Below are 72,089 nucleotides of genomic sequence, written 5' to 3'. Positions count from 1 at the left end.
GAACAGGGGGCCCTTTACATGGCCCCTATAGGTGTGTGGGCCCTAGGGCGGTCAGACCCATGGCCCTCACGCTGGCTCTGCTTCTGAGGACGTCCTATACAGGCTGAGTGATTCAGGTCACCTCTATTACTGTTAGGAAGTAGGAGGAGAGGAAGTGGGGAAAGCTTCAACCATAGGATTTATGGATTTATTACAGAGGTAGACTATGGAGTACATGGTGTTATTGAGTGCTAACAAATACATATTTTACATGCTGTACAACTACATTTAAGATATATGGAGTTTGTGGTCTTAAGTTGAATGCAAAATGTTTTCATTTATTAGTAAATTGTTCCTCCTTGTAATTCATAGATCTAACGTCTAATGTGAACTAAATTCCTCTCTCTGTTCCTGTCTCTATAATATAATATGTTGTCTACCAGCCTGGTCTCAGAGCCTGGTCTCAGAGCAAAACATATTATATTTGACAAAAATCTGTGCTACTCCATTTAGTATGATATGTTACTTTACATTAGGTTACATTATTTGATCAGTTTAGTATGATATATTATGTTCGATAAGACAGTATGTTAGAAACAAAAGTGCAGTGTTTGGTTTGGGTGGCTGGGTGGGTATATAATGCAAACTTCTAGGAACCCAAAGGTAGGGTGTTCAAACCTCATCACAGACAATGCAAACTTCTAGCAACCCAAAGGTTGCGTGTTCGAACCTCATCACAGACAACATTAACATTTTGGCTAATGTAACATAACGTAACAGTAACATACTAAATGGAGGGGCACTGATTTTTGTCAAATATAATTCGTTTTGCTCTGAGACCAGGTTATGTATACTGCCAGGAGCACCATGTCACCAAGTACAATTCTGGGTATGTGTGAATGAGCTTAGCGAATAAAAGGGATTCTGATTACAAAGGTTATTTCTATTTTCTCAAAGGTTAAGAATTAATCATGTGTCTTATACCAGATTCCTTTACTGTTCCTTACAACTTGCCACTGAGAAGACAAAACCATTTCCTCTAGGTGATACACAAACTCAAACAAAACCAAGACGATTGAGGATTCATCGAAACCTTGCCTGTGTCATCTCCATAAACAGTAGCTGCGTGTTATCACCAGAAATACACACACAAGAGAAAATAATAGATATCATGTTTGATTCTAGTCTCAGTCAGTATAGATCTTTCCACCTCTCATTTAAGTGTATCCAGACTAGGTTTAATGCATATTTCAGCAAGCCCAAGCAGGGTACCGTAGAATTACCACTTTACTCTTGCAGGCCCTGGGGCTTTGGAGCCGACTTTGACATCAAGAGAGCACGTTTGGGAAAAGGAATGTGCGGCAAGCTTTCACCTCCAGGTATTTATCTTTTAAGGTGGGGTGGTGTGGTGTGTGTGTGTGGTGTGTGTGTGTGTGTGGGGGGGGGGGGGGGGGGGGGGGTGCAGTCAGGCTGAGCCATGACAGGTCGAGGAGTTAGAGAGACATGAACCTGTGTAGGTCGAGACCCACATCCTCAGCCAATCCTCCACCAATCCTCCACCAATCCTCAGCCAATCCTCCACCAATCCTCCACCATTGTACATTCTAACCATTCTAACTCCAAGCAGCGTTCAGGCACCAGCTTCTGCCAACAAACCTGCACAAAGCGACTTTTCATCATAATAATATCTGTCAGTTCTTGGATGATTGACAGTTATTTGCAAAAGTAAAGACACGTTTAGTGAGAGGAGTTAAAAGGCACTTATTGTTCAGCAAGGTGTTATGTAAAAAATTGGGTTTAACCCTTCTGTTGTGTTCGTTTCTTGTTAATTAATTCTGTGTTCCTGGTCTAAAATAACCGCCCCATTACAGCTGATTATAAATCCATATTAATACATATATTATCACCTAATGTTGTGTTAGATCTTTTTATCAACTTAAGTGTTTGTGAACTTCTATTTTCTATTTATGGCCTGTAGGCCTCATTGACCTGAGCTCATACAACTACATTTTGAGTTAAAAAAAGCATAACGTATGGATTATTTTGACTATAACAAATACTCAAGATGAAACATATTGTGCTATTTATCACAGACTACTTTGTGTCAAAGTTTAACAAGGACTCTCTCCTCCTCACCAGTGTCATGATCAAAGATATGATCAAGAGCCTCACATACAGTATATAATTTGGTCATTGTGCCACGGAATGAATTGTGAGCAAGGCCTCAAAAAGCTTTATATACCAGAGCTGCAAGAAAAGTTCAATATATTATTGAAACAATGTTGCGATTTATTGTGAGAATGCCAACAGGTGTGGTTCCTGTGGGGGAAAGATTCTATTGGGGAAAGATTCCAATGGGGGTTGCCATGGAAGCCAAGAAGGGGAGTGAGGTGTGTGTGTGTGTGTGTGTGTGTGTGTGTGTGTGTGTGTGTGTGTGTGTGTGTGTGTGTGTGTGTGTGTGTGTGTGTGTGTGTGTGTGTGTGTGTGTGTGTGTGTGTGTGTGTGTGTGTGTGTGTGTGCTCAAACACACATGGATGTGGAGGTCTGGGAGACGAAGTGTGTCCATCTGATGAATGGGCAGGTGCCTGAACTCAATTTTATACACAAATGGTAGTCTCACCCATTCATTTCTAATGACCGGTCAATTTTGTCATGGAACCTCATGGAACCGTATGACAATCAGATTAATTGAACTACATTTTTCAGAGAGAGAACTTGTAAATCGGTCCAATTCGACCGGAACACAGCAGGAGGGTTAGGTTACAGTACCATGAAACACAAGCCTATATTTTAGCTTCTTATCTCACTCTTTAGTGAGGTATCTAGTTTCCATTAAGCCAGAATTAATCAAAACTCAATATAACATAAAGTATGCAGAGTTCAATGGTGACTTCACTTCAGCTCCTTATAGCCTGGTGCTGCAGATTCAGCCGAGCGTTGTTTGTATTGGTAGGGGTGACACAATAAGCCCAGAGAACGCTCAGCTGCGTTTTTGGACACGCTCGCCTCTGTTTTGCTTTCGTCGTTGCACTCTTGCCCAGATTGAATCAGTGCTCTGACCCACCCACCAATAGCAAATCATAGACACACAAGTTGATGACTTTATTTTGGTGCCAGAGGCTGTTTGCTGTGACCAAATGGAAGCCTGCCATCTTCTGTCAGTCATCATGACTGGTTCTGGTGTTTTGATACAATCTTGGCCCCACAAAAAAAGAAATTCACAAAACAGCTCTTTTATGATCGAAAAAGCGAGGGTGAATGACTTTGTACTGTGGCTTGTACATAACTCTGTCACTTTGATTCTGGTGGAACTCAGGGAACAACCCTCCCTGTCAGCATTGTATTAGACCAGTGTTTCCCAGACCTCTCCTTGAGTAGCCACAGCTAGTTCTACTTACAGCGCCTTCAGAAAAGATTCACACCCGTGGACATTTTCCACACTTTGTTGTGTTACAGCCTCAATGCAAAATGGATTAAATTGAGATTTTGTGTCACTAGCCTACACACAATACCCCATAATGTCAAATAATACTCATAATATCGTTTAATATGATTTTTAAATGGCTACCTCATCTGTGTACCCCACACATACAATTAATTATCTGTAAGGTCCCTCAGTCGAACAGTGAATTTCAAACACAGATCCGACCAAAAAGACCAGGGTGATTTTCCAATACCTCGCAAAGACGGGCACCTATAGAAACAAGGAGACATCGAATATCCCTTTGAGCCTGGTGAAGTTATTAATTACACTTTGGATGGTGTATCAGTACACCCAGTCACTACAAAGATACAGGTGTCCTTCCTAACAGTTGCTGGAGAGGAAGGAAACCACTCAGGGATTTCACCATGAGCCCAAAGGGACTAAAACAGTTACAGAGTTTAATGGCTGTGATAAGAGAAAACTGAGGATGGATCAACAACATTGTATTTACTCTACAATACTAACCCCATTCACAGTGAAAAGAAGGAAGCCTGTACAGAATACAAATATTCCAAAACATGCATCCTGTTTGCAACAAGGCATTAAAGTGATACTGCAAAAAATTGGCAAAGCAATTAACTTTTTGTCTTGAATAAAAAATATTATGTTTGAGGCAAATCCAATACAACACATTACTGAGTACCACTCTTCATATCTTCAAGCATAATTGTGTCTGCATCATGTTATGGGTATGCTTGTAATCTTTTGAGGATAAAAAAATAAACAGAATGGAGATAAGCACATGCAAAATCCTATCGGAAAAGTCTGCTTTCCACCAAACACTGGGTGATGAATTAACCTAAAACACAAGGTCAGATCTACACTGGTGTTCTTTGCCAAGAAGACCATGAATGTTCCTGAGTGTCTGAGTTACAGTTTTGACTGAAATATACTTGAAAATATATGGCAAGACCTGAAAATGGTTGTCTAGCAACGATCATCAACCAGCTTGAAAAATGTTGATAAGAATAATGGGCAAATGTTGCACAATCCATGTGTGGAAAGCTCTTAGAGACTTACCCAGATAGACTTATAGCTGTAATCACTGCCAAAGGTGATTCTACAAAGTATTCACCCAGGGGTGTGAATACATATGCAAATGAGATATTTCTGAATTTCATTTTCAATAAATATGCAAACATTTCTAAAAATATGTTTTCACTATGCTATTATTGTCTGTAGATGGGTGAGAGAAAGCAAAAAAAATTCAGCCCTTTTTAATTCAGTCTGTAACACAACAAAATATGGAATAAGTCAAATGGTGTAATTACTTTCTGAAGGCACAGTAAAGGCCCAGTGCAGTAAAAAACTTGATTTCCTGTGTTTCATAATATATTTCCACAACATGAGGTTGGAATAATACTGTGAAATGGTGATAATTCCCTTTAGTATTTAACTAAGCATGTCAGTTAAGAACAAATTCTTATTTTCAATGATGGCCTAGGAACAGTGGGTTAACTGCCTGTTCAGGGGCAGAATGACAGATTTGTACCTTGTCAGCTCAGAGATTCGAACTTGCAACCTTTCAGTTATTAGTCCAATGCGCTAACCACTAGGCTACCCTGTCACCCTTAAACTATGCAGAAAATGAGTTAATAGATCAACAAGAAAGGTAGTTCCAAACCTCTCTGCCAATAACGGTTCATTTTCAGTTTTCCCCTCCCCACTCAGAGCACTCCGAGACATTCCTATCAAAATTATTGTTTGAGAAACTGCCCTTTGCTAAAAAACTATTTTTTGTTGATTTTTGACCATTTTAATTGAAAGCAATCACTGTACGGAACTTAATTGTTACCCAGAAATGATTTGATATTGAGATAAAAAACGGCTGATCAATGACTTGATGATTATCACCAGTTGAATCGGGTACTGGTATAGATCAAATAGGGGAACGTCTGGGGGATACTCAAAGAGAAGTTTGCGAAAAACAGAAGTAGACCATTCGATTTCTCCCCACAGAATGAACCCATCCTGATTTTGGCCAGTCTTTCCCAGCCCTGGGTCTAAGAGTAGGAGTGCTGATCTAGGACTAGAGAGCCCACCACTGTTTATGATGGATTTCTGTCCAGCTGAGCATGTAATTAGATTCTCATCAGTATTACCACCAGGAGACCTATTAGCTGAAATAATATTTCATAGGAAAATATTGATTTGTTGAAGGATGCGGTGTGTGATTGGTGAAATGCAAACCTGTAGTGAATTTCTTGGGACTTAGGATCTCTGATCTAGGACTGTGTCTATTCTGTAGAATTCCCTATCCTCTGGCTCTAATGCCCCTGAGCTGCAGAATCCAACAAATGTCTGCCCTCTCAAGGGAAGATGAGTTGTTCAACAAGAGGGTTCCACAAGCCTTTCTATGAAATCCATCCTCAAGATGAGTGAATGGAATTCACATGCATCCAATTTCCTATCCTCCAACTGCACCTTTCCAATATTTGTTCTTTCTCAGTTTGATCAGCTGACTTTAACAGTCCACCTAATGCCCAGTTGGCTCAAATCCCACTCTTTTCTTTCATCAATTTTTTTTTCTCAACAGAAATCAATCATTTATCAATTAAAGCTCCTGTCAGTCAATCTACTTCAATTCCAAATGTGACTTCAATCGTGATAATATTATAACATGCAATAGGCCTACTCAATAGTCAATAACTCAGAAAACAGTTCTTATTTTGTCAAGAGAATCTCAACGGACAGCTCTTACCTTTCAAATAAAACATTAGGTCAACGATGGATTTACTTAGAATCAAAAGAAAATTCCAGTTGAAAATCTCCCACGCTAATTTCCACAATCTGGGAATGGGCAATTGGGTTTCATTCATTTTTCAACTGGCCCCCAACTCAAGGCTTGAAGGCATCCCTCATTTTCCTAAGGCCTACTGCTTAACACAATAAGACGTCAAAGGGAATTTGACTGTTTGGGAAATGATCAACATCAGTGCCATAAGAAGACCAATAAATGGCATTTGATTATTTGGCTATGGAGACCAAATAAAACTGTAGTTAATGAAGCATCGTTGAAAGTGGCTGAATCAGTGGCTGAGGCTATATCCAAATGATTGTAGTATAGCCTCTATCTCATGGGTTTACACAACTGCATTGGATAACATAACTGATAGGCCAATTTCAATTGAATACTTGGGAAATAATCAATATTCTTAATAGTGGAATCCGTTTATTAAATTTGTGTATAAAGGATTCATTACATGATATCGGAAAAAATCATTGAGATTACTAGGAAATGTACATTTTGCGTATACATTTTCGGATTAAAGTAATAATGGGAAGGAAAGTAAACTGCACGTATTTTGTTGAATTATGATTCCACATAATTATTATTATTTAAAAATATATATATATATATTAGTCTCATTAAAATAATAACATTATTCATTTTGGTTCCCCAAAAAATGTACCTTTCCCTTTTCCCACTGCCTCTCTCATAAACGAATGTGTTCTGCACCTGCCATTAGGCCAATGTCTGTCATCGAATATTGAATCAAGCAGAACGGAGCATGACCCCTTTTTAAGTTAATCAAATCATGCTGAAACTAGTTCGCACAAAAAAAATGTTTTACTCTGCATAACCAGTCTGCGTCGGTATTATACCCTTGTTTCCGCAGTGTGCACTTTGAAATCAATAGTGTCATTGACTCAAGTGCATTTTTCTTTTCTTCATACAATTTACTAGCTTTGTAACCCATCTTCACGATTCCGTCTCAGCTTGTTAACGTCGATACCAACAGTCCGTTGACAGGGTCAATTAGACCGGTATGATGGGCTACAACTTAATTGCCAGGGTGCCCAGTGTTGGAAACCACATGCTGATATTAGCCTATCCTTTCAAAGAAACGAACTGAAAGCAACAATAAATTAACATAAAGTACTGTATATTGTTGAAATAACAGGTAGGCATAACAATCATATGATATTGCAGACTTTAAGTTAAAAGTAGAGTGAAATGTAAACTTACCACCAGATAGGATAACTTGGTATGGCATGCGTAAGCCCACATAGAAACAGGAACCATCCAAGGTATATCATCCTTAAAAAAGTTTCGCTAAACATCTTCACCAGATACACGCGCGCACATACGCGCACACTCGTTTTTCAATGAGAGAAAAAACCAAACAATCCGCGCTGCTTACCAAAATGTCTCACCTTGTCCTAAAACTAGTGCTAGGTTAGAGAAACAGTATTTTGCGACTAGTCATGGCAGAACACAGGAGCCAAATATTAAAAGTTAAAACCAGCTTGCTTTTAGGACCCAATCAGCAGGTACTGCCAAAGGGGAAATTCTGGTGAGCGCTGTTCGTTCCCTTGCGTGTGCGCTCTTTGCCTGAGTCAGTTAGGCTGAACGCAAACACAAGAATGAGCCCATTTTAAGAAGATAATGTTTTAGTGCTCATTAAGACGTGGTCGCATTGGCATGCTGTGTGTGATATATAATGTTGTTTAAAGGAGAAGAGGGAGGGTCCGAGGTCTTTTAAATAGACATCGAGCCCCCGTGGATTGGGTAGCTATAACAACCTGTCCGGATTTCACTCCCTGGTTTGAAGCTGCTAAAATGCAGAAATAAATATGTGTGAATTGCTTGAGCCCCGCTATTCAGTTTTCTAATCCTTCATTTGTCCCCTGTATGTCATTATGGATGCATCTACATACACCTGAGAAGTTGTTTTGTAAGTGATGAGCTGAGTACTAAAAACGTGGATTTTAACTTGCAGATGTGGTTATATCATTACTCCCAAATTAGTACCTCAAACCATATTTGCATGATCCTTAGAATGTTCCTTATACTATTATACCCATTCAGATAGCCTAGGTTATAGAAAAAATGATGTAACGAATTTGGGTTATTTTTGAAAGATGGAACATGTAATTATATCCGTCAATTATCCATTTTATGTGACTATATTTTGTCATTTTCTGCAGCTTTTGACAACAGAACTTACTTTGTACACATTGTGATATCCGTTGAAATTGCGATGTTAGGGTTGCTTGAAAGCTTTTGGTTCTTATCGATTCACTTTCACATAATTAATGCCGTTTATCTAATTTATCATGACAAAAGTTTTGGCCTACAAGAGAGAAATGCATGTCGGTTGTACAAATAGTATCATCAAATATCTACAAATAAGGAACCACCTAATCTGGAATCGAATATTGTTCACTTTACAGAATATAATATAATTTGTACTATATTGGCGAGATAAACCATACATTTTTTTAAATTAATTGTCCATACACATATGTCGGGCTATCTATGTACTTCATGTCTTTGCAGCATGAAGTACATATGGTTGCCTGTCCCTAGCTGTGCAGAGTTTAAATGACATGGTGTTGTACTTCCTCTCTCTCAATGTCAAGTGGCTGTTGATATGTGATCTAATAGGAAGTGGACTAGTCCTCATTCCCCATTGATATGCACTCACTGATGCATATCTTCGTTCTAACCATATTCTTGCGGTGATTGTTTAAATTAATAGCTTACCATAGACCTATAGTTGCACGGACTGTCATGTTAAAGTAAACTCACACTGAAATAAGCTTTGCATTGACGAGAAAGGGGAACCAAGTTGTAGTAGGCAACAACTGACTAAAATGCCAAGCAAATGTATTATACTCAAATTATATATTTCCTGCAGCAGTTTTATCCCGTTTTACACATTTTCTATACCCAAACAAACGGACATTTTTGAAACCCTAATAAGATACAATTTTTTTTTTGTGAATCCAACATTAATGAATTAAATGACGGACTTCATTTTTGTTCATCAATACGTTTTTTTATGGATGTGTTGCCTTAAAAACATTTATGTTGGTTAATATAATGTGATACACAATCACATTCATCAATCAGTTGATTCACGAATTCATCAACTCCACCCCTCACTCACTCATAAATGTATTTCATTCTCATTTCAAAAGCCTCCAAACCGCGAGCCATCAGAAGTAGGATGAGAGCCGTCTGAAGAGGCACTACCCCCAGCTACGTTACATTCTCAGCGTGAAACATTTGGTTCTAGCGCCATCTTGTGGACATTGAGCGTGCTATGAACTCAGTGCATTTTTTACAAGGAGCAGGGGTGGCACAACCACTCAGCAGACAAGACCAGGGGACCAAACGGATCAACAGCTGTTATCAGGAAGATAATGTCACTGTAGTAGGACCTCGAGACATACACTGTTTAGAACGGGCTGCAGAAAGGTTCGTCTTCTCAATGATTGCTCTTGTACGCATCCTAAACTGTCTGTATTCGGTACACTACAGTTGACCACTTGATTGACATAGAATGCTTTGTGGTTCAGTTCTGATGAGCCAAGGGGGTCTTGTTGATAGACAAGACAATAGGTCACAATTTCTCCACAGGAAAGTGATTCCTTCCTTTACTACCTATGTGTCAAGACAAAATGAGTTGTGTTGAAAATTGTCGTTCTTGTTCTTGGTGAGTCATATTTAACCATGAACACGCGATTAAACACCAGATTTCAGATACTTTGAAATACATCTATAAATAGTCTCTCTTGAAACGTCGTTTGAAGCCAAGGTGTTCAGCGGCTGCAGCTAGAGAGGGCTACAGGTGCAGAGAGAACCAGGTGCCAAACCTGCCTCGGATAGAAGGGAAAATCTGGAAGCAGGCAGAAGGAAGGGGGTACTGACCATATGTCAATGGGTACTGGCAGGGAGGAAGTGTGAACGGTGCCTTTTTTCCAACCGCTGTCAGCATTGGCATGCGGTCTAAGTCAGGGGTGGTGAGGAAAACACATGTCTTCTCAGTTTACAGTAATAGCATGGCATGTCATGTGAATGTCTGTACAGTGTAACTGCCCAGCCCGGAGGTGACGATCACACCATTTATACTGCATGAAGTCTGTGTGATATGATTTTGCCATTATTAGTCTTTATGAATCAGCTTGCATATACAAGCACAGCTGAATGTCACTTTGACGTCGTGGTTGAAGTGTTGGAGCCCTCCAAGTCCTAGCTGCCTCTCAGGTTTACTAGAGAATGATGACTGTTTACTGAGTTGAAATAACAGATCAAATCATGTTTCAGATTACCAGTGGCTCTTAGTATAGTTAGCTACTATGTTGTTACTTTTTTAATCACACCAATACATACAAATATGCGTAAACAGTATCCGTGCAAGTTGATTTAAAGTGTGACCCTGTCCTCTCTCCCGTGGGTGTTATACATTCGTCGTTGTTGCTACTTTTCCGGCAGCAGCAGTGCTAGCCCATTCAGTTTTTCCTCAGAGGGGAACAGAGCGACATTGTGTCAGTTGGCCACTATGGCACCTCTATGTGGCCAGGGTGACCTCACTGCCATGATGATGTCATCCAGCATGATGTCAAGGCCAAGCCATGTCCATAGCAGTGAGTGACCCTGGCCAGCCAGCCCTGTATGTGTCTCCGGTTGCGCATGGCTCATTCAGCCTCTCGTTGACAAAAGACAGCAGAGCACACTATAATGACATGACTTTAGAAAACATCGAATCAATCATACTTTTTTATTTTCATTACTAATGTGATTCTTTAGCTGAGGCGTGAAAATAAACGATTACACTGTGCCATTCAGACACGGGGATTGAGACGCGCGTTAGTTGATTCCATAGACACACTGTACATATGTTCATACACATCATTCATATATTCTAACAATATCATACTCTGCATTCATTCAGAGCGCCTACAAGTCAATCCGTTATGCATTTACAGAACAGTGACATGCCACTGTTATTTAACTATAACTCAAAAGTGTACAGAGTCAAACTTATTGCAGTGAGGACATTTTTTTCCTTCTTTTCCCGGTTTTCATTTCTCTCTGCAGTTTGACGGTCTATTAATGTTCATGTTTCAGTCTACATTGACTCATAGACTGGAATATCTGCTTTATTTGCTATCCAGGGAAAATAACCCAATAGCTGGGTGGGCGATCTGAGTATTTTTGTAGTGCACTTGAATAAGATTAATTGTGCAAGTATGTCAACCACTAGATGTCAGCATTGCGTAATGAAATGATAGTTTCACCTCTCATTGAGTATTGTTCTGTTGTGTTTCCTTGGCTCCTCTTGTCATATAGACTATATTTAGATTACTGGCAACAATTATCAGACATAAAACAAACAGATCTGACAATCAGTAGTGGATAATTAAGTATTTGCTAATTGCTAATGTGTTCTCTAACAAAGAGATATTAAAGTATGTTTTTTTTTTTTTACAGACAAGATAACAAAACAAAAGTCTAGCCAAACTGCATGTCAATCACCAACTCCCAAACATTGGTTTCAGGTTCAGTTACAAAACCATACTCATGCAAAATCAGCATTCAAACAAACATTGACAACTACAACGGCAATTGAGATGTGTACAGTGTCCCATCTGAGCTGTAACGGCACGATCAAATGTTTCTTGTCTGGAACACAATTACACTATGTCCTGACTGTGAGTGAGTTCAAATGCAGTCAACAGGAACACATAGCAGCGGCCCAGGCCAGGGAGACACAACCTATTGATTAAATACAGCCAGCCATTCCTCCAGTGCTGCTGCTCTGTTTACATTACAAAGTTCCCAAGGAAACGAGAGAAGGGAGTTAGCTGTGCCTGGATAAGTGTCAGTCTACGTCAGGACACACCCCAGGAGAAGCTCAGCTCACACCTGGAAACTACCCATCAATTTCCCCTTCACTTAAAGACATGCTAAAAGCTGCTATTCTTGGCAGGATAGGCGCTGTCATTTGGTGTTGATACCACTATGTCTCCCTCTGAGGTCCGGCCCTAGCCTTTTGAGGGTCCTAGGCGAGATTTGGTCAGGGGGCCCCTCTGCCTTGCGGGCAAAACATTTTAGTGGCTACCCTCTTTAATGGAGGAGAGAAACGTTTTTATTTCAAAGGGCTAATTGAGTGACTGTCAGACATAATATTAATAAGACAGCATTGAAGGTGACCTCCACTCTGGACACATTCTCTCTAGACAGTCTCTAGGACAGTAGAGTCACCAACATCTGTGGACTGGATGTGTATGACATCATACTATGTCAGGACGGATGGACAAGGTCGTGGCCGTTGTACTTCCAGTTTCTGAGGACTAAGGACACAAATTGACAGGCAGACGTGTGTGTGTGTGTGTATGTGTGTGTGTGTGTGCACGGATCTGTGTATGTGTCAGGATGAGCTATGATCCGGATGGGTGGGAAGGGAGGAAAGCTGTAGGTAGCCTGTGTACAGCCTCACTCCGCCCATTGCTGTGCCCTTCATCTGCAACTGGCCTTAACCCATTGCTATGCCCTTAATCTGCATGTGTCGCCTCAGCCCTGGCCTTTGATCACTGGGCTCTTCCTCTAAGGCACTTGGACAGTTGTGTCAGAGCTGAGGTCACAGATAAAGCAGTGGAGTGTCTGAACAGGAGAGTCAGTCAGTGGACGTTTTGACATCACAGGAACACCCTCCCTGTCAACTCAGGACAGAATGGCTTTCATCAACTGCAGCTTGTCAGGACGGACACAGGGAGCAGGGACACAGGCATCTCTCCTCCACGTATTCTACCTCCCTCTCGCTCTTTCCCTCCCTCTCTCCCTCCCTCCCTACAGACAATGACACTATCTCCGGGTCATCCCAGGTCATCATTGCTGACTAAGAGAGACACCAATGACCACAGCTGTTCCTTTAGTTATTCAAAAAGGAAAAATAAAACAGAATCTTGTCAACACCATAACACATTCCAATGGATACACATGAACTATATAAAATAAAATGACATCCTGCAATGTTCAATGCTTTTTCCTGTTTAAAAAAAATGTACTTGGGTGCTCAAGAGTGTAAAGGCAAATAGCAGATCCTGGAGATTTGTCACTCTGTATACATGGTTTACCCTGAGTGTTCACTTGTTTGCTTGGCAACCACTGGACTGATCATATCTTGTGGTTTTGGTGAATAACTGAATAATATCTATGTCCGATGGGGGGGGTCAATGCAAATTACAGACTATATGTTCTGGGTTTATAATGCACAACGAGTAACACTTGCTTGAAACGGAATGTAGTCAATTGAGTGAATTGTCCATTTAAACAGACCACACATTAAGATATAGTGTTCCGTTAATAAATAGACCTTTGAAATGCGACATCAACTTGTCAAATATACTTTGTTGTTGTGCTTCCTAGGCTAACCCGCATACAGTGTAATTCTCTACTGTCTACGATAACGTGCTGCAATATTGGACTTTGTTGAACTAAGATCAAACTTTACTATCACGAGGAAATGTTTAATCTCGCAATGTTGATGTTGTTATTCTTTGCGTTGGAAGAATAACAAGGCAAAGAAAGGCTAGCACTTTCAGTTGAACTCAACCCTCACTCAAAAACATTGGAGTCCTCCATTAGCGAAGTCTCCATAGCAAGGTGTCATTTAGACAGGGATTTTCGAGAATGGACATGCCACTACATGCACATACAATTTGGCTCAATTGTGTCATAACATTTCACTAGAAAATGTGCAGGGACCATAAGTTACATGTCACAAATGAAGTCTTGGGATTAAGTTCCATTAAGGTATTCATTGGGACTGGAGAGCTCCCACTTTATGCTGCCATATAACCTACTGTATTATCTTAAAAGCTATAGACAATCTATATATATATATATATATATATACAACAGTTTATATATATATATACAACCATTTTTATATATATAGTTTATATACAGTTTATATATATACAACAATTTAGAACCCTTGAATGAGTAGTTGTGTCCAAACTTTTGACTATATATATATATATATATATACAGCACCAGTCAAAAGTTTGGACACAACTACTCATTCAAGGGTTCTAAATTGTAGAATAATAGTGAAGACATCAACACTGTGAAATAACACATATGGAATCATGTAGTAACCCAAAAAGTTTTAAACAAATCAAAATATATTTTATATTTGAGATTCTTCAAAGTAGCCACCCTTTGCCTTGATGACAGCTTTGCACACTCTTGGCATTCTCTCAACCAGCATCATGAGGTAGTCACCTGGAATGCAATTTCAATTAACAGGTGTGCCGTGTTAAATTTCTTTCCTTCGTAATGCGTTTGAGCCAATCAATTGTGTTTGTATACAAAAGATAGCCATATTATGGCAAGAACAGCTCAAATAAGCAAAGAGAAATGACAGTCCATCATCACTTTAAGACATGAAGGTCAGTCAATCTGATACATTTCAAGAAATTTGAAAGTTTCTTCAAGTACAGTTGCAAAAACCATCAGCAGAGGTAACTCTGGGTCTTCATTTCTTGTGGCGGTCCTTATGAGAGCCAGTTTCATCATAGTGCTTGATGGTTTTTGCGACTGCACTTGAAGAAACGTTCAAACCCTGGAATGAGTACTGTAGGTGGGTCCAATCAATCTGGAAAATGTCAAGAACTTTGAAAGTTTATTCAAGTGCAGTCGCAAAAACCATCAAGCGCTATGATGAAACTGGTTCTCATGAGGACCGCTAAAGGAAAGGAAGACCCAGAGTTACCTCTGTTGCAGAGGATAAGTTCATTAGAGTTACCAGCCTCAGAAATTGATGCCCAAATAAATGCTTCACAGAGTTCAAGTAACAGACACACCTCAACATCAACTGTTCAGAGGAGACTGAGTGAATCAGGCCTTCATGGTCAAATTGCTGCAACAAAAAAAACACTACTAAAGGACACCAATAAGAAGAAGAGACTTGCTTGGGCAAAGAAACACGAGCAATGGACATTAGACCAGTGGAAATCTGTCCTTTGATCTGATGAGTCCAAACTGGAGATTTTTGGTTCCAACCGCCGTGTCTTTGTGAGAAGCAGAGTAGGTGAACGGATAATCTCCACATGTGTGGTTCCTACCGTGAAGCATGGAGGAGGAGGGGTGATGGTGTGGGGCTGATTTGCTGGTGACACTGTTGGTTATTTATTTAGAATTCAAGGTACACTTAACCAGCATGGCTACCACAGCATTCTGCAGTGATACGCCATCCCATCTGGTTTGCACTTAGTGGGACTATCATTTGTTTTTCAACAGGACAATGACCAAATGCACCTCCAGGCTGTGTAAGGGCTATTTGACCAAAAAGGAGAGTAATGGAGGGCTGCATCAGATGACCTGGCCTCCACAATCACCCAACCTCAAACCAATTGAGATGGTTTGGGATGAGTTGGACCGCAGAGTGAAGGAAAAGCAGTCAACAAGTGCTCAGCATATGTGGGAACTCCTTCAAGACTGTTGGAAAAAAATTCCAGGTGACGCTGGCTGAAAGAATGCCAAGAGTGTGCAAAGCTGTTATCAAGGCAAAGGGTGGCTACTTTGAAGAATCTCAAATATAAAATATATTTTGATTTGTTGAAGACTTTTTTGGTTACTATGTGATTCCATGTGTTATTTCATAGTCTTGATGTCTTCACTATTATTCTACAATGTAGAAAAACCCTTGAATGAGTAGGTGTGTCCAAACATTTGACTAGTACTGTATACAAGCACTTTGTGACAACTGCTGATGTAAAAAGGGCTTTATAAAATAAATGTGATAGAATTGAATTAGTGTACAGATCATATACTGACATAAATATAAATGACTGACAACACAGCTCTTAGCTCCCTCAGTAGATGCCTACTGGATAACCTATTTGTATTGCTTTTAATCTTTTTAAATGAATGTATCTTATTAACACTTTGTTCTAGCTAGCTATTTGTATAGGTAGCTATCAAGTAAACGCAATGTACACATACGCACATACAGTACTGTCCCATTGTGAAAAATATCAACAAAGACCTCAGCATAATCTGTATCCTACATGTGTAGTGAGCTACAGCTCTGACGTTAATTCCAGTATTTGTTATTGTAAGATTTCCTTTGGACCTTTATTTCATTATATCATACATGCCAGAAACCTGTACTGTGAATAAGTACATCCTTGGGGAGTTCAGATGATGAGGTGAAGTTGCATGTGGGAGATCCTGGTGATGTCACTAATTTACAACAGGACTAAATACCTGTTGCCTGGCTACACTACTCCAAATCCAGGCCCCCTAGATTGATTACAGTATTTGTTATGATATTCAATCACGTCTGCAGGTCTGTGGTTAAATAATGTGTAACCAACAGAGTTGATGAGGGTATCTCCCCTCCCCCCCACATAGTTACCTCACTCCTCCCCAGTTAGCAGTGTTGGGTAAGTGGATGAGTTATGTCATTTAGAGTGTATTCCAGGGACACAATCAAAACAATCCAGGGATTGACAGTGCATGTACTGCCGTTTCAAAAACAACAGTTACTTATCCGGTTCCGAAGGAAGAGTGGACTGGCTGGCTGGTCCTGAGAACTGCACAGTGCACATGGTGCGACCTGAACGACCGGGGCGCCTGAAACAGCAGTGAGCGCAGACGCACCGTCAGCCTACATCCCAAGCCACAAATTATGTCTGGGGCATGGAAAAGATCTTGTGGGCTGGCCGGGCAGAGTAGGGGTGGTGAGAGCAAGAGAGGAGGTTGGTGGTGGTGGTATAGCAGAGCCGGATTGGACGGATACGGTATCAAGACAAGGTCAGAGCAAGGCTAATACGCAAGAGACTGGAAGTACTGTAGTAGTACCAGAAACCCCACGTTAGAACTTCTCTGGTGTGTCCTGAGCTCACTGGTTCAGTCACAGGACTGACAAAAGACAAACTGTTGAGGGCATCTACTGTGGGCATCAATTGTGTCTGAAAAAGGTGCAGATAGTCTACACGTGTTAAGATATCTGGGGCCATGCAAACATCAGCCATCAGGTTTAGGTTTAGCCTGTGCTGAACGAAATACCTCGAACTTCATCAACATCCTACAGCACATTCCAGCTCATTTGAATGGTTTGCGCTCAGAAGTGCTCCTAACCTCAATGCCCAGAGGAAACTCATTGTAATTGCAAAGAAATGCAACACTGCAGGCTAACTCCTAATCCTGTCTGAGCATTGTAGTCACACTATGAGTTGAGACCAGGTTGGCTTTTTCACAAGAAAAGACAAAAGCTACACCCGCATTCAGTTACAGATACCTTTCACGTGATATTTGATATTTTTGACATACAAAATCATTTATATTATTCACGTTCCTCAATACAAAATGCATAACAAATTGATGAAAAAATTCAGTCAGGCATCATATCTGCCATATCAGAGGTGTGAGAGAGAGATTAAAGTCAAGAGGCGTAAAGAACAGAGGAGTAGGGTAGAGTAGTTGCAACAAGTTGAAGGGAAAAGTACTGACACACACAAACACACACCAAAGGACTGTTTTCCTGGTTTCTCAGCCTGGTGTAATGAGAAGGGCGAGCATTTAACTTAAGCAGGGTGTGGGAATCAATTACCCCACTCACCAGACATGCAGGACCAGTGGGTAATGCCTGCCAGGATTACTGTTCATTCTTGTCATGTACTGTAACCGACAAATCCTCCAGCTGATCTCCTTTAAACCAGGTGCTAATAAGAAGCAGACCAGGGACCTCTCTCTTACTGGGGCGCAGATTCAGAACTGAACTGACTGAAAAAAGTGGGATGCAAGTGGACACCTGTATGTAGTCATACCAAGCACAACACTTCCTTGGACTCATTTCTCATTCACTCGTATCCCCTATTTGTGATGCTGTCTATCTAGCAGAACTGGCCAATCGGTAAACAGAAACTTGGCAGAAGCTTGGCTGTTTCTGGTACAGGTGTGAACGTTACTGTGATCTTTGTGATGAATGGGGATGTGTTGTTTAATTCTGGGGGATGAATAAACTTCATCCCTGGTTCTGGCATGAGTTTTCCCCAAGTGCAGGAGAAGAAAGCTGGATCCTTCCCAAGTCCAGATCCATATCTATCTTTTACTCCTTGCTTCAGGCAGCAGGCTCCTGTTAAAAAACAAAACGACGATCTTAATGTGTCTGAAAATCATGCAATGTATTGATTATGTGTGTAAAATTATGCCCATGAACGTTTCTATTATGCAACCGAACACTATAGATCGGAATAGCAGTACCAGAACGAGCATAGACAATCTTTTCCTAAGCACGCTTTCCAAAATCCTATTGATTTATGGCTTTGAGTATGAATTTGTGCTTACTAATAAAAGGTTCCATCTTCTGCTCTTGCGAAATATTAGCCTAAAGAAATATGCTTTGCACATGCAGTTTGCGAACTACAAATGAACCGTACTTAGTTCAGTTTGTACCTAGTTCAGTTCAAACTTAGTTAAGTTTTCTTCTCTTGTGAGAAATAACACTGAAAAGGATATTCCACAAATGCTATAGGCACATACACTGATCTTTGATGTAGGTGGAGAATATTTGACCAAAAAGAATGAATAATGGTTACACCGTCTGTGATATATTATGTTTTCGCTAAACATATGTAGGCCAGCTGCAGGCGTCTGCAGGTGATCTAAACAGTGTTTCTCTCCATGTAGCCAATACATTTACTTTTGGGAGCAGAGCAACATGGGGGATTATATTTGTCCATAATGTCTTTTTGACAGATTTTCCCAGCACCAGAACACATTTTGAATGAGCATATAGTGCCAACTGAGAATACAAAACATTAAGAACACCTGCTCTTTCCATGACAGACTGACCAGGTGAATCCAGGTGATCACCTATGTTCCCTTATTGATGTCACTTGTGAAATCCACTTCAATCAGTGTAGATGAAGGGCAGGAGACGGGTGTAAAGAAGGATTTTTAAGCCTTGAGACAACTGAGACATGGATTGTGTATGTGTTCCATTCAGAGGGTGAATGAGCAAGACAAAATATTGAAGTGCCTTTGAATGGGGCATGGTAGTAGGTTCCCGGGGCACTTCGGGTTTGTTCTAAGATCTGCAATGCTGCTGGGTTTATCACGCTCAACAGTTTCCCGTGTCTATCAAGAATGGTCCACCACCCAAAGGATATCCAGCAAACTTGACACAACCGTGGAAATCATTGGAGGGGGGGGGGGGGGCATCTCAATATTAGTAAGGTGCTCCTAATGTTTGGTTTACTCAGTGTAGTCACTGCTAAACAGAATACTGTAGCAATAGAAGTGATGATTCAGTGAAAAATAGGTAACGCATAAACTTTTCCAAGCCAAGCCATTTCGTGGTGTAGACTAGGCTACATGCAACTATTGCACAACCCCTAGCCCCTAAAGGCTAGCTTGCCATTCCAGAAATGACATGTCATTGACCAATTGGCAGTAAAAAAAAACTAAGGATATAGCAGACTGACACCTCTGCTCAGCTGACCTCAGTTAGCATGCTGCACAACGACTACTGGACACCTTCCAACACAGAGGGACAGCTCATGAATGTCAAAATCAGGTGTTGTTGACTTCACTAGCCTCTACCTCAAAGGTCCTAAACATGCTCTTGACAAGTTCACCCAGTTTCACAGAGTTCCTACTGTCTGTATGCAAGGAAATTACTCCATAAAAATAATATTGTTGGGTTATAACAAATACTTTTCAATTAGAAGGTCTATTGTCAGTCTGTAAAGTAAGGCTGTGGTTGTGTGTGCACGCTCGTGCCTGCGCACATTTGGAAACATTTGACAATATCATTGATTTCACAATGTAAAATATTGAATATTGAACATCATGCATAATTATAATCTCTAACAATCAGCTCCACAAAGCAAGTCCTCTCTCTCTCTCTCTCTCTCTCTCTCTGTATCTCTCTGTTACCCACTCCTTCTCTCTCCCTCACTCAGACTTGCTCTCTTGCTAATGGGAGGAGCGCAAAATTCTTCTCTGTATAAGAAGTGCCGAACGTACAACAAGGGATTTTACACAGCTACTCAGGAGAAACGAAATGATCTGCCTTGGAGCCGCAGCAAAATGCTGGATGGACAGCTACTCCTGGGATGGTTATCGTTCACAGTTATAGTGTACCTCTTCAACTTGCCCGGACCGACCACAGCGTATTTCGGGTAGGCACTGGATCCATCCACATGTTCATGACACTGTCATTGATTTGAGTTTGTTACGAGACATGTCATGCGCTCTTAGATCAACTTTGATAGACCGTATAAATTACGTTACTCATATTAGCCTACCGTTCATTGAAATGTTTCTACTTTCGTATTGCGTAGTCCTAAATATGTCCGAAAATATGAAACGTACATTCATCACTGTTGATGTTTCCTCTAAAATCAAATGCGGTGCAAATGAATCAGATACTGGTGTCCTTGTCGCTACGTTGTGATTTGTTTCAGGTATCTGCAATGTTGTTGCATAGAACTAACTGACAGTTCAACAGCACCTGTGTAGCGCAGTAGGCTGTCACAACCGGTGGTGAGAGCAGGTTGACGTGAGATCATTCCGTCGCGTTGAAATGGTTGATTTGACTGACCAGTGTAATAGCTCAAGCTACCGAAAGTGTTAGCCGAAGCAGATTTTTAAGGGGTTAGGGAGGGGTTGGGGGTTCTCAAACACACTTAAGAATTAGTGGCGGCTGGAGGAACCCCGGAGATCCTCAAGGAACACCTGGAGTTCGTTAAGGAACACTTGCCAGTGGTTCATATTTGCATCTTCCATTAGTTGAGGGGTTCTTGGAGGAACCTTTAATGTTTCAATGTGGCGAAGGGTGTTCCTGGAGGAACCCTGGACTGGCGGTTTGCCTTAGTAGCGGTGTGGCTTTTAGATAGATCTATTTTGGCCACCCATTAGAGTAAATGTCATTCCTGTTCTGTTATATTGTCATTACATGTTAATGGTGAACACTGACACTTTTGTAGCTTCAACGTGATGCTTACAGAGGTGTATGAGTTCCTATGCAAATCCCCCAGTTGGAATGGTTAATGATTTATTACTACATGTAATCGGCATTGTTAATATTATATTAGAATATGTCATATGCATTCATATTCAAGGAACATTTCAATTTGCAGTGTACAAACTTAACATAGTAAACAGGAATGACATTCACCCTGACGGGTGGCCAAGAATAACTGTCTGAAAGCCACGCCTCAAATAAGCCATGGCTCCAATGTTCTGATAGGCTGCCACATCTACAATATTTTATTATTAAAGTTCCAAATAGAATCTCACCCATCACAAAAAGGTTCCGGTTTGAACCTTCACACTGGGGTTCCTCGAAGACCCTTTTTCAGAGGGGTTCCCCCGAGACTAGTTTTGACAAACCATTTAGGCTCTAAGTGTTGTTCAACAGAAAGGTGCTCCTGAAAGCGAGAGATACAGGTATGCTCATTACTCAGACATTGATGATACCAGGCATATTTAAATGACTGGTAGCAGACATCTGTGTGAATATTTTGTTGAAACACTTGTAATACTATTGTAAGTCGGCACTGAAAACAGACATGGAGCGAAAGGTGAGTGTAGGCTTCAGTCGCAACAGCTGGTAACAATAAAGAAATGCAGCTCAACCGGTGGATGAAACGTCTCTTCAGCTTGCAGAGAAAATTCCCCATCCAGCATAAACATCGGGATAGAGAGAATTCTGGTGTAGGGTTCACACACCCACTAAGTTTAAAAACAGTTTAAAACACATTAAATAATGTGTCCTGAATGTATAGTTTGTTTCCAAATCTTAGGAGATAATCTCATGTCAATGAAGGTATTTTAATTTTTTTAATTGAATGAGCAGTTAAAAAACGTTATTCCCACGCAACGCCCTGTCTTTGTCAGGTGTAGCCTGCACCTCAATATACCGAGGCTGCTGGCAGCCTTTGTCCTGTCTGACAAATTTTATTCGTCATCCTTCAGACTTCTTTTGAAGACTATTAACCTGTCAATGAACCCTAAGGAGAGCTCAAATTAATGCAATATCAGCAGGGTCTTCAAAGCTCTGGTGTGAAAGTATACAAGTAGCCTACAGCAAGCAGGCAGGTTATAGCTTGGATATGCTATAACAGACGGCTCCTTCCCAGGTTGTGTTCCGTTTCCAGGTGCACCTGCAATCTCACAGCAACTATGAGAGAGTTCAGTCCGAATCCTTGGTATCCTATTTATGGATCCTTTATTCTACCAACGAACACAGATATATCGTTCTCACATTCTGTCTGCAGCATGCGGTAATCGATACCCCCTCGTGTTTCAAACAGTACTTGTTATGAGGTTGAGGTGAGTCATGCACCCAAACACATTGGAACGACTGGCAGCACGGAAATATTGTGGCTGTTTTAATTGTAGAGTGATGAGAGTGAGTGATAACACCAGCAGTAGTTCCAGGGGTATTCGGCGATAAGGACATCATTTAGCTGTGAACCAGTGGGGGAACACAGGGATGGGCCCCCCAGGACCTGTTGTGGACATTATGCAGTTGTAAACTGGTTTGTTAGGCCTCCGGGACAGCTGAATTGGATCTTTCAGATCTCATGTAAGGGTGGAAGGAATAGTTCTGTTTGGAAATAATGACTTTTTGGACAACATTCATGGTTTGAGTTGCCGGAAGTTGTATGAAATAATAAGGGGTGTCCATTTAGTCCTAATGTGTCACTTCTCAAAAGGTTAAGTCCCCTGACAGGTACTAGAGGAAGTTATTATCGCCGTAAATCAGACATGTTACTTCAGATAATAAACATATGTCACCTCTTCATTTTAGGGTAACTGTCATTACTTAGTGTTTTTAGGATCTGGACTGCTATGCTGTCTTGATGCGTGAAAATTATGTATGGTTCAGCAGCCCGGTGTCATGGAAACCCCATCATCTCTAAGTCACACCTCTCTCTCTTTCTCTCTCTCTCTCTCTCTCTCTCTCTCTCTCTCTCTCTCTCTCTCTCTCTCTCTCTCTCTCTCTCTCTCTCTCTCTCTCTCTCTCTCTCTCAGAGGCCTAGAGACTTAGTGATAGTGGTAGATCATAACCATCCAGCAACACCACCAATGGCTCTCAGTAACTAACCAGTTGCATACAATTAAGAAGCGCAAAACTGGCACTCCGTTTAAAGCATGTCTACTTATTCAGGTAGAGCTTTCCAATTCCTTCTAATCAATCTGATCTGTGGCCTTGGAAGTGCAAAGGGTCAGTCTACTGGTCATCTGGTATGAGGATACAAGTCCAGACTTATGTCCTGAGGACAGAATATGATGGAGATGATTGTCAGTGGATGACTTAGAACTTTAAGCCAGAGATCATGAGACAAACAGAGAGACCCGGCCCAGGTGACATGGATACATGCAACATGTTACTACTACTTCCCCAAAGCTAAGCCAGAAACCTGACACCATTGACACTGTGCAACACGCACACACACACACACGCACACAGACAGACAGACAGACAGACAGACAGGCTCAGCCCTGGGCTGGCTGACATTGAGTGAAGTATACATACTAACACACACTTGTTCAAATAAATATCTGCCATGAGCACGAGGACAGCACATCCTCCGGCCCTCTTCCTGGGTACTGATTTACTCAAAATAGATGGTCGATGTTGCATACCCAATTTCCAAAGTGCGGTGGAGCGTAAGTGTAACATAAACACCGTCTCTGTTGCCCGTAGTTTGCAGCGGTAGAGGGCGGGGCGGGATTCCTAGCGTAGTCAAGCACCCGCTCAAATTGTCATCCTTTGCCACAAGAATGTGAGCACTCATTTACTTTCCCCTGTTCAGCCTGTTGTGGCAGGTGCTGCCTCTCACTCACATCCCAGTATCATTAGGCTTACTATTGGGGAAGTTTGCTGCACTTTCATTCTTTTGCTTTGACCAAATTGTACCTTGAGGGAATATTCTTTGTTGGGTGGTATTTCAAGAAGGAAGGGAAAAGAGTGAGATTGTTCACTTAGTTAACCCCGACTGAAGGGTTCATGTTAAGGAGTTTCAGCAAAGATGCTGTTAAACAAGCGAACTCCATTCATTTACACGCTACTTTTGGCCCATATAAAGGCATTTTGTGGTTTTGTTAACTGCGTTCAATGCAAGTCTTAAACTGACTAAAACCGACGTTGTTTTTTATTTAGTTCAAATGCTGCGGCATATACAGGAATCCTACCCACAGCTATGCTATGTATGGTGAATCACCAATCACTCTTTCTGCGACAGCTTCATTTACCCTGCCCTCAGTTCAAGCTACGAAAGGTCATGTCCACCTATAGTTTTCATCCCCATTATTAAGAGAGTGGTAATATGCCTAATACAATGCCATAAAGCAGATTCATTCATTGCCTGCAATAGATTCACTGTTCTGCTTCTCTACAGTCTCCAGGGAGCCTAGTGGTTAGAGTGTTGGACTAGTAACCGGAAGGTTGCAAGTTCAAACCCCTGAGCTGACAAGGTACAAATCTGTCGTTCTGCCCCTGAACAGGCAGTTAACCCACTGTTCCTAGGACGTCATTGAAAATAAGAATTTGTTCTTAACTGACATGCCTGGTTAAATAAAGGTTAAAAAAAATTATAAAAAAAATGCCTAGGCTTTAGCTCAGAGTGCTAAAACAGTTGTGGTGGGTGGAAGACCTGGGTTTGAACCCCAGTTGGTTGGTTTTCAGTGTTGCATGGAGATGAAACAAGAGGTTATAGTCTACTCAACAGTCAGTCTCCATTTAAACACTTCCCTCCTGCTCCCACCCCAGTCTACTGGTTAATGGGACTGCTGCTGCTAGTATCCCAGTGGTTTGTGGAGAGATGCCGGGTGATTACCAGTCATTAAGAGTGAGTGTGGGCTCAGGGATGACGTTGGCGTGGGGCTAGGCTGGCAGACAGTGGTGGCGGGCTTCTCATTACAGATGCCTTAAGCACTGATTAGCCCTGACGCTAGGCTAGCTCACAGGCAGGGTTGGTAGCGGCTCCCTGCCTGGGATAGAGGGATTTCCCAACATCAGAGGATATCCTGTGGCTGCAGCCACACCTCAAAGGGTATCACCTTACCGTGAGCCAAGAAGATAGGATTCTCTCTCACCGCTGGCTGCCTGGGGTTAGCTGTGATCATATGGAGTCTGGCTGGTGGTGAGATCACACCACGCAAACCTGCTGGAGGCTTAGCTAAAAACCCTTTGTGTTATGCCCTTTGTGAATACAGAGAGAGAGAGCTTTGTTATCTTTGTATTTCTGTCCATCCTGATATATTTGGCACAGTATTGTTGCAAGCTTGTCTTATGAGTTAGAGTTTGCACTGTGTAGTGTTAGGTCTATGTCTGCTCAGTCAACCTGGTGAAAGGAGTGCTAGTCGCCACAAGGGGGAGCAGCCTCTTTGTGGAGCCCAGGATGGGTCTCAATCAGCAGTTTATACCCGCTTTGTGTAACCTTAGGAGAGTGGGAAATGAGATGTGAAAACAGCCAAATCTAAAGGCACCGGACACTGTGTAAATTCAAATTCAGGATAAAATGGTTTCATGTATGCTTAGTTGTGGTCAAAATGCATTATTTGATCCACTTGGATGCCCAATGTCTTTCAACTTTACTCACTCATAGCAGGGCCTTGCTGTATTGTGCTGTGAAAGGAATAATTCATTTCACTCCACGATTGCTCCTTGAATAGCAGGTTAAGGCAGTCTGCCATGGAAACGGTTCCTCGACCAAATGTTGCCTGTTGGAGTGAGATTCTAATTATATATTTTTTAGAGATGAATTATTTTGGAGGTTTATATACTCACATACCTTTGTTGTGAAGGTTTTAATGGATGGTGTCTGCAGTGGCTTGGGCAGTGGATAGTCCGGATACACACTGTGCAGTATAATGATATGGTTCTACTGTATATGTTGAAGATTACATTGTTATTGCATTTGGGAAGGTCTTTAAAATGCGCGTTGGCCCACTCACATCCGAAGGGCTTAAGGTTCTGGTATCGTCGGCATGCCGAGACCGACCACAGTTAAGAAATATTGGCTTTTTAAAAGGAGGGAGCGGCTCCTGCTCCTATCCAGCCCTTGCCAGTCAGCCGTGTACTTCATGGCTGGGTAGTCCACAGATATGGAATGGAAACATATTCTCATTGGTAAGTGAAGGTATACAGAGTTAGACACATGATGTCCTTTACAGATGGGACTTGGGACATAGCCTCGACAGGGATCATTTGCAAAACAGGAAAGCCAATATAGAATCATAATACATTTATGGGCCTGAGATTGATGATCTGACGTTAATTGGCGGGTTTGCCATGTCATATGTTGTCCGTCCTTAACCACAGGCCAATTTCCTCCTTTACCCTAGTCTGTGGGAGCATACTGGTGTGTGTGTGTGTGTGTGTGTGTGATACATGCAGTCTTACCATGTATCACAGTCAGGCAGTCAGCGCAGAGGAAATTTGTATTTGATTGGGTGATAAAGTGTCAGTGTGTGATGATGGAACACCGTAAAGTGCCCAAATGGAACACCGTAAGAATCTCATTATGACTAGATTGAATGCAGGCGGATGAGACAGGTGAGACACAATTACACCTCTTCCAGTTGTAACCAATGGTTAGTACCTTGATGTTATAACCAGTGTGTAGCTACAGGATAGTAGTTTATCACCTTCATTAATTAATTAATTAATTAATTCATGTTTCTACTAAGACTGCAGTGCAAACAATATACTGTACCACTACCATCCTTGGTGGCTTTACAGCTCAAGTATTGAATTTCCCTTCTGCTGGCTTTTACGCCATTCTAATTTGAATTCCCAGAGAGAGAGAAGAAAGGAAACCTTGTAATCTTTTCTTAGCAACTGTAAATAACCGTTAATAATATGACTAAACTTTAGCCACTTGCAGTTACTAATGCATGGTTGAAACTAGCTACTGTTGGTTTATTTTTTTTACCCCCTTTTTCTCCCAAATTTCAATCTTATCTCATCACTGCAACTCCCCAGCGGGCTCGGGAGGAGAAGGTCGAGTCATGCGTCCTCCGAAACATGACCCGACAAACTGTCCTTCTTAATACCCGCCAGCTTAACCCGGAAGCCAGCCACACCAATGTGTCGGAGGAAACACCATTCAACTGACGACCGTATTCAGCCTGCAGGCGCCCGGCCCGCCACAAGGAGTCGCTAGAGTGCGATGAGCCAAGTTAAGCCCCCCGGCGTAACCCTCTCCTAACCCGGACGACGCTGGGCCAATTCTGCACCGCCCTATAGGACTGCCGATCACGGCTGGTTGGGATACAGCTGCGGATTGATCCCAGGTCTGTAGTGACGCTTCTAGCACTGTGATGCAGTGCCTTAGACCACAGTGCCACTCTGGAGGCCCGCAGCTACTGTTTTTTTAATAGTGGTTTGACTTTACATGCTTGGATTACCCCTGGGAAGTGCTCACTCTACAGTAAGAGTAAATTAATAAATGTGTGCATTACAAATCTATAACCTACATAACCAATTACTTGTTGTACAGAGTATGTACAGAGTCTTATTTAAAAGTACACTTTTAAAATACCCAGGTTCCCTTTCTATCTGATTCTCATGGCTCGTGTGTGTGTGTGCGTGCGTGCGTGTGTTTATGTGACTGGGGTGTGTGTGTCTGAATGGGGTGGGTGTGTATGAATGTGTGCCGTGACTGAACGTGTTTGGTGCGTCGGTCAGTTGGTGTGCTGGTACAGGGGTGCCCTGCGCTGCTCTGTACCATGAAATAGGCTAGAACAGGGGAGTCATGCGGACACTGTTGCGTTGCGCCCAATCTGTGCCAGTCACACAGTGACTACAATTGAGCCGCTGACCCTAGGAGACTTGAGTTCTCACATTGTAGTTAAACCTCTTACCAAGCTCCATGCTCCCATTCCCCAACCATCCCTTTATTATTACATTACCGACCGCTCAATGGCTAGGGTCTACAGTGCAGTCAGCACTCAGAATTGCACGTTGAACAGAGCCAACACTTAAGATCAGGGTAGCATTTTGAATAAAAGGTTGGGGAAGAATACTCTGCTGATGTCTAGAAAAAGGTGATGTTTAATTTGCTGGATTAAAAAGTATACAGTAGGTCAGGTTCATAATGATTCTCTGGTAGGGGGGAGTGTCCTGACTGCTGTACAGTACATCCTACAGATGTAGGATCTTAATTTGAGACAGTTTGCTACAGCAGGAAAATAATCCTGCAGCAACAGGAATTATTATGGGGATTATAATTGATGGGCATTTTTTTGTAGGAGTTGATTCATTTTCCGTTAGGGCAAATAAAGTCGGACATTTTAAAGTGAAAATTACAAACTTTAGAAGCCTTTTTAAAACTTGAATACATTACAAGTTTGCATTTGCTGCTGTGCAGAATAATTTTCAGCAACAAAACAGTGATCAATAGCCTTGGCTTCTCAAATGACTGCCTCGCCTGGTTCACCAACTACTTCTCAGATAGATTTCAGTGTGTCAAATCCGAGGGCCTGTTGTCCGGACCTCTGGCAGTCTCTATGGAGGTACCACAGGGTTCAATTCTCGGGCCGACTCTTTTCTCTGTATATATCAATGATGTCGCTCTTGCTGCTGGTGATTCTCTGATCCACCTCTACGCAGACGACACCATTCTGTATACATCTGTCCCTTCTTTTTACACTGTGCTAACAAACCTCCAAACGAGCTTCAACACCATACAACACTCCTTCCGTGTCCAACTGCTTTTAAATGCTAGTAAAACTAAGTGCATGCTCTTCAACCGATGCCGAACTAGCATCACTACTCTGGACGGTTCTGACCTAGAATATGTGGACAACTACAAATACTTAGGTGTCTGGTTAGACTGTAAACTCTCCTTCCAGACTCACAATAAGCATCTCCTATCCAAAATTAAATCTAGAATCGGCTTCCTATTTTGCAACAAAGCCTCCTTCACTCATGCTGTGAAACATACCCTCGTAAAACTGACTATCCTACCGATCCTTGACTTTGGCGATGTCATTTACAAAATAGCCCCCAACACTCTACTCAGCAAACTGGATGTAGTCTATCACAGTGCCATCCATTTTGTCACCAAAGACCCATATACTACCCACCACTGTGACATGCATGCTCTCGTTGGCTGGCCCTCACTACATATCCATCGCCAAACACACTGGCTCCAGGTCATCTATAAGTCTTTGCTAGGTAAAGCCCTATCTCAGCTCCTTATCTCAGCTCACTGGTCACCATAGCAACACCCACCTGTAGCACGCGCTCCAGCAGCTATATTGCACTGGTCATCCCCAAAGCCAACACTTTCTTTGGCCGCCTTTCCTTCCAGTTCTCTGCTGCCAATGACTGAAACAAATTGCAAAAATCTCTGAAGCTGGAGTCTTATATCTCCCTTTCTAACTAATCATCAGCTGTCAGAGCAGCTTACCGATCACTGTACCTGTACACAGCCAATCTGTAAATAGTACACCCAACTACCTCATCCCCATATTATTACTTACCCTCTTGCTCTTTTTCAACCCAGTATCTCTACTTGCACATCATCATCTGCACATCTATCATTCCAGTATTAATGCTAAATTGTAATTATTTCGCCTCTATGGCCTATTAATTGCCTACATCCCTACTCTTCTACATTTGCACACACTGTACATAGATTTTTCTATTTTTCTTTTCTATTGTGTTATTGACTGTACGTTTGTTTATGTGTAACTCTGTGTTGTTGTTTTTGTCGCACTGCTTTGCTTTATCTTGGCCAGGGCACAGTTGTAAATGAAGACATGTTCTCAACTGGCCTACCTAGTTAAATAAAGGTGAAAAAAAAAAAAAGTAAAACAAAATTCAAAAGAGTGCTCTACGCAGATCCTACATCTGTATAGAGGTTCCCGGAAGGCCTGTGCAGTGCTGCGCCCCGTTGAGAATGGAGATATGCGACCTTCTTTCGCCAACCTTAGTGACACGGTTTCCATTTCACATGTCATTTCAGACAGATATGGGGGAAAGAGTAAATGGTTATTGAGAAGGTAAAGCTAAGATTAGCCATTGGTTGAGAGAGGATTGAGTGATATGGTTATAGCCTGAGATTGATACTGTACACTTACAGGACACATGACAGATCCTCTCTGTGCCAAAACAGACCAATATAACTTCACATTTCAGTAAGTCATTATCGTTTGAGTAATGCACCTTCCCGAAATAAGGAAGACATGATGCATAGTCTGTTAACACTACACAATCTTGTTCACTAAGTCGTGGAGGGGGTGAGGGCGGAATCTTCAACGGCTGACCCATAAAGGACGTGACCAAGCATGATGTCATCTCTGACCCTCTAGTCACTTTCCTATATGGGACATGTCCGAACTGTGACTCAACTTGGACATAATGATTCAAAGTATGATGACAACAATTACAAAGCAATGTGAATTGGTAGAGTTCGTCAAGTTGTAATGAACCACGTGTTGTTAATCTCCACCAGTACAGATCAAATGATCAAAAGACCTAAACATTTTCAATGACCTGGATGCCCCAGTCAAAATTGAGTTTTTTCCCCCCATTACTCAAGCTTCAGTTCAGTCAGTAGTAGGACATAGCCTAGGCAGCAGCCTTGGTTTCAGGCTGGGCCAGAGGGATTATACCACACTGACATTCCTACTACCTCTGGCAGGGCCTGTGAGACACCAGATGGGACGAGGGCTTTGGGCAGGGTGGTCTGAAGTGAATCCAAAACCTTCTTTCTGAGGAGAGGAGGACACTTCTTTTCCTGCAGGGAGCATTTAGCTAGAGCATACTGTGGAGGAGGGAAGGGAAAACCAAGCAGGGGAATGGTAGGAGAGGAGGAGGGAGGAAGGGACGGAATAAACAGGCACACACATGGATCAGGGCAAGGTCACACCCAGCTCAGATTTTCTTTTCAAAACTCCCCCTTAGATCTTTACAATAGCCTGGCTACCACCATAGGGTTTGACAACATGTACATGTTTCTGAGGTGACCATGGTGGTTTGTCCCTAACTGTCAGAGGAGAAAGGTAAACTAACCAAGGGTTTGTATTTACAAACAGTCTTACAGGAGTGCTGATATGGGATCAGTTTGGCCTTTTTGATCATATTGAATAAGATTATACGGACAGGAGAGTGCTTACATATGGGCAATGGTTGTGTCTGCTAGCCTTGCACACTTTTCACACGTCTGTCTGGCTGGCTGCCATTGTTTTGGGTTACCTTTAGTAAGACAGCTGGGTGGTTCGCTTTGTCTGGGAGCAGGCTTTGTTTTGAGCCAACAGCTGGAGGGAATGATTGGCATTTGTTTAGAGTAAATTGGCTTGTGGGGGTAGGAAGGGAGGAGGAAGGGGAGAGGAGGGGGGAGGCAGCCTTGTGAGGGGGGAGGGAGGGATAGGGGATGGAGATGGGTGAGCAGAGGGAAAGAGAGAAAGGGGGGAGAGGAGGGGGGGGGGGGTAGGGAATGAAAGGGAGACAGGGAGGGAGAGAGGAGGGAGGGAGTTGACCTTAGGGACACCAGCAAGTTGAGACGAGGCTTGGACGGTATATCGTTTATACCGTGTACCGGGATATTTTGAAATACCGATGGGAGTGTGTGCTACGCCACTGCTTATAGCTAGATATAAGTTATAACTATAAGAAATCAAAGATATGTCAAATAAATTAAATCCAGCTCAGGGCTCTATCTCTGCATTTGGTTTGCTAACTTGCTAACTAAGTGACTAGATGTCAAGATCAACCTTCTTGGTTACAGCATAAATATTTAATTCCCTCCTGGATCAAGATCCCTGTTGCCTAAATTATTGTTCCCTCCCCCCAAAAAACAATTGAGAGATTGGGGCAGCAGGTAGCCTAGTGGTTAGAGTGTTGGACTAGTAACTGAAAGGTTGCAAGATCAAATCCCTGAGCTGACAAGGTGATAATCTGTCGTTCTGCCCCTGAACAAGGCAGTTAACCCACTGTTCCCAGGCTCTCATTGAAAATACAAACTTGTTCTACTGACTTGCCTTGTGAAATAAAGGTGAAACAATTTTAATTGCCAAGAGTGTTCAAGGCAAAGGTTGTGTAGTTCGAAGAATGTGAAATATATTTTGATTTGTTTAAAACTTTTCTGGTTACTACATGATTCCACATGTGTTATTTCATAGTGTTGATGTCTTCACTATTATTCTACAATGTAGAAAATATACAAATAAAGAACAATCCTTGAATGAGTAGGTGTGTACAAACCTTTGACTGGTACTGTGTATATATTTTTGGAAATAACACCCCTTGTGTGCACATTCTGTAATAGTGGATACCCCGGTGTGGTACAGAAACGGTATGGCGTATGAAAATCGGGATAACGATTGAGATGGTTTTTTCTTGATTTTGCTGATTGGGTGTGTTCAGCCAAGGTTGAATCTTGACTTTAGGTAGCAGCACATGCACCCACACCCACACAGACACACAAAATGCAGACAAACGTACAAATGCTGCACACACGCGTATGACGCCCACATGCACACACAAACGCAGACACGCAGTCACATGTACAGTACCTGCACAGAACCTGTTGGTCAAGTGGGGTGGAGATGGTGAAAGGAGACACACTAGCTGCACATTTGTCAAACCTTCAGTAGCCTATGTTTGATATATAGAAGTCGTAGTGAACCTGACCTCAACTATGAAAAGCAGTGGGAGAGTTGAAGTACTCAAGACCTTTAACCTTTAACATACAGTATATGCCCCAATTCATTTGTGCTATTGTGCTCCTCACCAAACGAACTCCCTCACACGTACATGTAGGAATGTGTTCATTGTATTGTCTGACATGTCAGCTTTGTGACAAAACCTTCAACCAATGTTGCTGACCAACCAGTGCAACCAGAATAACCATGCATGGGCAATGGAGACAATGATACTCAAGTGTAGTATGCAATGCCTTGTCCCGAATCTCTACTGGAACTCTCAAAACAACCAATGGTGTGCAGTCTAAAAAAAACACTGCTCTGATCGGAGTAGGGGGGGGGCAGTTATCATTTGTTGTCTCTCAGCATCATTGTATGCCAATCCAATTCAACACAGCCCGACACTGTTACTGAGCAATCTGTGGAGATCTAAATAGCAATAGGCATTGTTGCCGTCTTACGTTCATCAGTCATCGTGTAGTTCATAACAGAAAGGGCGTATTTGTCACAGAGCGATCAGTGTGTTGCACTGCAGCTCTCCCTGTCACAGCATGTTTTTTTTATGTGACACTGCAGAATTTGTTCTGAGCGGACCTTTTTTTACATACAGTTGTTGTGAAGTGTGACTGACGAGCCAAAATGTCTGCATGTGTTTGCATATTTCCGATTAATCGCATGCTTTTCTGTAGCTAATCGCAATTTTAGAATTTGCTCAAATTTGGCTCTCAAGAAAGATTTTTTCCATTTAAGGAGCATTGCACCGAGTTACAGGCATACTTTAATTGTGAGGGACGGAAACACAACATGATCTAAATTAGAAGGTTTTAATAGCATTTTCACCATAAACGACACAAAAGTCACTAACATAAAGCTATTAATGCTCCCAATGTTTAAGTAGGCCTACTCCCTATTATCAATGTCCTTGAAGTTTAACACTTGCGCACAGCTCTCTCTCTCTTTCTCTCTCTCTCACTCTCTCTCTCTCACACACACACACATGCACACACAGTTTTAAGTACTGTTAAAGCTCCAGGCATTCTAAATGAGTGTGACTATAGGAAAAAGTACTGGCTCTATGGATACAAAGTGCATTTGAATCCAACAATGTTATGAAAACACTGTAACCATTTTTACTGTTCAGATAACTTTACACACTTATATGCCTACAACACCCTACATCCCTCCCACGCCCTCTCTCTCTCTCACTTACTCCTGCACACACACACACACATACACACTCCACTCTATGAAGCATCTCTTTGAGTAGCCTATTCCTTTTGAATTCTCCCTGTGCCATCCAAATGTGTGCATAGCCTAGCCCTGGTTAGTGGTCAAGTTATCACGTTGCTAGCTAGCTGGCTGAGTAGGTAACATGACTGGCTAAACAATGTTGTTTGTTATCAAACCAAAGAATAGCATCCCGCGAGTCATTTAAAGCAGCTAGGAACATACGCAAGAATCTGCGTCTGAGAATGAAACAATAGCTCCCTGTAATATTGGGATGATGTGATATCAAGGATTATCAAGCTGCTAATATGTGATTGAATGTTCTTATACTACCCCTTCACATGTAACCCATAATAAACGTTCAAAAACCCTTTATAAACCCCAGATGAAGGGCGACATTAACAGCCATAATATTAACCAGTGCAGCGGCAGTGCAGGCCAGGGTCATGGTAGGGGCTCTGACATGAACACAGAAGGGTGATGAAGGCAACGTTTAGTTTGAATACATTATTTCCACCAGGGACCCAGGGCTGTGTGGCTACACACACACAAATACACACACACACAAACTCACCCTGCGTAATCGTCACGTCCTGACCACAGAAAGCCTTTATTCTCTATGGTGGAGTAGGTCAGGGCGTGATTGGGGGGTGTTCTAGTTTATTATTTCTATGTGTAGTCTAGTTTTTGTAGTTCTATGTTGGCCTGGTATGGTTCGCAGTCAGAGGCAGCTGTCTATCATTGTCTCTGATTGGGGATCATATTTAGGCAGCCTTTTCCCACCTGTTGTTTGTGGGATCTTGTTTTTGTATTGTTGCTTTTGAACCCTACAAGGCTGTACGTTTGTTTGTTTGTTTCTCTTTTTTGTTTTGTTGCTGGTTCACATTTTTTTAAATGATGAACTCAAATCACGCTGCGCCTTGGTCTACCCATTTCGACGAGCGTTACAGTAATGAGTCAATAAGATGTCACCGACAGACACGGTCGCCCTGTTTCTAGCTCCCAGTATTCTTTTGTTGGCGTGTTATTTCTTACATCATTTTTTTGTATGATTACTTGAATCCAAAAATAACTTTTCGACATTAGATTGGCGGTCACCAGAAATTCCACTTCCCTGACCTGGACCATTTAAAAAAAACTTGAGGCAGCTCTATTCATCCTGGGGGCTGCACAAAACCACAGATGTCAGGGAGAATAGCGCTTCCGAGTGTACTTGTCGCTAGCGTTCAGTCCCTGGACAATAAAGTATGCGAGCTCAGGGTGAGGATCTCCTTCCAGAGAGACATCAGGAACTGTAACATACTGTGTTTTACGGAATATTGTCTCTCTCCCCATCCATTTAGCTATGGGGTTCTACATCCATTGCGCAAAAGAAAGAACTCATGGTGTGATTGTGGTAACATACAGGAGCTCAAGTCCTTTTGTTCTCCCAATCTGGAATACCTCACCATCAAATACTGAACGCATTACCTCCCGATATACTTTTACCCCAGCAGACAATGCGATGGCTCTCAAGGAACTACAATGGACTATGTGCAAACTGGAAACAGCATATCCTGAGGCCGCATTTATTGTAGGTGGGGACTTTAATAAAGAAAATAGGAAACTTTACCGAAATTTGATCAACACATCTCCTGTGTTACCCGGACATGACAAATTCTTGATCATTGCTACTCACCCTTCCGGGACAGGTACAAGGCCCTCCCCTACTCTCCCTTCAGCAAATCAGATCACGACTCCATTTGGCTCCTCCGCACCTATAGGCAGAAACTTAAACAGTAAGCACCCTTGGTAAGGACTGTTCAATGTTGAGCTGTAATCTATGCCTCAAGGTTGTTTTTATCACGTGGACTGGGAAATGTTCCAGGTCGCCTCTGAGAATAGTATCAGCGTATACAATGACTTGGTGACTGGGTTCTTCAGGAAGAGCATAGAGGATGTTGTTCCCATGGTGAGGAACTTATCAGCTCAGCCTTCAACACCATAGTGCCTGCCCCCCAAGCTCATCTCTAAGTGACACAACAGTGGTAGGCCTGATTACCAACAATGATGAGACAGCCTACAGGGAGGAGGTGAGAGTCCTGGCTGAGTGGTGCCAGGAAAATAACCTCACCCTCAACGTCAACAAAATGCTTTGCACACTCTTGGCATTCTTTCAGCCAGCTTCACCTGGAAGGCTTTTCCAACAGTCTTGAAGGAGTTTGCATATATGCTGAGCACTTGTTGGTTGCTTTTCCTTCACTCTGCGGTCCAACTCATCCCAAACCATCTCAATTGGGTTGAGGTTGGGTGATTGTGAAGGCCAGGTCATCTGATGCAGCCCTCCATCACTCTCCTTCTTGGTAAAATAGCCCTTGCACAGCCTGGAGGTGTATTGGGTCATTATCCTGTTGAAAAACAAATGATAGTCCCACTAAGCGCAAACCAGATGGGATGGCGTATCACTGCAGAATGCTGTGGTAGCCATTGCTGTTTATGTGTGCCTTGAATTCAATATAAATCACTGACAGTGTCACTAGCAAAGCACCCACTACACATACAGAGATCATCTGTTCACCTACTCCGCGTCTCACAAAGACACGGCAGATGGAACCAAAAATCTCAAATTTGGACTCATCAGACCAATGGATTGATTTCCATTGGTCTAATGTCCATTGCTCGTGTTTCTTGGCCCCGACGAACAGTCCTTATGCTGATGTTGCTTCCAGAGGTAGTTTGGAACTCGGGAGACAGTGTTGCAACGAAGGACAGGCGATTTTTACGCTCCACGCACTTCAGCACTCAGCGGTCCCGTTCTGTGAGCTTGTGTGGTCTACCACTTTGCGCCTCAGCTGTTGTTGCTCCTAGAATTTTACACTTCACAATAACAGCACTTACAGCTGACCAGGGCAGCTCTAGCAGGGCAGAAATTGGAAAGGTGGCGGTCTAATGACGGTGGCAGTTGAAAGTCACTGAGCTCTTCAGTAAGGCCATTCCACATACCAATGTTCCCCTATGGAGATTGCATGGCTGTGTGCTTGATTTATACACCTATCAGCAACAGGTGTGGCTGAAAGAGCCAAATCCACACATTTGAATGTGTGTGAACATACTTTTGTATATAGTGTATGTGTATTTATATTCCTGACTCAGACATGGCTCATTCTGGAGCATTCCGCTGCACCTGCGATAACGTCTGCAAATCTGTGTATGCGACCAATGAACATTTACTTGATTTGATGATATGAGTCGTTTACACTCTGCCATTCTGTGCATTGAAACATTTATATGAAGTAAATGTCCCGGGCAATGGGAAGCGTTGACAGGTGGAGAGAAATGCCTAAACAAGCTCCGTCCGTTCGTTTACCCAGTGAAAGGTGCATGCAGGGAGGGGAAAGGCAAGGCAATGAGTGAGATTATTCTCCTTTGAAGTCTCGGGTCGATGATGTCTGTGTGTGAGTGTGTGAGTGAGTGAGTTTAAAAAGCCAAGCTGAGAAAACAGCAGTAAGAATCCTACCTCACGTAGGATAATAGTGAACTTTATTATGTCTCTGTTGGTGTTATGTTCCATGTGTGTTGCTGTGCCAACACCTCAAACAAAAACAGCCTCCTAAAACGCTTCATGATAGAAAAACACAGGTCTACATGCTCTTACATTCTAATGTGTAAGACATAGACCTAGCAGTAGCTCCGTACCCTGCAACCTATAATACCTTTAGTTCTAATGCCTTACACTGTCAACATGTACTGTACACACTGTAGTTTGCACATGTTTCAGGACCATAGAGATTAATGTATTGTGGTTAGGCTTTCCATTATTCCTAATCAGAAGCTATGAGGTCCTGTGTCCAAATTTTTGACCAAAGATGTGCACCGTACTCTCCTTTTGATTCCATCCTTTGCTCCAAGTGAGTTTAAATAGATGAGTTCGCTCTGCAGAAGCCAGCAGTGGTCCTGTTGAGTGTGTGACACTGGGTTCTGCTCAGCATTGTCTGAGTATGTGTGACGTTGGGTTTCTTTTTGGTCACGTTATGGCGGTAAAGTGACCCAGGGACCCAGTACCAGCTAGCTAGTTTACCTGTATGGTTTTGTGTTCTCCTTCTTCGTCTTACACTTCGTCAAATGTGCTTGTTAGGAAATATGCAGTGGCACAATTAATCAAAGCACTAGAACTATCATTGTGCATATTTAGGATAGCTTTAAGAAGTAAAATAATCATTTCCGTCAGTGTTCTAAAAGCCCAAAAAGTTAAACCTTTAAAATACAGCCTCACAGCTAGATATAAGAAATCCTTTAGAAGACGGGGGAAACTGAAATTAAAGCACATCTGTGATATCATTTGACTATACACTGGTCTGCCACAGAGCGGAAACATGCACAAGAATGGAGCCACAGTAGCTTATTCTCCCGAGACCTGAAGAAGTGTTTCTCCATTCTCTGAAATTTCTCCTCCTATCCACACTTTGCCCCCCAGCCTTCTTGGTAACTGGCAATAACAAAAAATGGAAGTCAGTAACAGCAGAGCAGTAGTCCAAAAGATTCATGTTGTCTCTGGCCTCCCTCCAGCTTCAGAGTATCTTTTTTTGCCTCAGACAATGACGTCGCAGCACAAAGACACTTTTGAGAAATTGCATTTTATTTGACTTTATTTGTTTTAGAGGGCCAGACAGGCAGCCATCTGTGATCTATGGAGAGATAACACTAAGGAGACGGTGATAGTGACAGTAGTGGTTGAGGAATGTAACACGCCATGGTGATAGGATTTAGGAAAATGAAGACAACCTTTTTTGTCCGTGGGAGTTTCACCACTGTTGTTATTGATAATAATGGCACGCCTATGTATATTTAGTGCAACAGGTAGTAAGCATTCTAGAGTTATGCCATTAGCAACAAATGTACCTAACATAATTGAATCGTTGCGTACTATACAACGCATAGACTATATTTCAGCCCCCGGTTGCTGTTTCTATTGCTCTTACATTCTTCAGAAGCATGATTCATACAACTGTAAAATCTCTAGGAATTTTAAATCATACAAAAAATATATATGCTTCATTTACTGTGGCTGCCAAGCTTCACAAATAATCTGTTCCACTTTGCTTCTCCTGGGTAACGTTGCTGATTTAATTTCCCCAGCGATATCTACATTCAGTTAAGTTTGTATGTTATTGCATTTCAGGCATCAATCATAGGACTTGAGTTTATCACGGCTGGAGTTTACATCCTGGCTCTCCTGATGACATGTCGAAATTAATTAGCCAGGTACTCTGAATGGTGTTGCAATCAATCAAATATTGAGCCTCAGCCCACAGCAGAAATGTTGCGGAAATCTTGTCAGTCACGATTACAACAGTTCGTCAATCACGATTATAACAGTTCGTCAACTGGTACAATTTGCTCTTGAGTTCCTTCTTTTTCTCCTCACGGTGTTGTATACGTAGTGGATACACATAGTATCAAAAGGAATAACAATTAAGATGGATAAATATAGCATTTGTATGTATGGTTTGTCTCTATACATACAGTGCAGAATGTGGCACAGTCAGACCAATGTATTTGAGCTCTTTTCCTCCCTAAAGCCAGCCAGGAGAACCATTTCTGTCAAGACACAGCTTGCCAGGTTTCCATTTAAGAAATCTATAGTAGTCAGACAAGTTAGGAAAGGCAAAAAAGAGAGACGAGCCATTTGACTAGCCTCTTCACTCCGGGAGACCTGTAATGTTACACATTGATCTTCCCTCCCTAAAGATGACATCCCGTACCCAAAAACATATTTACCATCACTCTGGATGACCTATTCCGCAGAAACGTTTCCCTTCACCGAAGACAAATCTATAATCTGAATGCCTTTACCAGTCATTACCAGTCATTTCCGGCGATACAATGTGTGAAAAAGAACTGTTTATATCCAACACAATATCTCCCTAAAGGTACGCTGCCATCTTGGATCAGGAGAAACACTTCACAATCAGTTATTATCAGATCTAAAAGATGTCTCTCTCTCTCTCTGTAATATGACCTCTGTGACCTCTTCAGTGAGGCCGTTTGGCTCTGAATGGTGACAGAAGACAAATTAGGTCGTAAGTGAACGTGTAGCACCATTGACTAGAGAAGTACACAGACGGGAGAAGTACACAGTAATTCTCTTGAGGTACAGACAGTGAATCAATCAGCGTTCACATTCACTGCAACACGGTCCATGCCCGGGACATCTGGAAGGAAGCTCTATGGCTGTGATTTGGTTAATAGTTGTACCCAAATGACTCATGGGCTGGAAATGGAATTGAATAGGTTTCTGGTTCATTGGCAGCAGTAACACGCTAGCTAAATGCTAATAGTGTCTTACTGGCTGGCTGTGTCTTGTTCACTCTCTCTCTCATTAGCTTGTGTCCTACTCTTGCAGACCTGGCCTGAATCTTTCCTCACTGAAAAGTTACTGTTCGGTTCATAGTTACTTATTAGACTAGCTATCACTTCCTGTTCTGGCCATGTGACTGGTGAGATCTGCATGGGCCTCTCATTGAAAATGGCATAATCAGATCTTTGTTTTGTGAATGAGACACAGCAGGATTCACTTAGACATGACAATTAAACTAGGATCCTCTCCTCCTCAGCTCTCCTGATAACATGCTAAAGCAGTCAGATAAAGTAAACCTCCCCTGTTTAATCAAGATTGATAGAAGGGATGTTCACTTAAGCTCAACAACATGCCAACATTTTGATGGCAGAGGCCAGAGACAGGTCACTGTGTGTCACTGAGCAGAGCAGTTCAGTTATATAGAGGAGAGAAGAAGAAACAACCTCCCATTGTCACCTCCAGAGTACATCTAATATGTTTATCCCTTGTTTACGGTTGTTGTCAGGACAACCTCAGATTGTTAGCTGGTGTCAATATTAGCAGGGAAATGTTGACACTTAAAAGGCATCAAACTCTTTCAGTAATGGCGTTATGTGCCCGGGCCCGTTGCAGGAATGTGTTTGTGAGTTCTTCTGTAAATCCATGTATTCTTCTCTTTTACTTTAACAGTGTAAAAAGAGGCCCTGAAATTGCACATAATGAGCAACTACCCTGCCAATCCTGTCAGATGGTGTGACCAAAATGGTCACAGGCTGACAGTCATGTCCCCTGCGTGTTTTTGTGAAAGTAATGCTTCTGCTTTCCCCATCCATCGCAACCTCAGAACACTAGTTGGTCAGGGAGGGTTTTGCCAGCTATGTGGCAGACCCGGTGCTAGCTTGTGTGTTTTATATACACTTCCTTTAAATAAACTGACGAAAGGAGTGCAACTCTACCACATGTTCTCCTCCTATACCGTGTTTAGAAACTAAGCTTATACTCATTATATTTTAAATGAATTGCAGCTTTAGGGTCCTGAACACTGGAAGTTTGTATGGGGATTCTATAATGAGTGTAAAGCCTGCTGTGTGATCATGTTTACATCTAAACACCGCTGGTCCCCGTGAGTGACGGTCAGTAGTCCCCGGGATATGATATAAATGTTAAGCAATGTATCTGTTGATTTGGCTACTGTTTAGCATGTCGTTGATGTGACAGACAAATTGAATGTGTGGGACAATTGTTTTAAATCTGTCATATCATCTGAACGCTCTGTACTGGCAACAACAAAAAACGTTATTAAAATACACAGTTACAGTCACTAACACTCTAACCAGCTCTGTATGGCAAGTCAAATGTTCAGAGTGAGGTGTTCTCATTTGTGTCTGGAATTAGCTAGGAAGCTAGCCAACTTTAGCCAGTTAGCTTGGGTATTTGACTTCCGTTTTGAGGTCAGTACGTTCGAATCAACCCTACTCTGCCAGAGCGTCTAGTGTGCACTCTGAAAACTCTGAGAGCGAAACACGCTGAATTTACCAACCGACAATCTGACGCCCAGAGCGCACTCTGAGCTCACTCTGACACCCTTGATTGCATTTACAAACGCATGTCCTTAAACCAACCTGTGTCAATTTAGCTAGCTGTCTAGCCAGCGATGCTATGACCAGCAACCTTATTGATAGCTACCCCAAAAGAGACAAATCAGCACAGAACGCTCTTCCCCTTCTGAGAACGTGTTATATACACAGCCACGCCTATCCTTTTATTTTTTAAATATATTTTTTTACTTTTACCCCTTTTTCTCCCCAATTGGTAGTTTGTCTTGTCCCATCGCTGCAACTCCCCTACGAACTCGGGAGAGGCAAATGTTGAGAGCCACACGTCCTCCAAAACACCACCCAGCCAAGCCGCACTGCTCGCTTAACCCAGAAGCCAGCCACACCAATGTGTCCATCTTTCTGGTGACTGGGGTCAGCTTGCAGGCACTCACCCCACCACAAGGAGTCGCTAGAGCACAATAGGAGGAAAATCCCATCCAGCCAAACCCACAAACAATGATGGGCCAATTGTGTGCCGCCTCATGGGTCTCCCGGTCACGGCCTGCTGTGACACAGCCTGGGACCGAACCCAGGTTGGTAGTGATGCCTCAACCACTGCAATGCAGTGCCTTAGACCATTCCGCCACTCAGGAGGCCCAGACTCACCTCACATATGGTGAATGTTGATCTCAATCTCTAGAAAGCGTTGCAGTCCCCTGCACATTAACCATTAAGTCGATTGCAACCTTCAAACAATTGCAGCCAAATTCCCTCGAACATTAACCAGCTCTGACTTAGACCATAAAGGTCAGCGTTCTATGTTTGGGACTTAGCATACCATTTCCTCATATTCTCAGTCCACTGTACTGACTGAGTGTTCCCATAAATTATTTTTCATTCTCCGAACCCTCCAAACAGTGTGTTACAGTACAACATCTCCCCCCCCTCAACTCCAGATTGACAGGTAATGCCTGTAATAAGCCTTAGGTAGACCTTTGGGTACTGCAGCAGCATTTGACAGTAGCTAAGGGGTGTCTATTTCTCTCCCCAGATTGACAGGTAATGAACCCCTGTCCATTCTACCGCTGAGCTCTCAACCCGAGGAGAACGTGGGAAGGGCCCACTACAAGCTGTGTGACCGGCTCAAACTGGAGAAGAAACAGCGGCGGATGTGTCGACGGGACCCGGGTGTGGCCGAGACCCTCATGGAGGCCATCAGCATGAGTGCCCTGGAGTGCCAGTACCAGTTCCGCTTTGAGAGGTGGAACTGCACCTTAGAGGGGCGCTACAGAGCCAACCTTTTGAAAAGAGGTAGGGACAGAAAAGCATTCCAACTTCATATAGAATTATAAATGTATTATGTTTTCAACTTACAGATAACTCCTTTCTGACGTTCATGGGTGGAGGTGGAGATACATTTTTGTAATTCCATAGTAGATAGTACAGTAGACAGAGACCATAGTAGATAGTACAGTAGATAGAGGCCATAGTAGATAGTACAGTGGAGAGAGGCCATAGTAGATAGTACAGTAGAGAGAGGCCATAGTAGATAGTACAGTAGAGAGTGGCCATAGTAGATAGTACAGTAGAAAGCTGAAGTGTATTTTCCCAATAATGGCAACTTTCAATTGCTCATTTTGAGTGTCCATTAGGAAGCTGGTAGCTGATATCCTTCCTCTTGCTCCACACCTCACTCCAGGTTTTAAGGAGACAGCCTTCCTGTATGCCGTCTCCTCAGCAGGCCTGACTCACGCCATGGCCAAGGCGTGTAGCGCTGGGCGGATGGAGCGTTGCACCTGCGATGAAGCCCCAGACCTGGAGAACCGCAAGGCCTGGCAGTGGGGCGGTTGTGGTGACAACCTCAAGTACAGCAACAAGTTTGTCAAGGACTTCCTGGGCAAACGCTCCAACAAGGACCTGCGTGCCCGCGTGGACATGCACAACACTAACGTGGGTATGAAGGTGAGTGTGGAGGGGAGCCGTGTTGGATGACGCGGTACATTTCATCTTGTTGAATTATGGGATACAGTAATTAGTGTATCCCGCTAACAGCCCTTTTGTCACAACTTTTCCTGTAAAACAAAAACAATGAATATTTTTGGGTTGGCTGGTTGATTGATTGATTGACTGACTGACAGTGTAGTTTGCTTTACCTTTGCCCTGTACAGCTACTTTAAGGACGTAGGCCTATGTTGTCCTGTCTTGAGATGGTTAAGATCCGTGGGTGTATTCTAGGGTGAATATTTTCTGAATCTCCTATAATGTAATGTAGGGTTGGTAAATTATTGTTCTCCAAATTTACCTCAGTCTCTAAAGACACAGCAAAATGACCAGAACCAGTGAAATTGACCAGAGAGGAATTTAATGTGACCACGAGAGGAATAACAATGACAATAGTTTTTACATCTATGTTTCCATGGTCGACAGAGAATCCTTTACCCACATGCTGTGGTTATTAAACAAACACTACAGATCCTCAAGCATCCCACTTAATGGTGAGATGAAAGGCCAGCCTAAATCACTTCAATTGACTGCTTAAAGTCAGAGGCCACACGTTAATCAAACTTTGGTTTTCCCTCTCAAATTAGAGATTTAATTGCCTTTGTTTGTGCCTTAGCGAGATTCAACAATTGTTTGAGGTGAGGGAGTGAGTTTTTTTTCTTCCCCCCGGCTTGGACGTGATTTTAATAGTAAAATCAAAAAGAAGAGAGAATGGTGTTAAAATGTCAAGCCAAAGCAAACTCAAGGTCCTGGCAGCCGCTACCTTGACTCAGATTTTCTCCTATTGTAGCCATTTTAATTTTAGCATGAATATAAATTATAGCAGAAGCACACTTCCCCAAATGTTAGCAGACACAAACCTCTCCCCGAAGACCCGTGGTGTGTGCTCTTCCTTTTCAGCCTGGCTCTCCAAATCCATTCTCAGGTTCTTTTATTTGTGATAAAAGATTTACAACACTGTTTTGGTCCAGGTTTTTTCTTATTTTCAGATTTAGTGAGGTGTACTACGTCCCACATGAAGCACAAATCTTGGAATGTGCCAGCCTCTGGAATCCCTAGAACATTTAAAGCTGACACACACATTTCCCTGAACTAAACTGCAAGTGTGGCGAATAATGCAGCACTTATTTCGTATTCCCCCATCTGTTTCCCAGTGTGTGAGAACAGAACCGGAGGGAGACCGTCTGTCCACTCCAGGCCTCCTCTGGAGAATACACGTTATGGATTTTAACACATAACCTTTAATTTAACGTTGTGGTCGGCCGATGCTGACTGAGCTGTACACAAATGAACCATTCCCAGCCACAGAGATTTCAAGCAACGTCGCAACGTGTACTATTCAGTGCAGTGCTGTATTTGGCCAAACAAGGAGCCTTAAACACACCCGTTCACACCCCCACAAGTTAAAGTTGGTCGAGCATTAATGGTCAGAGGTGTTCTCTGAAGTTCAACTCGAGTCCACATTCCGTGTCGTCTGTTGGGTAGATCCCGTTATATGTATTATGAGAAATCTTCAGGCCTCAACATAGTTGACGTAAAAAATGGTTTTGTTTAGCTTTACACTTGCTAGCCTAAAGTCCCCCCCCCCCTACTTGAATCGAAACAGTAGAGTTATGAAGTTGGCCTGGTGAAAGAGATGGACCTTGGGGGTTTTTGACTCCCACATACCTTAAAACAAACCAAGAACAGGGGCCAGGGTCTGAGTCTTCTGTCTCCTTCTTTCCCATGGCCGAGGAACTCAATGGATCTTTTCTTCGGAAAAAGTGCCTCTCAGCGTGTCCTCCACTTACTGTGTAATTGTAATAACCATGATGACTTTAATCAAACTCTATTACCGAATGTTATCGTAGCACTCCGTATCGACACCCTCCCACCCACAAACATTATCTTTGAAACTATTGCTTATAGTGTAGAATTTTTTAAATTAAGATTCTTTGGTTGGGGAGTGACAACAATGTGACATTGTTGTCATGTCAATGTTGTATTATGTTAATGGCAGTATATCAGCAATAATTAGAGGCTCTAGATCGTCTAACTCTGTGGTATGTATGAGTATACACAGAGAAGATAATCATGGCCTCTGTTCTCATCACATTTTAATACACTGATGTTCTGTGTGCGTAAAGGCTTCATATTGGACACATTTCTTATGAAATGAGGACTTACTACATAGGCCCATTGTGCTGCAGAAATGACAGGGGAGTCTAGGTCATTTTCTTCTTCTTTGAAACCTTGCTGTCCATACAAAGTGCAAAATGGGTCAAAGCTAATATTATGTCATTTCAGGTAGTCCCTTTGATGCCCTATGACGGCTGACTGTATGTCCCTCTCCTCTCCCACCACCAGGTGATCAAAGCAGGGGTGGAGACCACCTGCAAATGCCATGGCGTCTCGGGCTCCTGCACCGTCCAGACGTGCTGGAGGCAGCTCTCGCCCTTCCACGAGATCGGCAAGCAGCTGAAACAGCGCTACGAGACCTCACTGAAGGTGGGAAGCTCCACCAACGAGGCCACGGGGGAGGGGGAAATCTCCCAGGCCCGGCCCCAGCAGCAGCAGAACCCCTCAACGGGCCCCAGCAACGACCCGATCCCACGCACCACGGACCTGCTCCACATCGAGGACTCGCCCAGCTTCTGCCGGCCCAGCAAGTACTCGCCGGGCACCTCGGCCAGGAAGTGCTACAAGGACAAGAACTGCGACGCCATATGCTGCGGCAGGGGCCACAACACCCAGAGCCGCGTGGTGACCCGGCCATGCCAGTGTCAGGTGCGCTGGTGCTGCTACGTCGAATGCAAGCAGTGCACGCAGAGAGAAGAGGTCTACACCTGTAAAGGTTAGCCCAGTCTTAGCTTCCTGCTCGCCCCTTGCCTCTGACCGGACTCAGCAAGTGGAGGGTGGTTGTTGATGGTGAAGGGGGGGGGGGGGTGAATGGTGTTCTAGGACAGAGGTTTGACTCTCACTCAACCCCCTTGTGGCTGTCATAAAGAGAGAGAGCGAGAGTTCTACAGCAGAGGAGAGAGCAAGACGATGGAGATGGAGGACCTTTATAAGCACTTTGAGGGATTTTCTGTTCTATGGGTTTTGTTTTAATACCCTGTGGCCCCAGCCAATGGTGGTTGGGGTTGCAGGAGGAGATTGGCCTTGTCTGACAACAGGGTCAACATGGGTCTCATGTTTTCTCGTTGCAGAGTTGGAGCTTTGGAGTAAGGCTACCTCACCTATTCAACATGCAGTCAGATGTGTCAGTGAGAAAAAGCAGCACTTTGCCGCTGTCTCCGGCTAGCATGCTGTTAATGAGGATCCAATAGAATGACCGTAATGGTAAAAGAATGGCTTTTGGGCCTTGCCCAATGTAGAAATGTGTGTGTGTTAGCGAGTGAGGGTGAAGAGGTGGGTCAAATTACAACTCAACTCAAATTACAATACAATATGGCAATCATGGTAACCATATTCAGAAACTGTTAAGAAGACAGGGTGTAAGAGGAATTATACACACACATATTTACACACACACACACACCACTGTGTGTATGCATATGTATGTAAATAAATTAAATTGTATTATAATGATATTATATACACTTGCTACTTATCTGAATATGTTTCAACAAACCACTAACCACACAAATGCTTTGTTGTTTGTGTGTTCTCGCTCTCTTCTGCTTTTTATTTTCTTTTGACAAGGCCCTTTGGAAAGCAGCACATGTGTGTCCTTTGTCTCACTCTGTGGATCATTTATGGACCCTTTGGGACTACTCCTTCACGAGGAGAGAAAACACGCTCATTTGTCTTTGATTCTTTTACACTAGAGTGAAATTGTTGGTGAATACATTTGCCAGTCATTTTAGGCTACTCTTGGCCTTGAGCGAAGTCAACTAATGTTCAGGGAATAACTGAAACCACTATATCTTATTTAGACTGATGGTAAAAAGAAAAAAGAAAACCTGTATGTAATGAAAGTTCAGTGAGAGAATGGACTTGCTTTTCTGAGTTTAGTGTCTACTGCTGTCACCGTGACAACAGGAGACCGCCTGACCAGTGGAGAATGCATCTTCCAATCAGACGAATAGTGCTCTAACTAGAACAGCTTCTTGGTACTTAGCCCTCTATTTTAAAAAAGAAAAGCAAATATTGCCTGTAATAATACTATAATAACACTATTCTCTCATATCCTTCCTTCCTTCCTCTCTCTACACCCCCCCATTCAAGTATTAACGGTGGAGATTGAAAATGAACAGTATGATCCAATGGAAAAATGTCTTACACAGTTACACCCTCAAGCAAATTTGGTATTTCAGATATAGTCCCGCTGAAGCTCGCAACAACAAGGTGACAAAAATGTGTTTGCGACGACAAAGCAAATGTATGCTCTAGCTGTATGCCTATGCATTGTCTATCCATTGTTTTTGGGGCATGGCTACCACAACTCCACGACTGCAAAGGTACAATCTCCTTTCGTGTTGTTTTGACAGTAATTCTCTCTCTGGCAGGTTACTGTTATGTTGCACATGTCTAAAATGTAATGTTGGATGCTTGACGCTTCAAATGACTGGTAGGAAAAGGCAGAGCCAACCCTCTAAAACACCCACAATAACTCATGAGATGCCAAGTCATCCTTAGATTCCCTTTAGATATACAACCGTTGCCTGTTTCAGGTGGGTGAGAATGAACTACTGAGGGAGGAACCCGACATTGTAAGATAGCCCCATTCACGCACTGAAGCCCCAGAAGTCCTTTATCATTTCCCCTTTTAAAGTATTTATAGATCCTGTATTTATGAGTATAAACAGTGCATATGTTTGTGTTTTCCTTTTGCTTGTTGTAAATAACAATGGTTTTATTCTCCTGTGGTATAGAGACAAGAGTGAGGCACATGGTAAAATCTCACAGGCAAGTAAAAGAGGAAGTTGGTAGCAATAAGGAGGTTTAGGACCAAGACGTTTGATGCTGGAAAGGCAAGTGGTCAAATTTAAGTTGATGCATAAGCCTACAGCTAAATCATGAATATGGAGTACATTGCTGCTGAAAACCTTTGATTGTACGTGATCATCAGTAAGTGAAAAAACATTAGTAGATAGCTGTGGTCCGAGCTGTTTTCGAGGGCATTGGCATGCTACGTTAGAAGCGGTGACACTCACAGGATTGATGTATGATTCAACCCACCGTGACTGATCAAGGAATAGCAGCATGCTTTGAGAAGGGCGTCTAAGCCTAGCGAAGGTTGGTTGGTTCATCCTCTAGAGCTGGATTCCAAACATGCCAAATAACGAATGGTCAAAACCTACATAGAACTTTGCACGTTACATGGAATCCATAATGGCTCTGCTAAGGAGCCTGAGCATAAATGCCTGCTTCCCACAGCTTCTGGTGAGTGTATTCTACACACGCTCCTCTGCACAAGACTGGTTCTCTACAGTGGTAATTTATTGAACGTATATAAAAGGTCAACAGAGGTCATGACGAGAGGAATACATTGCATGTATTTTGTATGTTTTATACTGTACATATACACAAACACACGTTTTCTTTTTCAAGACAAAGGACGGCATGATGCAACGGTTGTTTCTCAATTGTCATTGTCTTAGTCCTTCATATTCTATTTTTGAACTCATAGCTCTGCACTGTGTAGTTGTCAGTGGATCATGTATAAAAATCTATTTTGTAGAAAAAGTGAAAATAAAAGAAAGATAAATTATTTTGAGATATTTTATGAGCATGTGTTTAATGTAAATAACATAAAGTCAAAACTGATTTTATATACCTGTTTTTTTTTTACTCTGTTTTTTTTCTCCTTTAGGCTTGTATGAGTGTTTTGCTTCTTTGGGGTGGAGGCTTCAAGAGGCAGTGTATTCTATAAAGTCAGTTTCTATAGATAACTCTAACATTTGCAGTTCCTAAGCACAAAACAAATCCTTACAAATTTAGTAACTTAACACTTCTCTTCCCTTTTTCAACTGATATATACGACACATCTGAAGGCAATTCTAAAGGCAATTAAATAGATCACAATCAGCTGGGTGCTTTTATGTAATTGACATCGCACAGTACTGCGCAAGTATTTTTCTAGCATTCCGATTTGTAGCGTGATCCGTTTGTTTGAGGGATTGGCGAGAGGTGTATGGGTTCTGTCTGTACCCCGTAACATAACCTTCTGTGCAGATAAACACACTGACCAAACGCAGAGTGGTATTGGTGTGAACTCATTCAACTTTTGGTATACTCTGATGAGAGGGTCACATTCACTGTGTACATTTGTTTTAGGATTTGTGCTGTGCTTGCCAATAAACAAAACAAACATCTATTCCTCTTTGTGATAATACTATACCAGCAAAGCTTTGTCCATGTTCACTTATTCATGTCTTATGGGAACCTAAATTATTGTCCTCTACCTCATGTGTATAGCTTGTAGGTATAAACAGATTACGAATGACTGGTAAGAATGTATTTAATTTATTTAACATCTTTGTATAACAAAGGCAAGAAAACCTGAAATAATAAATGAATTTTTAAATGATGTGAATGTTTTGTCTCATTCATACCCAGTGGTTATATAGCCATTGCTAAGAGGAGTTTGGTCCAAGTCGAAGCAAGCAAACAGTAAAAGTTCTACACCACTAATAATCCACCTTTCCTTCTACCCATAACTCAAAGCGACTTGTTGATATAGGTTCCAATATGCAAATAGTATTTCCAAGCTGTTCGGAGTTCTGGAGACTTAAGGGGTTAAGAGTAGTGGAGCTAAATAGAGGGAGAGGTACACACCCCCGCCATCAAATTCAAGACAAGTACGTCCGGCTATTAGAGCCACTCTCAGTTGGAAAACGCTCTGCATCCTCCGTCGGGGACTGATGTCATGGACAAGAAAGGCCATGTCTGCGACGTGTTACGCCATGTTGAGATAAGTGTTCATTAGAATCTGATACCGACTCCTGTTGGATTGCCATATACATCATGGAGACGCAGCCTCTGTTTGCTAGGACATTTCAAATGTCTTCCTTCGACGCCCAAGGGTAGCATGAGACTATCAAGCCCTACAACCCTAGTCTTTCATCGTACAGTACACATTATCAATCTGTCATGGTGTCTGCTTACGAGAAAGTCAAACACATTTATTTTGTAGCTCATTACTATAGGATATCAACATAAACATTTCACTCTCTTTTGGATTAGACAGTACTGGGCACATTTGCCAAAACTGATACAATCTCCCTGTTGAACTAGTATTATTTAAACAAACTCAATTCCCCCTACCAGATGTGTAAAGAATTAAGGGAGTTTTCTTTCTCAACAAGCTACGTGGACGAAGCTTCTCGTGGCTCAATGCGCACATGCCTGGAACTCCTGACTTAATCCAAAAGAAAGAGACCTAGAGTCCCTGAATCTGCATCAGTGAAAAAAATGAAAAACTCACATCAGATTGCAAAAACAAAACTCAATTACAGGGGAGTGTATCTGTTCTAATACCTAAAACATCACTGGAAAAGCCCAGAGATATCCTCAACACGTGTAGTTGTATTACCCAGCCACTAAAGTTACGAGCAGGAGGGCCCTGGTGTTAGATATGCCTCCCCAGGGTCCTACTCACCTTGCCCTGAGGAACAGTGTGGCCTGAATATTCCCCACTCGGCCCCACCCCTCTATACTTCCTGCCCAGTACCAGGCTCTAATACGAGCCGTAGCTGTGCGGTGTGCTGTCATCCAGCAACGTTTTGACAGCTGCTACCATATCGGAAGTGGGTGCCACTAGAGTACAGACTAACAAAAATCGAGTACATGCCTCAAAAATCCAAAATCGAATACAAGCCTCAAATACACCCCCCCCCCTTCTTTCTCTCTATCGTTCTCATCCTTCTGCTCTGCTGAGGCACACAATAGGATAGGCGGATAGGCCCAAGATGCTCAAAGCTTAGTGAAGAAGGCTATGACATAATGTTAACTGGAAACCCTTGAACTGCTGAAAATGGCATATAATTGTTAAATGCTTACATCCCATCATGCCCGCCCCCCATCCTACAAGAGGATAGTGTACTTCTTATAGTTTGTAGATGTTTTACTGAGGACTGTTGATTGTGGTTTAGTTGATTCCTCTTTAATTAAATGTAGTGTTGAGACCTAGGAGGTACATGGCCATAGCTATCACTTAGCTGCTACTAAGTGTGCTACTGCTGCTTGGAGAGCTAGAATGCAACCTAAAAGTGACTGTCGAGACTGGCCAGTGACAGACATTTAACAATTACCTGAAAAATGCAGAGTTTTACCAGTAGTACACAGCACTCCATATGACTTCAGACCGTTCATCAGAATGCCTCAACCGTACATTTTTGCCCAAGGACGATCTCAGGATGAAACAGGGAGTGAGTTCCCTGCCCTGTAAAAACACCTTAGCTCATACAGGTCTGTGCATTTAGATGTTTTTTTCTTCGTCTTTTTTAGCTCTTTGGGAAAAAGTTAGTTCCTGTCTGGAAAGTGTGATAGGAGGGGTCTGTGCTAGGCGGTGCTGCCTTAGCTCGCTCACTTCCTGCACCCTGCCCAATAACGTCCCCTGTTTACAACTGTTTTTGATTGTTGTCAAGTACCTGTCAAGGTTCCCACTTGTCCCCCCATGCCTGGAAAAACATGTGAGCTCAGCATCTCTCAAAACGGGAGCAAAATAATATGCACCGGGCGGAGGAAAATGACTTGCGCATCTGGTTGTGACCCCTGCTAAGGTATCTACTGTGAAGACAAGGACTTCCTTTGTTTAAGCTCAAATGCTGGCATGTTATGTGATAAAATTGGCATCTTTCTGTCAGTTAGCTGTCTGAGCAAGCTGGTAAATACTCCGCAATTTGAAGCTACTAGCAACCTATACCACTCATGGCACCTGACACCATGGTAATGAGGATCAATAGTTAGTAAACACGTATGACTCATGATGGGTGTTTGTTTTTGCCTTTACTCGTTGTATGTCGAGAGGCAAAGGTCCAAGGCAAGTCAACGGACAATTTACTTTAAAGATGTTCGGCAATGTTGTTTTAGTTAGTCGAGACAGTAAGGGCTCTACTGAATCCGCATCACGGATGTTCAGCTTAACGCCATGATTGAAATTGAAAGGCAATGTTCCCGACATAGCTGAGGCTGCATCCATGGTAAAACGCTGCCTACGTCGGCTCAATCGGAAATTGCCTTCAAATTTCTAGCGCGCAATCTGTAACACTTCAGCTTCACAGATTGAATACAGCCTTACGTGTGTCCACTTGTAACCGCTCTGCCACTAGTCAGAAGGTTCTGCTAGCACTTTCTTTCCCACCGTGAGGAGAACCCTAGCAGACGTTGTCTGAGGCAAGATGAGATGGACAAGGATCATAACTGGCTCAGGAGGTTTTCAACCGTTGTTCCCAATCATAAAAATGTCAACTTCACATGACAAAGCCAATCGCTCAAAATCCCCACCTTTTTCACATGCTCCCACTCCTACCCAAATCCAGGAGAATAGTTCAATATAGAACATAAATTCTATAATGTTCTGATGGGCCTAAGTCAACATTTTCCTTCAGGAAAACTATAATCATAATAAATAAACAAATAAATCTATCAATAATAGTGGAGCATGTGTTTCTTTCATTGGCATACATACTTGGGGAGTGAGGAAAGCCCTGGAGATCCCATAGCAGGGTTTCTAGGGGGATGGGATAAACATAGAGCTGTGTAGAAGCCTTTGCGTTTGGCAGGGCTGATGTGCTCGCGATTGCACAGGGGGAATTGGTGCACTTGCCAGGAGAGGTGCAGGGTTTGCAGAATTTTATTCTGAGAGGAAATTCCTTCTATTACTCCGTTATTCATCCCATTCTCGGAGGGGTTGGATGCCCTAAATGCTGTAGCAGAGACGAGTCCGAATAGAAACGTTTCATCCCCATGGATATCCAACCAGGAAAGTAGTGCATATTATTTATCAGAGCTGAAGGATATGTGGGATACACACTTCCTATTGACTTCATCACTCAAGAGTTGCACAGTGCCTTCTTCAGAGGAGTGCCTTCCAACAGTGCCTTCCAACAGCATAGAGGTATCTGGGATAAGTATTGAAAAACAAGGACTATAACAAATGTTTGCTACCACGAAAGGGAAGACTCCCTTCACCGGACCTAACATATGTTGTTTGCATCAGGGAAACATGAAATATTGACTAGTTGGAGAGACTGTGCTTTCTCACAAAATTTCCAGGTACTGTACAGTACATTCAGCTGTACTGTACTGAATGTACTGAGCAGCTCACCGATCATTGCACCTGTACATAGCCCATCTGTAAATAGCCCATCCAACTACCTCATCCCCATACTGTATTTATTTATTTAGCTCCTTTGTACCCCAGTATCTCTACTTGCACATTAATCTTCTGCACATCTATCACTCCAGTGTTTAATTGATATATCGTAATTACCTCGCCACTATAGCCTATTTTATTGCCTGACCTCCCTGACCTCATTTGCACACACTGTATATATACTTCTTTTTTATACTGTATTATTGACTGTATGTTTGTTTATTCCATGTGTAACTCTGTGTTGTTGTATGTGTCAAACTACTTTGCTTTATCTTGGCCAGGTCGCAGTTGTAAATGAGAACTTGTTCTCAACTTGCCTACCTGGTTAAATAAAGGTGAAATAAAAAAGAAAAGACCAAATTCAATGACGTGACAGGCCTGGATGAATTAGGTACATAAGGGTCTGGTAAGGTTCAACATGGTAAACATTAATACTGTATAACACAATTTACTGCAAACGTCTAGTCAAAATAAAATACAAAAACATTGGTGAAATTCTATACCCACTTTAGCATGTTGCCAATTAGTGAACATAGAATCGTGGCTCTGCTCTCTACGTACATGATCATTGACTATGGGATATCAGGTTGTGTCTATATCGGGGTGTCTGCCTGCAGCCTGTTGGTCAGCCTGATGAAATAGGGGGTTCTGTGGGATGGGGATGGGGATGGTGAGATCCTGCTAACGTTTGTCCAGTAAAGATTCCCCAGCTGTCCCAAGGATTAGGTTGTGTGCTTATGTGATTAGGCCACATGGCACCGTGGCTAGACCAGGCGCCTCTGGCCCACCCGGGGAATGTGTGATGGGACATGGGATGGGTGATGGCTTGTACCCAGTAGTGATGTTTAGAGTTGTAGTGACATGTTTTGGAGATTTAGAGATATCTGTCTATTATTTTGAATGCCAGAAATTGAACAGAAGTATTTAATACACTGAGTACAAAACATTAAGAACACATCCAATCAAATCAAATTGTATTTGTCACATGCCCCGAATACAACCTTACAGTGAAATGCTTACTCGACACCCCTTAACCAACAATGCAGTTTCAAGAAAAATAAGTTATGTAAAAAAAATAGATAAGTAAAAAATAACCTTCCTAATATTGAGTTGCAAAGTCACTCATTGCAAAGATACACAAGGACCTTCAGCGTTCTCTGTTACTGGGAGGGGGGTCTATTAGCTAATCACACCCTTTTAGTATGTCATAAATTTGAGGATTCCATTCAAAATTTGGTTTGTCTAAATCCAAAGTGTCACTTGATGTTAGTCAATTTAAATGAAGGGAAATAACAATTGTGAGCAAATTATTTTATCATATCACTTTGGCAAATTATTTATAAAGGATTGAGGACCTTAGATTTAATCATTCGTGGCTTCCATTTCAGAAAATCCTTATTTACCAAAAATGTGTCATTGGTGTTATCTTCATAAATGTTACCATATGGCACAATGATGGCACAATGTCATCATAATGGTAAAAAATGATTTAAAGTCATTAAGCCACCACATTTGTTTATTTAGAATGGGAAGATGTAACAAAATACATTTAAATTAAATAAATCTAGAAAAATGGGGTACATTTTTTTCAAATTAAAATGTGACCGTAATTCAATCACCCAGATGAATGTGTTGATTCTAATATAGTCCAAACGACCATAAATGAGGAGACCCCTTTGCATATAATTAAACATCTAATACATGTTCTCACTGAAGAGTAATTCTTGTGAAGTTATTGATTTCTACAAAAATAACAACCGACAAAGGTCTGGATGGGAAGCATGGGAAAGTTTGAAAACATGGGAAACATTGATGTTAACGGTAAGAACTCTAGCTTTCCCCCTGTATCCTCTTACCGAAATGTGTTCATGTTGGCTGAGAGCTCAATTTTGACTGACATGTGGAATGACAAACAGTGTGACAGCGTGGTGCGTGCTGTGAGCGCCGCATCCCTCCAGCTCAGAGCCCTGCACAGCTGCACACGGTGGAGGAAGTCCACACACACTACCAGACACTATGGCACAGAGTCAACAGAAACGCTGACCTCATGGGTCATAACCGGCGTTAGCTAAAGTAAGGTAGTGAAAGCATTTGAGTAGCCCGTAAAATCAGATATTCTAACAAAAATATTCTCTGCTCAACCTGTGAAAGTGCAGTGCCGCTAACTTATACTTGCTCTCTCTGACTCTCTCGTTCTCTCGTTCTCTCTCTCTCTCTCTCTCTCTCCCTCTGACTCTCTCGTTCTCTCGTTCTCTCTCTCTCTCTCTCTCTGACTCTCTCGTTCTCTCGTTCTCTCGTTCTCTCTCTCTCCCTCTGACTCTCTCGTTCTCTCGTTCTCTCTCTCTCTCTCTCTCTCTCTCTGACTCTCTCATTCTCTCTCTCTCTCTCTCTCTCTCTCTCTCTCTCTCTCTCTCTCTCTCTGACTCTCTCTCTCTCTCTCTCTGACTCTCTCATTCTCTCGTTCTCTCATTCTCTCTCTCTCCCTCTGACTCTCTCGTTCTCTCTCTCTCTGACTCTCTCGTTCTCTCTCTCTCTCTCTCTCTCCCTCTGACTCTCTCGTTCTCTCTCTCTCTCTCTCCCTCTGACTCTCTCGTTCTCTCTCTCTCTCTCTGACTCTCTCGTTCTCTCGTTCTCTCTCTCTCTCTCTCTCTCTGACTCTCTCGTTCTCTCGTTCTCTCTCTCTCTCTCCCTCTGACTCTCTCGTTCTCTCGTTCTCTCTCTCTCTCTCTCTGACTCTCTCGTTCTCTCGTTCTCTCTCTCTCTCTCTCTCTCTCTCTCTCTGACTCTCTCGTTCTCTCGTTCTCTCTCTCTCTCTCCCTCTGACTCTCTCGTTCTCTCGTTCTCTCTCTCTCTCTCCCTCTGACTCTCTCGTTCTCTCGTTCTCTCTCTCTCTCTCCCTCTGACTCTCTCGTTCTCTCGTTCTCTCTCTCTCTCCCTCTGACTCTCTCGTTCTCTCGTTCTCTCTCTCTCTCCCTCTGACTCTCTCGTTCTCTCGTTCTCTCGCTCTCTCTCTCTCCCTCTGACTCTCTCGTTCTCTCGTTCTCTCGCTCTCTCTCTCTCCCTCTGACTCTCTCGTTCTCTCGTTCTCTCGTTCTCTCTCTCTCTCCCTCTGACTCTCTCATTCTCTCGTTCTCTCGTTCTCTCTCTCTCTCTGACTCTCTCATTCTCTCATTCTCTCTCCCTCTCTCTCCCTCTGACTCTCTCATTCTCTCGTTCTCTCTCTCTCTCTCTCTCCCTCTGACTCTCTCGCTCTCTCTCTCTCTCTCTCTCCCTCTGACTCTCTCGTTCTCTCTCTCTCTCTCTCCCTCTGACTCTCTCGTTCTCTCTATCTCTCTCTCTCTTTCTCTCTTTCTCTTTCTCCCTCTCTTTCTCTCACTCTCGCTATCTCTCTCACTCGCTTGATGACAAAATATTTCTGGTGGTCTATCAACAGTATTAAACGATATTAAGCAGTTGTACTGTATAAGGAAAACCGTTGGAGAGCTGCAGCAGAACAGACATTTACTGTTGGGGGTGAGAGGCTGTGGGCAGACACCCTCTGTCTCACCAGCTGTGCAATTCACACAGTCTATTTAGCTACCGACATTTATAGAGTGTCTCATGGAGCACTGTCACAATTTGTACTCATTCGAGTCAACGTCAAAGTCCATGATGCCAATTCAAGCACTTTCAATTTACTGAATAAAACTGTGTCTATTAATCGTCAACCAACAGTGTTATAGTTAATTATGTTGTTGTGTAAATAAGGGTCCGTCCCCATGAGTTTATTTTTCTTTCCCGAGTATTTTAACACCTTAAGACATGCCAATAGTGAATCAACATAATGAAACGTGGTAGATGTGTGACTGAGTTTGAGGAATGCACTGAGCCCTACAGCCCTCCATCCCTAGCTACTGTTGTAATCCCAACCACAAATGCTAGATAGCTTGTCTTAGTGTGAATTCCCACCCTGGCTGTTTTTTTCAGCCAGGCCCGTGTTTGCCAACCAAATTGAATCCCAGTGGATAGGGGGGGGGTCTTGTTTAACCGAGAGGCACTTAAAGATCTGTCACAAAGAGCTCAACAAGAGTGGCTTGCTGGATTTCAATGGGAGCCTCTCGTAAAGAAGGGGGAACTATTCTAGAAGAAGAAAAAACATGGAGAGAGGGGCGGATCTCCATTTTGTGTGAATTTGGTCATTTGTTGACTGAGGTCGGCCCCTTAAGATTAGTGGGGTGAAATGTGTTAATCCATTGATTTCGCAGGAGTTAACACACTGGCCCGGGTCCAAGTGAGACTTAAGTCACAATGAAGAGTGGAGGACAGATATTGAGAGGAGATGGTGGGAAAGTTGAAATGCTGCTTTTCTTTGAGAAAAAGAGGGAATTTGAAGATCATTCTGAAGAGGAAATTAGAACGATGGCCTGCGGTAGGTTTGTTTCACTCTAAAAACCAACTCCATGGATACTCTTCCTCATCTCCTCCACCTGATCAATGCAATTCAGTTGAAAATCATTGTTAGCGATTTAGTTCACGTATGTAGTTAACGTACGTAGTTAACGTTGTTACACGTTTACGTGGAAAAGAAGTTGATATATAAGATATAAAGGATAAGGTATCAGACAAGGCTGTCAGATGTCTGTAATCAAGGCTATCCAAACTATGTTGAACTAGACCAGGTATTGCCAAACTGGGGTACGTGCAATGCCATCGGGGGTATGTCAAATAAAATGTGATTCACATTTAAAAATGTATATATACACCACCGTTCAAACATTTTGGGTCACTTAGAAATCTCCTTGTTTTTGAAAGAAAATCAAATTTGTCGTCCATTAAAATAACATCAAATTAATCAGAAATACAGTGTAGACATTGTTAATGTTGTAAATGACTATTGTAGCTGGAAACGGCAGATTGTTTTATGGAATATCTACATAGGCGTACAGAGGCCCATTATCAGTAACCATCACTCCTGTGTTCCAATGGCATGTTTTGTTAGCTAATCCAAGTTAAGCATTTTAAAAGGCTAATTGATCATTAGAAAACCCTTTTGCAATTATGTTAGCACAGCTGAAAACTGTTGTTCTGATTAAAGAAGCAATACAACTGGCCTTATTTAGACTAGTTGAGTATCTGGAGCATCAGCATTTGTGGGTTCGATTAAATGGGCAGAAACAAAGAACTTTCATCTGAAACCCATTAGTCTATTCTTGTTCTGAGAAATGACGGCTATTCCGTGCGAGAAAATGCCAAGAAACTGAAGATCTCGCACACCGCTGTGTCCTACTCCCGTCACGGAACAGCGCAAACTGGCCCTAACCAGAATAGAAAGAGGAGTGGGAGGCACAACTGAGCAAGAGGACAAGTACATTAGAGTGTCTAGTTTGATAAACAGGCGCCTCACAAGTCCTCAACTGGCAGCCTCATTAAATAGTACCTACAAAAGACCTGTCTCAACGTCAACAGTTAAGCGGCAACTCCGGGATGCTGGCCTTCTAGGCAGAGTTGCAATGAAAAAGCCAGATCTCAGACTGGCCAGTAAAAATAAAAGATTAGGGTGGGCAAAAGAACACAGGCACTGGACAGAGGAAGATTGGAAAAAAGTGTTATGGACAGACAAATCTAAGTTTGAGGTGTTCAAATCACAAAGAGGAACATTTGTGAGACGTAGAAAAAATGAAAAGATGCTGGAGGGGTGCTTGACGCCACCTGTCAAGCATGGTGGAGGCAATGTGATGGTCTGGGGAAGCTTTGGTGGTGGTAAAGTGGGATATTTGTACAGGGTAAAAGGGATCTTGAAGATCCATCACTCCATCACTCCATTTTGCAACGCCATGCCATACCCTGTGGACGGTACTTAATTGGAGCCAATTTCCTCCTACAATAGGACAATGACCCAAAGCACAGCTCCAAACTATGCAAAAACTATTTAGGGAAGAATCAGTCTGCTGGTATTCTGTCTATAATGGCGTGGCCCGCACGCACAGTCACCGGATCTCAACCCTATTGAGCTGTTGTGGGAGCAGCTTGACCGTATGGTACGTAAGAAGTGCCCATCAAGCCAATCGAATTTATGGGAGGTGCTTCAGGAAGCATGGGGTAAAATCTCTTCAGATTACCTCAAGAAATTGACAACTAGAATGCCAAAGGTCTGCAAGGCTGTAAATGCTGCAAATGGAGGATTCTTTGACAAAAGGACACAATTACTATTTCAATTAAAAATCATTATTTATAACCTTGTCAACGTCTTGACTATATTTCCTATTCATTTTGGAAGTCATTTCATGCATGTTTTCATGTAAAACAAGGACATTTCTAAGTGACCCCAAACTGTTGAACTGTAGTGTACATATATATATAAAACAGTCCAAACAGTCCATATATATTTTCCAAAGGGGCTATACATTTGTGTGAGTTTATTCTCTCACCTGAGTACCCTCGTTTCATTGCCAGAAATAAAACTAAACCATCTCGTGTTCTCGCGCAATTAACAACACAATGTCAAATACAGGTAACCTAGTCAAATAATGAACATCCAATCACATTAACCGTTGTAGCTAAACATAGCTGCTGCTCATGTTGGTATCTGTACTGATGGCGCAAAAGCAATGACAGGGAGACATAGTGAAGTGGTAATGCGTGTGCAAGCAGTTTCTCCCGACGCCACTTACACTCTTGCTGCCAAGGGAATGCCTGACAGCGTGAAAGATGTTTTGGACACTACAGTGAAAATGGTTAACTGAACTCTCGTGTATTTTCTGCACTATGCAAATGATATGGGCAGCGACCATGTAATGCTTTTACAACATACAGAAGTGCGCTGGTTATCAAGGGGCAAAGCTTTGAAAAAACATTTTTATTGAGAGACGAGCTTATTAAAGTTTTCTTTACTGACCATCATTTTCACTTGTCTGACCGCTTGCATGATGATGAGTTTTGCACACGACTGGCCTATCTGGGTGATTTTTTTTTCTCGCCTGAAGGATTTGAATATAGGATTACAGGGACTCTCCGCAACTATATTCAATGTGCGGTACAAAACCTGAGGCTATGATTAAGAAGTTGGAGCTCTCCTCTGTCTGCATTAACAAGGACAACACACAGGTCTTTCCATCATTGTATGATTTTTTTGTGTGCAAATTAACTCAAGCTTACGGACGATGTCAAATGTGATATATAGGGAAGCACCTGAGTGAGTTGGGTACGCAACTACTTTCCCGAAACGGATGACACAAACAACTGGATTCGTTATCCCTTTCATGACCTTCCTGCAGTCCACTTACCGATATCTGAACAAGAGAGCCTCATCGAAATTGCAACAAGAGGTTCTGTGAACATTTTATCAGAAGCCACTGCCAGATTTCTGGATTGGGCTGTGCTCGGAGTATCCTACCTTGGCAAATCGCGCTTTGAAGACACTGATGCCCTTTGCAAGTTATGTTCATCCTTTCAAGCACAACCTTCTCATTAACCTGTGTTGAGTTATTCACAATTTTCAATGAACAAATAAGGTTTTATATGTAAGATGGTTAAATCAAGAGCAAAATGAAGTATTATTATTATATATATATATAATAATATATTATATTATATATATATTATATTATTATATTATTATTTGTGCCCCGGTCCTATAAGAGCTCTTTGTCACTTCCCACAAACTGGGTTGTGACAAAAACTCACACTCATTCTTAAGCCTGCGTGTGTGTGTATGATGATGGCAAAAAAACATTGATGGCAAAAAAACAAAATTTGAGAGTGCGCTGACCCAGGTGCTAGAGGGGGTATGCAGCTGGAGGTTGAATGTTTGAAGGGGTACGGGACTATAAAATGTTCGGCAACCACTGGACTAGACGAATTGTCAAAAAGACAAATTGACTGAGGAAAAAAAAATTGAGCAATCAAACATTGCCATCTCTTACAAATATTCATTGTCAAAACATACCACCCCCAAAATATTTTCCATAGCGATGCTAAACATTCAAACATTGTCATCATTTGTATCAAACACAAACATAATGACAGATCATTTCATTTGGAGAGAATGTTAGGAACAAGGGGTGCATTGTCAAACACATTGACCCGGAGACGGATTGGGAGATTCTTGCAACGTGTTAAAACAGAAGAGCAAACACATACATAGCAGACGAGGACAAAGATACATTCCGTGTGTCAGTGGTTCTCGTTTTCCTTCACAATGTTTTCAATTACGTTAGCTAGACCTGTTGAGAGAGACAGGTGAGATTACCGTTTAAAAAAAACTCACAAGCCTGACAGCTATTTATGGTTTTGCTGCAGTCACACAGGAATGGTCCTTCACCTTGACTTATTGAATTACGGAGACTCTGTTGACAGGTTGAACAACTGTCTGTCTTGCTGTGTGTTCCTATGTATTCACTTTACTCATCACTATTCCACAGCTGTCAGTGCCTTCTCTCTCTGTGCTCTCCATTCCTCTGGCTGTAACTATTTGGGACCGGGGGTTAGCTGGGTGCACCTTGCATTCTCTGATCACAATGACAGCGGGTCATCCTTTGGGTAAGCTCCCCACAACACTAGTCAAATGATCTGGCTAACGAATGAGCTCTTGTGGAGCCGTTTGGTCAATTTTTTGTTTGTTTGGAATGAAGTGTTCAAATCAAATTGTATTAGTCACATGCGCCGAATACAACAGGTGTAGACCTTACAGTGAAAGGCTTACTTATGAGCCCCTAACCAACAGTGCCGTTTCAAATAATATGGATAAGAATAAGAGATAATAGTAACAAGTTATGAAAGAGCAGCAGTAAAACATAAAATAACAATATATACGAGGGGGTGCTAGTACAGAGTCAATGTGTTAGTTGAGGTAGTATGTACATGTAGGTAGAGTTAATTAAAGTGACTATGCATAGATGACAACAGAGAGTGGCAGTGGAGTCTTATGGCTTGGGGGTAGAAGCTGGTGGGTAGACGCTTGGGGGTAGAAGCAAAATAGAAACCTCTTGAACCTGCTTGCCATGTGGTAGCACAGAAAACAGTCTATGACTAGGGTGCCTGGAGTCTTTGACATTTTTTAGGGCCTTCCTCTGACACTGCCTGGTATAGAGGTCCTGGATGGCAGGAACCTTGGCCCCGGTGATGTACTGGGCGGTTCGCACTACCCTCTGTAGTGCCTTGCGGTCGGAGGCTGAGCAGTTGCCATACCAGGCAGTGTTGCAACCAGTCAGGATGCTCTCGATGGTGCAGCTGTAGAACCTTTTGAGGATCTGAGGACCCATGCCAAATCTTTTCAGTCTCCTGAGGGGGAATAGGTTTTGTTGTGCCCTCTTCACGACTGTCATGGTTTGCTTGGACCATGTTAGTTTGTTGGTGATGTGGACACCAAGGAACTTGAAGCTCTCAACCTGCTCCACTACAGCCCCGTCGATGAGAATGGGGGCATGCCCGGTCCTCAATTTTCCTGTAGTCCACAATCATCTCCTTTGTCTTGATCACGTTGAAGGAGAGATAGATGTCTTGGCACCACACGGCCAAGTTTCTGACCTCCTCCCTATAGTCTGTCTCGTTGTTGTCAGTGATCAGGCCTACTACTGTTGTGTCATCGGCAAATGTAATGATGGTGTTGGAGTCGTGCCTGGCCGTGCAATCATGAGTGAACAGGGAGTACAGGAGGTGGCTGAGCACGCATCCCTGAGGGCCCCCTGTGTTGAGGATCAGCGTGGTGGATGTGTTGTTGCCTACCCTTACCACCTGGGGGCGGCCCATTAGCAATCCAGGATCCAGTTGCAGAGGGAGGTGTTTAGTCGCAGGGTCCTTAGTTTATTGATGAGCTTTGAGGGCTCTATGGTGTTGAACGCTGAGATTTTGTCAATGAACAGCATTCTCACATAGGTGTTCCTTTTGACTAGGTGGGAAAGGGCAGTGTCGAGTGCAATAGAGACTGCATCATTTGTGGATTTGTTGGGGCAGTATGCAAATTGGAGTGGGTCTAGGGTTCTGGGATGATGGTGTTGATGTGAGCCAAGACCAGCCTTTCAAAGCACTTCATGGCTACAGACGTCAGTGCCACAGGTCGGTAGTCATTTAGCCAGGTTACCTTAGTGTTCTTGGGCACAGGCACTATGGTGGTCTGCTTAAAACATGTTGGTATTACAGACTCGGACAGGAAGGGGTTGAAAAGGTTAGTGAAGACACGCTCGCAGGACACGTCCTGGCAATCCATCTGGCCCTGCGGCCTTGTGTATGTTGACCTAAAGGTCTTACTTACATCGGCTGCAGAGAGTGTGATCAAACAGTCTTCCGGTACAGCTGGTGCTCTCATGCATGTTTCAGTGTTATTTGCCTCGAAGCAAGCATAGAAGTAGTTTAGCTCGTCCGGTAGCTCTCGGTTGGGCTTCCCTTTGTAGTCTGTAATGGTTTGCAAGCCCCGCCACATCCGACGAGCGTTAGAGCCGGTGTATTTCGACTCGATCTTAGTCCTGTATTGACATTTTGCCTGTTTGATGGTTCGTCGGAGGGCATAGCGGGATTTCTTATAAGCTTTCGGGTTAGAGTCCCGCTCCTTGAAAGTGGCAGCTCTGGCCTTAAGCTCAGTGCAGATGCTGCCTGTAATCCATGGCTTCTGGTTGGGGTATGTACGTACGGTCACTATGAGGACGACATCATCGATGCACTTATTGATGAAGCCAATGACAGATGGTGGTGTACTCCTCAACGCCATTGGAGGAATCCAGGAACATATTCCAGTCTGTGCTAGCAAAGCAGTCCTGTAGCTTAGCATCTGCTTCATCTGACCACTTTTTTATTGATCTAGTCACGAGTGCATCCTGCTTCCATTTTTGCTTGTTAGCAGGAATCAGGAGGATGGAATTATGGTCAGATTTGCCAAATAGAGGGCTTTGTATGCATCTCTATGTGTGGAGTATATGTGGTCCAGAGTTACTTTCCCTCTGGTTGCACATTTAACATGCTGATAGAAATTTGGTAAAACGGATATAAGTTTCCCTGCATTAAAGTCCCCGGCTACTAGGAGCGCCACCTCTGGGTGAGGGTTTTCTTGTTTGCTTATGGCGGAATTCAATGCTATCTTAGTGCCAGCCTCTGACTGTGGTGGTGTGTAAACGGCTACAAGGAATATAGATGAAAGCTCTCATGGTAGGTAGTGTGGTCTCCAGCTTATCATGAGAAACTCTATCTCAGGTGAGAAATAGCTCGAGACTTCCTTAGATATCGTGCACCAGCTGTTGTTTACAAAAGTACATAGACCCCCTCCCCTTGACGCCACTGTTCTATCCTACCGATACATCGCATAACCAGCCAGCTGTAAATTGATATTGTCGTCGTTCAGCCACGACTCCATAAAGCATGAGATGTTACAGTTTTGATGATGCCTCAATGTAACAAACACTGTTGAGGACAGGTTTTTAAAAGGCATCTAGGACCTACATAATTAATTCTGGATCTATGAACTCTATGAACCCTGAATACAATAGGCCTATATTTTTGTGTGAGGACAGACGCTGGAAACGAGATGCAAGTACAGGGAGTGAACATTTCATGAAACACGGACAGGAACAGAATACGGACAGCGTCTAGACAGGCGAAAACAAAATGACAATAATGCTGACACGGGGAACACAACTGAGGAACAAACAGATATAGAGGGGGCAATCAACGATGTGAAGGAGTCCAGGTGAGTCCATTGAGCGCATATGCGCGTAATGATGGTGACAGGTGTGCATAACGAAGGGTTAGCCTGGCAGGCATGACACTTTTGAATATCTACTATAAATATTCAAAATACGGTTTCATTATATACCTGTTGACAGGTTAAATTGGTGTTAGTTGAAAAAATCTGCCTTAAAAGATCTCTGAAATCCAAGATGTTTCAAGTGTGATGTATGGGTGTATTTTAGAGGGGGGATTTCAAAAATGTTGTACGACATTTCCACTGGCTGACTATGCACACAGAGAGCACATATTTCCTCTAGTCAGGTGTCGACAGTTCACTAGAGTACAACCTGCTTCACAGGAGTGTCACAGAGTTGTTTTGGAGTGCTGCATACTCCAACGATCATGACCTACCTGACTGCTCACAACGTTCTACTGTTACAGCCACAACAAGTGGCTCTCCTAATCTGCAGCTGTTTAAGTCGCGTAGATTTGAACCCTCTTGTTATGTTCGATTCCTGTTACTTAATTCTGTGTTCCCGGGCCAAAATGACCACCCCATTATAGCTGATTATAAATCCATAATAAACACACATGCATGTGGGGGTCTAGGAGAGGAAGTGTGTCCATCTGATGATGAACTACATTTTATACACTAATTGTACTCTCACACACATTAATTTCTAATGACCGGTCATTTTTGACTGGGAACACAACAGGTGTACAAAAGTTTAATTAAAAACCCAAAATGTAATGAAAATCATCAAAATGTGTTTTGTGTGTTCAGATGCCCTGTGTGGACAAAGTCATGGAATTAAAGTATGTGAATTGAAAATTATAGAGCATGCATTGGAATCATTTACAAGTGCACTTATCATTTTCATGTTGTGCATATACAAAGAAAAAGGGAGCAACTGGACCAAGTGTGAGCCATGGCTAGATCTTTCAAAATAAAAGTGCAGTGTCCCATAAACTGGGAGTAGGTCGGATGAGAATGACTGCTTCCAATGGGGTGGGCTAGTGCCTTGGTCTGCTCTGGCTGTAGGAAACAATGATGTTGGTACTGCAGGCTGGGGAAGAGGTGGCTGGTGAGAACCAACCCCAACCCTGCAGTGGGTGGACAACTTCCAGAACCACACTCCTTTCTTATGTAAAGAGTATGTCAGTGTTTGACTTCTGCCAACAAGTCGGCAACGCACCTGCAAAGATGACAGGCACAGGAACGTGTGAAGCATAACTGGCACCTTTTTAGATTCCCTCATGAGTACATCTCCAAGCAGCCCCAAGAATCCCCAAACATCCCTCCTCCTGCCCGGCCGAGTTGATATGGAGGCCAAACCCATGCTGTTGGCTGGTGCTGCATGCTAACCCTTCACAGAGAAAGCTGAGGAGTATGCCACCGGCCCTGCAGGGACGGAACTGAGCTGAGGGAAAAGGTGTCGTCAATCAGACGTCCAAGTTGTCATGTTATCCAGCTGTATCCAGCATCTAGCGGCTATTAGAGATTAATGTGTAGCAGGTGCTGGGTGTCTAGACTATTACAGAGAGAAAGAGAGAGGAGTAACAGAGTAACGCTCCCTCGCTCCCTCCACCCTTCGCCCTCTGAGTAATTGAATGTGCAGGTGCATCTTGGGTAGTTGCCAGCACTTTGGGCTGGTGTAATGTTTTTTTTGCTTCTTGACATCTCACTTTTTGGGCTTCAGATAAGCTATTACATACCTCACGCTACTAGGCTAACCCTGTTCGAAAGACAACGCAACATGAGAAATGCCAGATTTACTTGTAAAAACATCTCACAGCTATTGGAAGACTTTACATTGAAAGCTATTAATGTTAGTCCTTTACATGTAAACAGTTTTTTTCTTCTCCATCTTCTTTGGCTCCTTTTGAGTGATATAAAATGACTTGGCAAGGTGTCTGGAATAGGACCCTCACCAAATTTCTCCATTTAATCATAAAAACCTGGTGAGTTTGGCTTCCTGTATTGACATGGGGGAAGTGAGCCAAGGTATTCAATCAAATGTTCCTGAAAAAGTAGTCCAGGCAGGCAAAACTAATGGGACAATGTCACCCAATATTTATTGCCATGGGGTAATGGTTTGTAGTAACAATACGATACTAATGGTGTTTTTTGTTATTCATTGTTAGTGTTGTGTTGCAATATATGGGTTACTGATAAATGTCGTAATCCACCACAGGTGACCAGAGAAGTTATTCATGAATTCAACAACTTAACCGATGTGTGCAAAACTCCCCCATTTCATATTAATATGGGAAATCCATTCAACCTGTCTGTTTCTTTTTTCAGTGACATCATGAATACATCATGAATACATAGATTACCAATTTTTGGGATAATTAACATGGCACAGTAATTGTATAATCCTTCAAAGTCTGCATTTATACAGGCAGCCCAATTCTGATCTTTTGCCAAATAATTGGCAAAAAAAGTTGATCTGATTGTTCAAAAGACCAACTATCCAACTAAACCAACTAAAGATCAAAATTGGGCTGCCTGTGTAAATGCAGCCATCGTCACATAAAATTGTTTGACCATTGGGTGATAATTACAGTGAGGATCACAGTAGTAAAATACTCTCTTAAATAATGCACAAAAATATATAATTGACATACAATTAAAGCCTATCCACCATTATGGGTAAGATTTATTGGGCTACAGTATATGAACATGCATTGATTGCAATTGGCCAGTAAGTGTGAATGGAAAACCTTATTTGTGACCAATTGACAGTCTCTGTGATTGTGACGCCTGCTCCATTCACCGGCATCTATGGCCGCTCCTGGCTCTAGGCCCTTGCTGGCTATCAGTCTCAGGGGCTAAGAGGATAACGTGTTAGCTGATATCTCAGTTCAGTGTGGTGCTGAAATGGGAAAAGGGGAGTCTGGAGAGGTAATGATGGACCACTTTGATTTCTCCTGAGAAAGAGGAATTCAACAGCCCCACCCTGGCAGATGGGGCTCTCCATTGGACTCTGAGACCTAGGACACACAGCAGGACCAAACTGAGAGAGTTAAGGGGACACATTGTGATTGTAATGTATGTGTATATTGTATGTGTGATAAAGCTGTTAAGTGGACAGCTGGGAAGTGTTATAGCATGTGAATACATAGCCTATGCAATACCACAGTCTGAATACTGATAATAGCTTTTTAAAGTTAACTATTTAATATATATTTAACGCACAGGTATTGCTTATCTTTGGCATATCGGAAAACAGACCCTGATGAATTATCTTGTATCGAATTCCAGGTAGGAGGCAGCCCATATATCCATTGTATGCTCGATAATGAAACAAACAAACACCGCACTAAACGTGACTTCACCACCACTCCCACACACTGGCTATTGGCTTGGAGAGTGAGCTGACGGGAATGAATCGGTGCCAGGCTGGGGTCCCCTTTCTCCCTTCTGACTGAGACTGAGGCTCCCCAGTCATGGATCACAGAGCTGTAGAAGAAGCTAATAGCCCTCTCTTAGCTGGCCTGTGCTAAATTCTCCCTCCACTAAAATTATTCCTTGGGGAATCAATGGGCCCATTCTTTTGTAAGCTGCAGTTTGCTTGATGGTCCTAACCTCGATGTGAAACAGTAGACAGTAATGGGGAAACATAAAACATAATACTTGTGTGACCAGCTTGTCATTGGCTCTTCAGGCTGGCTTGTGCTAAGAATTTTGCCCGAGATAGAAGATTCAGTGCAGGGATTACTGGGGTAACACAGCCTTCCTAACGTTGGAGATGGAATCACAGAAACCAATTAATTTGTGTTGCACTACACACGTGATGTTTGGACATGGGGTTGATGGGAAGGGGACAGAGCTTTTGATAGGCGACACCACAATTGAAATGAACACTGATGTCACCCTTTCATTTACTGCATATTCTATGTTCTTTACAAATAAAATCACAGATGGTGAAACCCTCCCAGGATTACGTTTTGACAACCCCCTTTTATCTCGTATTCCCCAAAACGTCAGTTTTTTTTCATGTTTTGGAGGAAACAAAACCCTTTAGGATAACTTCATAATTTAATTCTATTTCCCTTATTTTGGACGTTGTGGTCTGCGGTAGCACCTTGAAAGAAGGGATCAAAGATTCAACCACAGGCATTCTTTCTCTTTCTGCATTCCGCGTTTTGATTGAGATCCACAAAAATGTCTCAACATTTAAAACAGACGACAGTGTTTTGGAAAAACAAACATCTCTGTTTCAACTTCTAGCCTAATGCTCATCATGTTTTCTCTAAACCCTTTTTATGGCTTCCAGTAATTGTTCCTTCAGGGCCTAACCACAGGGATAGCTACACTTCACCCAAAGAGCTTAGCCTAGCCCTTCACCACAACATCTCTGCTGTCTCGCCACCAGAACCTGGTACTGGGCCTCTCGTTTACCAAATAGACCAGTAGATTGACACTCAGACAGAAATGCTCGGCTCCTTGGCCCCTCAAATCAATTATTACAGGTCTGCCCAGACTTTCCCAACTTTCTAAAAAAGAAAGAAAGCGTTCCTCTGATGATCTCCAAAAACACCAGACCCAATTCCAAAAGAAATCGCCATACCCCTGACACTGTCGCCAAGGCAGAGAGTTTAAAAAGCCACATAAAATCATAAACCGTCCATAAATCCCCTATTAAATATTTAAAAATCCTGATGATGTAACTTGCCAAATCAGGCATTTATATTGTCCCAGGGAGGATGTGAAGCTTGCGCGGAGTGGCACAGTACAAATTTAAGGAGATTTAGCCTTAAGTGTTCATGGCAGACCAGCAGAGTAAAGTACCCAAATCAGCTTAATGTGGCTAAGCCTAAATATTTACAAAATCAGTCATAATGGGCTACTCCCCTGGCAGTACCATCCTTAGGTGTCAATGCAATATATAATGTATACGAATAGAGAGGATCCAGCAGACTTTTAATACCACAAAGACCACTGATACTGTATAGTGTTAAAGTAGGTTCTTAAGGCTGTCACACATTTCTGGCCAGCAAATCTTATAGTACAGAACTGAGTATATCTGAGAAGCAATCAATTATAATATCCACATAAGACAACTCTTGCTCTCTCTCTCCTATAGTGTACTGTGGCGTCTGTGTATGAATACTGTGTGAGGATGAAAAATGAGAACACCAATTGAATTGACATAGTGCATTCTATTGTATAGGCTGTATCTGACTGCAAAATGTTCGCTCTGGGTGGCTGGTTCTGCATCATTGCAACAATCACACGTCCCACAATGTCTCGCTGTCTTGGCTCTAGTGGCAGGGCTCTTGCTCAGAGCTTGTCTCTTATTTGGTTACTATTACTGAGCCTTTGTTTGGACTTCAATGGAAGCTGATATGAGTTGTAAGGGGAGCCTGATGGTACAAGAGTCTCTTGAAAAGGTCAAACACTGTGGTTTGTTTTTCCTAGGATCCCTTTGGGATGCTGGGTTAATGTCTTGAAGGCCTGTTACCTGTGAGCAATAAGGAGCTACATCACCTCTGCCAGTTGGTCAATTAGAAACAAGCTGGTCTTTCTCATCCTGCCAATCTGTAGAGTGTAAACAACTCATATCATGTTGAAATGAAAATCTGGACGTGACAAGGCCCAAACCTGATTTAAAAAATGTCATACCTTTATAGGAAACATGATTCATTCGTTTTACTGTACAGAGGAAAAAAATCACATATTTCATTACGTAGACATAAAAGAAATCAGGTCTTGATAATATATACGAATTGGCGTGAGCTGAGTCTTGCTGCAACAGAAATGTATTGCATGCATGCATCAAGCAAGGAATTTCCCCTTGAATCATGACATGACATTATTCAATTCACTTTTACAATTGAAGTCGAAAGTTTACATACACCTTAGCCAACTACATTTAAAATCAGTTTTTCACAATTCCTGACATTTAATCATAGCAAAAATTCCCTGTCTTAGGTCAGTTAGGATCACCACTTTATTTTAAGAATGTGAAATGTCAGAATAATAGCAGAGATAATTATTTATTTCAGCTTTTATTCATCACATTCCCAGTGGGTCAGAAGTTTACATACACTCAATTAGTATTTGGAAGCATTGCCTTTAAATTGTTTAACTTGGGTCAAACGTTTCAGGTAGCCTTCCATAAGCTTCCCACAATAAATTGGGTGAATTTTGGCCCCTTCCTCCTGGCAGAGCTGGTGTA

General features: G+C 42.5%; 1 protein-coding gene across 1 annotated transcript; it reads left to right on the top strand.

The window, feature by feature from the left end:
* The first annotated feature begins 20,180 nt into the window (after nucleotides 1–20,180).
* On the top strand, nucleotides 20,181–50,478 carry LOC109871613 (protein Wnt-9a). The gene is made up of 4 exons (XM_020462531.2): nucleotides 20,181–20,395; nucleotides 43,015–43,274; nucleotides 43,663–43,925; nucleotides 46,311–50,478. Exons 1-4 carry the CDS (start codon nucleotides 20,193–20,195, stop codon nucleotides 46,800–46,802), a joined length of 1,218 nt encoding a protein of 405 aa, XP_020318120.2. The 5' UTR covers nucleotides 20,181–20,192; the 3' UTR covers nucleotides 46,803–50,478.
* Nucleotides 50,479–72,089: the final 21,611 nt, after the last annotated feature.

This window comes from Oncorhynchus kisutch, linkage group LG27 (genome assembly GCF_002021735.2).
Source record: "Oncorhynchus kisutch isolate 150728-3 linkage group LG27, Okis_V2, whole genome shotgun sequence".
Taxonomy (NCBI): domain Eukaryota; kingdom Metazoa; phylum Chordata; class Actinopteri; order Salmoniformes; family Salmonidae; genus Oncorhynchus; species Oncorhynchus kisutch.
This window is presented reverse-complemented; position numbering and strand designations above follow the sequence as displayed.

What these genes read in the sequence shown, in the direction of transcription:
- LOC109871613 (XM_020462531.2), top strand. Translation starts at nt 20,193, where the DNA reads ATGGGAGGAGCGCAAAATTCTTCTCTGTATAAGAAGTGCCGAACGTAC. An exon ending in CCGACCACAGCGTATTTCGG is followed by an intron (nt 20,396 to 43,014) that starts GTAGGCACTGGA and finishes TTCTCTCCCCAG; the next exon opens with ATTGACAGGTAATGAACCCC. An exon ending in AGCCAACCTTTTGAAAAGAG is followed by an intron (nt 43,275 to 43,662) that starts GTAGGGACAGAA and finishes ACCTCACTCCAG; the next exon opens with GTTTTAAGGAGACAGCCTTC.